General features: G+C 38.4%; 2 protein-coding genes and 2 pseudogenes across 4 annotated transcripts; all 4 read right to left on the reverse strand.

Annotated features, from left to right (window-relative positions):
* Nucleotides 1-27,066: 27,066 nt before the first annotated feature.
* LOC143531018 (cysteine-rich receptor-like protein kinase 15) lies at nt 27,067-32,538 on the reverse strand (annotated as a pseudogene). Its single transcript, XR_013134954.1, has 7 exons — nt 31,701-32,538; nt 29,092-29,226; nt 28,788-28,912; nt 28,487-28,697; nt 27,910-28,147; nt 27,657-27,811; nt 27,067-27,521 (listed from the first exon to the last, which is right to left on the reverse strand). The product of XR_013134954.1 is annotated as a cysteine-rich receptor-like protein kinase 15 (transcript).
* A 4,316-nt stretch (nt 32,539-36,854) lies between these two features.
* LOC143531016 (glutamate receptor 2.8-like) lies at nt 36,855-39,801 on the reverse strand (annotated as a pseudogene). The gene is made up of 5 exons (XR_013134952.1): nt 39,479-39,801; nt 38,192-39,372; nt 37,798-38,110; nt 37,333-37,730; nt 36,855-37,262 (listed from the first exon to the last, which is right to left on the reverse strand). The product of XR_013134952.1 is annotated as a glutamate receptor 2.8-like (transcript).
* A 1,939-nt stretch (nt 39,802-41,740) lies between these two features.
* Nucleotides 41,741-44,709, reverse strand: LOC143531038 (glutamate receptor 2.1-like). Its single transcript, XM_077026428.1, has 5 exons — nt 44,457-44,709; nt 43,172-44,352; nt 42,762-43,074; nt 42,293-42,690; nt 41,741-42,157 (listed from the first exon to the last, which is right to left on the reverse strand). The coding sequence occupies exons 1-5, from the start codon at nt 44,707-44,709 to the stop codon at nt 41,741-41,743; spliced, it is 2,562 nt and encodes an 853-aa protein (XP_076882543.1).
* Nucleotides 44,710-46,232: 1,523 nt separating this feature from the next.
* LOC143531039 (glutamate receptor 2.8-like) lies at nt 46,233-53,719 on the reverse strand. Its single transcript, XM_077026430.1, has 5 exons — nt 53,647-53,719; nt 47,611-48,857; nt 47,076-47,382; nt 46,601-46,995; nt 46,233-46,490 (listed from the first exon to the last, which is right to left on the reverse strand). The coding sequence occupies exons 1-5, from the start codon at nt 53,717-53,719 to the stop codon at nt 46,233-46,235; spliced, it is 2,280 nt and encodes a 759-aa protein (XP_076882545.1).
* Between the last annotated feature and the right edge of the window lie 5,730 nt (nt 53,720-59,449).

The raw sequence follows: 59,449 nt of genomic DNA on the forward strand, positions 1-59,449 counted from the left end.
CTACACGTAGGCCGTAACTCATTTACTTGTTATCTCACGTCCTGGTGTATATACACATATAGGAAGACACGTACGATCCATCCTGGGGGATGCTGGTTCGTTTGATATTTTTGGCTGACTTATCAAACCACCCCGGTGTCCACCTACCAAACTTGTCATGCCTGTACGCGTAACCGGCTTTGTCCAACATGGTGTATGAATCTACTAACGTTTTTGCGTAGCTGTTTGTTTCATTATAGATGCTTGTTTTATCTACTATTATCTATACATGTTTTACATGCCACTAGCTTGTATCATCGCCCGTATCATGAGCCTTTTAGTTTCGCATCCGCGTTCACGATGTAACTTTTGGGGTGTAACCGCGATCCAAGGCGCAAAAAACTTGTCCCCCGCTCACATGTAACAACGCGTTCGTACGTCCCTATGAACATTGCCACGTATGTCGGGGTTTTTCCTACATATGTCTTGAATGTTCATGTGACCATATGTTAAGCTACGACACGCTCCCACACCAACTTCTAACCAAAAACACATCCAGGTGAATGTAGTCACGACACAACTGTTTCTGGATGTCACTATTTCCTCCTAAGTATCATCTTATGCGTCACATATTAGTTGAACTACATTTAACGCCGTCTATTCTATGCAACACCACTTTATAGTTGAACTATATTAAACGCCTCCAGGACATGGTATATCACATATTATCAGAGTATATGCGACAGTTCATTAGATCACCATGTAACTACAATCACAACACATATATGTTTCATAAATTCCAACTTCATAATCAACCTTAAATCCCATCACATTAACCAACGACAACATCGTGTCATCAAAATCCAGCCTTCGAACACGGCTTAAACATCATAAACACCTACATCATCCTATATAAACTTATTATTCACCCAAAATAAAGCAGACTTAACATACGCTTCCCAAAACGTAGTTTAACCATAAATGCATAAAACAAAATACCATAAAACAAAACACCATAAACCAAAAGACCTTCACCGTCGATACTTTCTTTCAAGTCGACAATCCTCATTCTTCCACCACCGCTTCCTCGATATTACTTTTAAGCTTGTTTATGCTGGAAAGCAGAATCTTGGCTGTGAACTTTATCCTTAGGCTGAGTAACACCTTTTTATTCTTCACCGACACATCCCCTACGCCACAACAGCAGCTCGCCCCTCCCTTGAAAGTCTCCATATGCCTCATGCTCAACAACCCGGATTCTTCTTTATCTTTTTGTGTACAATTTAACTTCAGCCACTTTGGTTCCACCCCATCCATTGGAATTGCTTTAGGATGACCAACAATTATCATATAACTCACAAGAAACTCCTTCTACATGTAATAAAACACACAATTTACTTTACAATCATAAACTTCATCATCAACAATTAAAAAACCAAAAACAAACTAACTTTGAATTGAAATGATACTAACCAGTGCACTAACTGTACTCTTGCACCTACTAACATACTCCTGGTCATGCTTCATCGCTGCTCTCGACCGGCGCTTGTTTGACGGCTTATCAAGACCGTCTACGACAACAATTTCTAGATTCTTCACATCAAAACACACCAAATAGTGGTGATCCCGTGACACAACTGGTAAAACAATCATATCATATGGTCTTATCTGTAGTTTTGTCGGATCGTTCTTAACCGCGCGCCTAACACCATCTTTTATCATGTCAACACCCGCCAAGAAACTCACATCTTCAAATCCAATGCCAATTTCATCCTGAAAGTTTAAATACCAGATACTAAATAACACTAGTAAACTACTTAGTCGATGCAAACTTTATAATAGTCCATCGGTCATCACTTACTAGACCATAGCATACTAGTTTATACAACTACTTTACGTACCATCCAACAACCACAAATTTCTAATCCACTAGACCCAATATATACACATCTTTTTTTAGCCATAACTTGTGTCTTTTTAAATCACCAGACCATCTAAAATGGCACTGTAATAGATACATAAGACTAGACCATCTAATAATGGCGATGTAACAGACCATCTAACAACCATGACACACATAATCAAGACAAATGAACAGCAGACATACGGACATCATACATGGTACATACGAGTAGACTGACTTACAAGATCGATAGGTCCAAGAAATAAACGATACGGTGACGAGTCGCTCCTATTTGCCTCCCCATCATTCAACACCATTGCGAAACATGAGATTACATTGCTACTAATCATCATGTTTGGCTGAAGCGTCTCAAACGCACCTCGTATCCCTATCACCCCGTCATCAGTCAGAAACACTTTTTCCCTGCAAAAAAAAACACGACTTTATTAAAACCATAAACGGTTACACATTCACTTACAATGCATTCCATAAAAAAAAACTCACGTTTCTGGACCGCCTGTCCTATGTATGTATCTCCACACTAGTGTCTCATCTTTATCCTCTTTACTTGCTATGTCCACCGGCCTATACAAATACGGCGATCTAAGCCGGTAACTCTGACGTGTTTCTCTTTTATCCATGGCGATACCTTTACCTTTCATGCCAATCCTTTTTGACAACTCACTCAATGGTATGTGCTCTGTATCACTATCAATCACCCGTGTTTCTTCATTTGGTGGTGTCCTAAAATCATCAAGCACCTTCGTTGTATCAGTTTTTTCCGGTGGTTGGTGTCTTCAAAACGGATCCTTCATCTACTTGAGTCATACCCAAACTAAATGAAGGCTCCAGAACATCTCCCTTGCTCACTAGCACCACATCCATTTCCCCCCTTCCCGTAACAATTCCACCATCATTTCCACGCGCACTTCCATTCCCACCAGCACTATACTTGTCCGCACTATCGCACAACTCCTTTACAACTTCAGGATCATCCCAAAACTTTGAGCATTCAACGCCTCCATGACCTATACTACGAGCTTCTTTAAACTGCCCCACATCGTCTTCACATGTTACACTGACATTCTGCTTATCTAATTCATCCGTACTACGCTTTTCACGATTTCCACCTGTTTTAGCGGTTTTTGCAGCCCACACATCTAACAAAGTATCACCTTCTCTTGTACCAGCACATATTCCCACATCATTAATCCATTCACACTGTGTTTGAACAACATCATCGTACTTGTTACAAAGTTCATCCAGATCACCTTTACAAGGATACTCAGCAGCGCTACGCTCATTAACGTCTCGAATTCTTCTTTGCATCTGCACATCATGGATAACGTGTCCCCCATTTGTTTCAACTTTAATGCATGAACAAAAAAAATGTACTTTCATACACATATCCACAGTTACAATCTCATACACGTAGGTACTAAATAAATAGAGACGTATAATATATTACCTGCAAATCAGTTTTCGGGCGGGACTGACTGGGCTTATACTTAGCTTCCTTCATACCTGTGTCCCCCATTTGTTTCAACTTTTCCTACATAAACAAAACAAAATGTAGTTTCATACACATATCCACAGTTGGAAATCACCTACACATACGCAATAAATAAATAGAGACGTAGCCTTTCTTACCCGCAAATCAATTTTCGGTATTGACTGACTGGTCTTATCCTTAGATTTCTTCTTACTACTCCTTCTGTTTGTTGATCCGTCTTTTCCAACTCTTGTACATCTACCAAACTCACCACCTACTATCTCTAGATGTTGCCTCTTCTTCAACTTATCCAACGTCCAGCCTGATAACCCAAGATTCGATAGTGAGGAAGGTACGCTGTTGATTGTTACCGAGTCAACATAATACAACTGCAAACCACACCACAAGTTCATTTACTATTAGTATAGCTTCAAGCAACATCAACAACATAAACAATGTAAGTTTCTAAAAATGCTACACTAATTGGTTCTCTACACATCCTACTAAACTGTTAAAACGATAATCCTTATCTTCATGTATTAACAGTTTTTCTTCCTACACTTGATTGTCATTTATCTATCAACTAATTACACGCTACTACACAACCAACACACCAATAAAGACATGATAATTCACTTACACTTAGTATCGTTAGAGGCCCCACATAGTAATTCTTCCCATCCTCGTTCTTCCATTTATCCGTACACTCTCTAATACTTTAGTGTACAAGCTCACACCAATCAATGTTCTTGAAATCACACTCCTTACTCAACAGTGGTAAAAACGACTTCAAAAATTTACCATTCCCAGCACACTCCACCATTGTTGTGATGAATAGCATCACAAAATCAACTTTAAACATCCAGTCTGCATGATCATACTTCTCGAGTCTACTATCTATGTTTTATGTTTTATGTTTCAGACTTATGTTATGTTATTTTAAAACAAGATGTTTATGATATGTTTGAATGAATGATTTTTAATTCCGCGAAATGTTTTAATTAACTCTGATTTTACGAATTATGTGAATGAGTAAATCCAACCAGCGAGAAAGTAGGGCACCACGGTTGGGGGCTTTACAGGTTGGTATCAGAGCATAAGTTTGAGAGAATAAGTATCCTACATGCTTATACTTGAATAGAGAATAAGACGAAAAAAAGAAAAGAAAGAAGATGCTAGTCAGAGAATGCCATGTGTCACTCAAGTAAGCCTAATACGTGAACTTCCTTACGTTTAACGTAGGGATAAGTAAGAGGTTTATACGAATTGTTTAAGATAGAATTGCTTGCTTATGTTAGAAATGTTTGACTGTTTAACTGCATTAAGTAGAACCGAACACGAGTAGACTCACGAAAGGAAGTGTATAGGACACGGAAAGTAGCGTGAGCAGCTAATCCCAGCTGGCCACTGTTATTACCTGCAGCTTTACTATCCTTGTACTAAATAGTTCCTCACGTGACGATGTTTGTGTTTTTCCCTTTAGAATTCAAATGGCTGGTACTGAGACTACCGGACAATGGGGACGCACGGGACGCCATGGTAGGCCACGTGTTAACCAAGTACCTCTTGAGGAACCCGTTAATGAGAAAAGTGAATAACAAAGCATGACAATGAGAGAAGAAGAGCAACAGCTCGACCCTGCTATTCAAGCTGCGATTACTCAGGCTGTTGCTGCTGCAGTGAAGAATCTCCAATCAGATAAGTCTACTGGAAGCCGTACTGAGACTGTTGAGAAGACTGGTGAAAGTAGTAAAAAGGATACTAAGACTGAGGATGAGGCATCAAGTGAAGTTCCCCCTGTGAAGGTTAATGGTGGCAAGAGAGGCCGAGGTGGTACCCACCCCAGCTAACTGGTACTGGTGACGCAATCGCTACTCTTCAGTGGATAACCGCGATGGATAAGGTTATCTGCATCAGCGAGTGCCGTCCCAACCAAGCTGTGGGCTTCGCTACCCAATCATTTGCTGATGAGGCTATGTTTTGGTGGGAAACAGTGGAACAAAGAAAGTCTGCTGCTGAGATTATGGGATGATCTAAGAGAGATGGTGATGAGGAAGTTTTGTGATGATTCTAAGGTTGAGAAAGCAGAGATGAAGTTTCTGAATTTGAAAGCGGGAAAAATGACACACCGCGAATACACTACCGAGTTCAACCGTATGTCTAGGTTGGTGCCGGAAATGGTGAACACGGAGTCCAAGAGGATCAAATGTTATATCAGGGGGCTTCCACAGAACGTCCGCACACTGGTCAAGGCAAATCGACCTGCTACCTTTGATTCCGCGGTCGAACTGGCGGAAATGATCTATGATGACTTGGCGGTGGACGACGTTGTGGTGGAAGTGAAGAAAGATAAGAAGTGGGATAATCAGGGAAAGAGGCACGATACTCAGTTGTGGTACCCCAAGGATAAGAAGCAGAAGGTTTGGGAAAGAAAACAGTGCAAGACTTGTGGAAAAATGCATGGTGGCGAATGTAAATGGGGTACTAGTACGGATATGTGTCATAAATGCGGGAAGCCTCATGGAGGAGAGTGCAAACTCGGGTCAAATGTCTGTTTTAAGTGTGGTAAGGCGGGGCATTATGCTCATGAATGTAACACAAAACCCACCTGCTACAAATGTGGGAAGACGGGTCATATGGCTCGAGAATGCACTGAGGGTGAAGCTGGAGGGAGTGGGAGGAGAGATGTTGAAAAGAACACGCCGAAGACGAGGGCTTACATGCTAACACAGGAGCAAGCTAAACAGATTCCCGATGTTGTGACAGGTACATTTCTCGTAAACGGTACTTCTGCTTCTGTTTTGTTTGATTTAGGTGCTAATAGAAGTTTCGTAGATGTGACGTTTTGTGAGTTAGCTAAAATGGCATGTTGTCGAGTGCCTGAAACATTTATGGTAGAAACGGCTAGTGATACCTCTGTTAGGATCTTGAGAATGGTGACGAACGGTAAGATAGAATTAGAAGGATGTGAGTTCCCTGTTACTCTTTATGTAATGACCTTAGGGGGGTTCGATGTGGTTTTAGGAATGGATTGGTTGTCTGAGTTCGAAGCTCAGATAGTATGTAAGAGTAGGTTAATGTCACACCCCAACCGACGGCGGAATACGTCGAGGTGAGACGGTGATTGTTCATAGCACATGATACTACGTGTTACAATAGTCGTTAAATTTAATTTAATATCAAGCAATACAGAGATACAATGAATTGTTTTATAGTCATCTAGGTCCAATCATGCAATCCTATATCTTGCATCAAGTAATCTTCAACAAACAAATTTCCAATACCTGAAAAACATGCGAGAGTGTCAACTAAAAATAGTTGGTGAGAAGATAGGTTTTAATAAAATAAGTTTTAAGTTGAAAACATTCCATATGTGTTAAGTTACTTTGTATACTTTAGTGATTACAACCAAACCTCTGACACGTTTAGCGAGTCGTCTAATCCACGATTAGACTATTATGTTTAATGTTTAACGATCGTCGGATTCTGAACACACAGGCCTCTACCCGAGGCCTGAGTGGGCGGGTCGGGCCAATAGATCTATCATCATGCTACCACGGGCTTTAACAAGTTAATGGTTGTCAATGCGAATATGTATACACTTGTAATGATCACACATAACGAATATTATGAAATAAAGCTTGATTCAAATAGCATGTAAAACAAGTTGATTATGCATGTTTCCACCCCGAATTATAAAACGTTTAAAAGCAGGTAAAAGGGGCTATGAACTCACCTTCGTTGATGAATTGAGACTTGTAACGCTTTTGTTTAGAGCCCTAATGATCAAGAAAGTTGTTAGAATGTGACCCTATTTCGGTGGAATAGAATCTCCGACCTCAGGTTCCCAGGAAAAGGTAAGTGGGTCCATTCACGCCCGGACACGCCACTTGGTTTTTCCTTAGGCCGTAGCCTTGGTGACAGAACCCTTGGTTGAATATCTATAGGCTTGGTGTTTTTTTGGAAGTACAATTGGATTTTAGGGTTTCAAGTGATACTTTATGGTTTAGGGTTTTAGATTATCTTTTCCAGAAAAGAATAGGTTGTTTACTATTCAAGACACGAATTTTTAAAAATAGTAAAACTTTGATTTAGATTACGAAAATTTTATATCTTGTAACCGTATGAGTTTTTTTTACATATATATTTTTTATAAGATTTAAGTGTTTATATAAAAATATATAAAATTCATAGACTACCGAGGGGTCTGATTCTGAGTCAGTTTAGTAGAAAAATCACTAAAAATCGATACTTTAACAAATTGAGGAGATTCCAGTTGGATAATTTTTATAATTAGAAGGTCTACAATATATCCAAAAATTGGGTCATAATTCGTAAACATGAGTGAGTTATGACATTCGTTTTGAGGCTAAAGTTATGTATTAGGATTTTCAGCAAGACCCTTTGTTAAAGAAAAATAATAAAAACATTTTTAAAGTTTATAAAATTTTACATCAAAAATTACAGAGATACTAGACACATAAAGAACCAATTTAGGCTTTTGAAATTCGTGATTTGGATATATTATGACCGAGATCTAAGCGTTGAAATAAAAGGTTTTTCTGCAGAATGAAAGAACAAAACATTAAACGGAAATTAGAACTTACAAGGAAGGAAACGAGTTGTGAATCTTTGAGAGGATGATGATCATGAATTTTCAACCTTGGGGCTTTGGAATATGCAGGTTTGGAATGAATTTTAGGGGTGCTAGGGAGTTCTATTTATAGAGGTGTTTAGAGAAGAGATTATGATGAATTAGAGATAGATTTGACTAGGACTTGAATTCAAATTTGGATAAGGCTAATCTTAGAGATCAAGAATAGAATATTGTAGAAGGTTCTTCTTAATTTGAATTAAGGATGTAAATAAAATTAATTTAGGATAAATTAATAATGACAAATATTAAATCTAGGCATTGTCGGTTCAACGTGTCACATTAACGATGTATGATGAAATGAATATAGAATCATGTAATTGTGAATATAATATGTTAGTAAATAGTAATAAATAATATATGATTCATAATATTATAGATGGTGAACTAATACACGAACTTCATTAAATACGAGTATAAAAGACTGGCGATTTCATGCATAAAAATGCATAGATGTTACAGTTAATAAGGTTAAAGTCCTTGGATGGTGGTACAGTGACGGTTTATGGTGATAAGAAAAGTAAAGGGTTTAACGTCATTTCGATGATCAAAGCCAATAAGATGTTAAAGCGAGGGTGCGGTGCCTACCTGGCGTATGTTGTCGACGCTTCGGCGGAGGCAAAAGAAGTGAAAGATGTCCCTATAGTGTGCGACTATCCCGAGGTGTTCCCTGAGGACCTTCCGGGGTTGCCACCGGAACGAGAGGTAGAATTTCAAATTGAGTTAGTACCAGGAGCACAACTCATCGCGAAAGCACCATACCGACTGGCGCCGTCTGAAATGAAAGAACTGATGTCCCAACTGCAAGAACTCCTCGACAAAGATTTCATACGACCGAGTGTTCCCCGTGGGGCGCACCGGTGTTGTTCGTGAAGAAGAAAGACGGAAGTATGAGGATGTGTATCGATTACCGTGAGCTAAATAAGCTTACAGTGAAGAATAGGTATCCGTTGCCACAGATTGACGACTTGTTCGATCAGTTACAAGGTGCTAGCTGGTTCTCGCGGATAGACCTTCGATCGGGCTATCATCAGTTGAAGGTAAAAGAGGCAGACATTCCTAAAACAGCGTTTCGGATGCGGTATGGATACTACGAGTTCCTCGTGATGTCATTCAGTCTAACGAATGCCCCCGCGGCATTTATGGACATGATGACTAGGGTATGTCGACCAATGTTAGATAAGTCGGTTATCGTTTTCATCGACGACATACTGATTTATTCAAAAAGCGAGTCTGATCATGCTATGCATCTGAGAGAAGTATTGGAAGTTTTGAAAGAGGAGAAACTGTACGCCAAGTTCTCGAAATGCGCGTTCTGGTTGCGTGAAGTGCAGTTTCTAGGTCACATAATCACTCCTGAAGGGATTACTGTGGACCCAGCTAAGATTGAGGCAATAAAGAACTGGAAGACGTTGCAAAATCCGACTGAGATACGCAGTTTCTTAGGGTTGGCCGGTTATTATCTAAGATTCATTCAAGGTTTCTCCAAGATATCCGCACCGTTGACCAGTATGGCCCGAAAGACTGTGGTGTTCAGTTGGGGTAGATTCCAAGAAGAGGCGTTTGAAGAATTAAAGAAGAAGCTCACGCAAGCTCCGATTCTTGTCTTACCCGACGGTAATGAGGATTTAGAAGTTTATGCTGACGCTTCGTATCAAGAGTTAGGTTGCGTGTTGATGCAACGAGGAAATGTCATAGCTTATGCGTCCAGACAACTGAAGGTTCACGAATGTACATACCCGACGCATGACTTAGAGTTAGAAGCTGTAGTGCATGCTCTTAAGATCTGGAGACACTACTTGTATGGTACTAAGTGTACTATCTATACAGATCACAAGAGTTTGAAATACTTCTTTGAGCAGAAAGAATTGAATATGAGACATAGAAGGTGGCTAGAGTTGATCAAAGACTATGACTGTGAAATCAAGTATTACCCTGGAAGGGCTAATGTAGTTGCTGACGCCTTAAGCCGGAAGAATGAGGAAGTATTAGCTACTGTAAGGTCTTACAAACTGTATGTCAACACAGATCTCTTTACAGAAATCAGCAAGGTTCAGACAGAAGTACTTGCAGATGAAGGGTTAATGAAGAAAGAGAGGATTTATGGGCAACAGACCGAGCTAATTGATAATACGCAAGGCGTAAAGATCATATTCGATCGAATGTGGATCCCGCGCCATGGGAATCTCAGAAGTCGAATCCTAGACGAGGCTCATAAGTCTCGATATTCGATTCACCTAGGATCTAACAAGATGTATCAAGACTTGAAGAAGGACTATTGGTGGCCTGGTATGAAGAATGAAGTGGGTGAGTATGTCAGTAAGTGCTTGACTTGCTTACAAGTTAAAGACGAACATCAGAAACCATATGGGAAGCTACAGCCTCTAGAGATACCTGATTGGAAATGGGAACACATCACTATGGATTTCATAACTAAGCTACCGCGTACAGCTAAGAATCATGATACCATATGGGTGATTGTGGACCGGTTAACTAAGAGTGCTCACTTTCTGCCTATACGAGAGGCCATCTCCTCGGAAACGTTAGCGAATGTGTTCATTAAAGAAGTGGTGACGAAGCATGGAGTGCCGTTGTCGATTGTATCCGACAGAGATACCCGTTTTACTTCCCGATTCTTGAAGAGGTTTCATGAAGCTATGGGAACACGATTGAACATCAGCACGGCGTATCATCATCAAACAGATAGGCAGTCGAGCGAACTATCCAAACCCTTGAGGATATGCTACGTGCATGCGTGTTAGATTTTGGTGGAAGTTGGGATGATCATCTTCATCTAGCAGAGTTCTCTTACAATAACAGCTATCATTCTAGCATTGGAATGCCTCCTTTCGAAATGTTGTATGGTAGACGTTGTAGAACTCCTGTATGCTGGGGAGAGATTGGTCAGAAAGAGATTGGTAGTCTGGAAGTTGTGCAAGAAACCTCCTTGAAGTTTGATCAAATCAAGGCAAGGATGAAAACTGCTCAAGATCGTCAAAAATCTTATGCCGATAAGCGACGACGACCGATCGAGTTTAACGTTGGCGACGACGTGATGCTTAAGGTCTCTCCGTGGAAAGGCATCATTCATTTTAGAAAGAGAGGAAAGTTGAGTCCAATGTATATTGGACCGTTTAAGATCATCGCTCGTGTAGGAGAAGTGGCGTATAAGCTCGATTTACCTGAAGAACTGGAAGGGATTCACTCTACCTTTCACGTTTCTCACCTAAGGAAGTGTCTTGTAGACAACACGTCGCACATTCCGTTAATGGACATAGAAGTTGATGAGCGATTGAATTATGTTGAGCAGCAAGTCAAAAATGTTGACCGTAAGAATAAGCAACTTCGTCAAAAGGTTATCCCCTTAGTTAAGGTAATCTGGAAACATCGCAAGGGATTTGATGCGACGTGGGAAACAGAGGAGGAGATGCGTAAGTTTTACCCGCAGTTGTTTATGTAATAGATAGGTTTCGGGGACGAAACCTTTTTTAAGGGGGAGAGACTTGTAACGTCCGACTTTTAAGAATAATAGATAAAGAAATATTTAAATAAAATTTGTTATTTAATCGTCGTATAATAATAAATAATAAATTAAAATGAGAGATGGTAGGCTTAATGGATATGGACTTAACAATAATAAAATATGGACTTAGTGGATTAATGGGCCTAAGGTCCATGAGCTAAGGTATAACTACCCCTTAAATATTTCCTAAAACCCTAGATCTCATATTCCCCACCCTTTCCATATTTGCCAAACACCTCAAGAAAACACACACTTAGCCGTCACTCCTTGACGTCGCGTGTCAGATTCAAAAGTAAGAGATTCAAAGTTGTTTTGTGTCTGTCCATATCAAGTAACAAAGATCGAGCTAGGCAAAAATTGTTCAAAACCCAAGGAGGTACGTTTCATAACGAAAGCTTGTTGATTTAGGCGCGGCTCGTTTAGTATTTTTAGATCTAGCTAAAACCGGGCTTTAAAATCGATAAAGGTTCGAACTTTATCATAAACGAGCTATATCTTAGTTGAGTATAATATAAAAATGAAATAATAATAATAATAATAAGGCTACAGGTGGCCTTGTGATTGACGATGATGATGATAATAATAATAATAATAATAATAATAATATCGAACTGTAGCAGTGTGCATTCATGTCACCTTGTTAATAAGATTAATAAAATAATATAACCATAACATGAAATGGAAACAATAAAGAAGGAAGGAAGCTGCAGCAAACAACATGTATATATAAATAAGTTGGATGGAAGGAATAACATCAAGTCTTGATGGTGGAATGGTTAGTATATGGGGATGAGAACCGGAGGTCCCGGGTTCGAATCCCAGCTTTCGCGCGAATTCTTTTTATGCGAAGAAGGCTATGCGAAACAAACCAGGTCCAAGCGAAGCGAACTGAGTCCAAGCGATGCGAAAAAGACCAGGTCCAAGCGAAGCAAACTGAGGGGTTCATGCGATGTGAACTGGGCCATTCCTAGTTAATCCAAGATAATCCAACAAAATAAACCAAACCAACCAACTTCGTTATCTCCGTATAACCTGATATGTTTTTAAGATAAATGATCCGTTAAAGCGAAGAAATATATATATATATATATATAATGCGTTTAAGAAAAGAAATATATATTATTAATAAAAGAGAGAAATATATATATATATATATACACACATACTAATTGGAGAAAGTGAATGCAAAATAAAGACCGTCGTTAAATAAAGTTATTTCATTAGATTTGTTAGCCCTAAACAAACGAGCCTAGCTTATCAAGTACGCGAAATTAATAAATAACAAATTTAATTAATTATGTTAGTACGTGGTTAATTAATGAATATATATGTTAAACAGTTAGCCGCGCACAACTCAGAAAGGGAATTACTATAAACGGTGAACGTAACAGGATCCAGGTGAGTTTTAGCCCCTTTTATGTGTTATGTTTTCGGGGCTGTGTGCATACTACGATGTGTTTAGATTTATACACTTAACTTAAATGGTAAGTGTATTTTAGAAATATGCTTGCATATGAATGTGAATGATATGGATTGTTTAACTAGTATGCACGTAATGTTATATTGGTTATGATTGAAAGTAATAGAAAGAAAATGTAACGAAGATAGAATGGCATGATATGTTAGAAGGCACCGGGCTCTAATAATAACCGAGGTATGAAGGGCACTGGACCCTTATAATATCAAAGGTAAGTAGGGATTGGACTCTGAGGATATCCAAGGTATGAAGGACACCGGATCCTTATAATTCCGAGGTATGTAGGGCACTGGACCCTTATAATATCCAAGGTAAGTGAGAACCAGATCTTTATAGTATCCGAGGTATGTTGTTAGTATGAAAGTATGAATGTATGTATGTATGTATGTATGTATGATTGAATGATAGACGAATGAGTAAATATCAATACGTATCTTCGGACGGTATTGGTAAGTAAGTAAATGTAATATACGTTAATTAACTAGAACTCACTCAGCGTAGCTGACTTTTAGTATGCATGCAGGCATGTAGAATGAGGCAAGTTGCTTGAGGGGGACACATGGCAATAAGAGGAAGACTGGCATCGCTATGAAGAAGACACCCGTGTCGTTTACGTTTTATGTTTTAGACTTATGTTATGTTATTTTAAGACAAGATGTTTATGATATGTTTGAATGAATGATTTTTAATTCCGCGAAATGTTTTAATTAACTTTGATTTTACGAATTATGTGAACGAGTAAATCCAACCAGCGAAAAAGTAGGGCACTCGGGTTGGGGGCTTTACAGAACGCCTACTTCAGTACTATATACAACTACTTCAGGTTGCTCGTTAACAAAGTCGACATCTATGTCCATCAGCTTCCTAGACGACCCACCAGCCACATGTGACCCACCAACATCGTCCGCCATATCCCCTACATTTATATCAAGCATCTGTCAACGTCTATTTCAACCAACCCTATATACAACTAAAACATGACAACCGCTTTAAAAAATCAACACTCTAACCTCTATGCTTCTTCTTAGCTGGTGAATCTTTTCGCTTCCTAACCTTATCCGTACCATGCGTGCTTTTGCCAAACTCTACAAGCAGTAACACATTTAAACAAATGTTAACCAACAACAATTGACACCATATTAGCAGCTTCTAAATCAATAACACCACCAACGCTTTATAAACAGAAAACACTAACCTTTGCCCTTCTCCATATTCATCATTTCCGCCTCAACATCAACTGGGTTCGATCTATCGTTTACAAACCTTGAGAAACTAACTCTCTTTGCGATCCTTTCGCTTTTCCTCGCTACGCAGCAAGAAAACAAACATTATTAACAACAAAAACTTCCAAACACACAGTTATACCAATGTAAACAACTTACTACTCGACATGACTAACTTTGCTTCAATTTCCTATTACCTGCAACACACAAGCCTATATCAGTATTGTTTTGCTTGTTGTACTTCAAACTAATGTGATACACATCTACATCAAATAGCAACACTTGGTTCACACGAAACTACACACAACTTCCAACATATTAAATACGCATTTCATACCACTCATTGACTTAACTACATTACTCAACTACATAGGTAATACATTACTCAACTACATAGGTAAACCACAACTACCCAAATTCACACAAACATTATCCTCCTAATACCCCACCAGAACGTCTCTATAACAAACTAACACCAAACATGACCATCAATCAAATTAGACACAAATTACTTCACATCCACTACACATTGACTAAAATACAATTCTACTCTATTGAGGAGACACAAAAAACCTAACTTTACACCAAACATGCTCCTCGTAATACCGCACCAACACGTCTCCTTAACAAATTAACACCACATAGGACCATCAAAATTTGCACCACGTTGCTACACAAACGAAACATAATTTTAAACAAAGAGGCAGCAACACAAACATGTAAACGACACAACACTGTCTGTACATCCGACACTCTTCAACACCAAGCAAAATGGCATACACACAACAAGTGAAAACATACAAACATATCAACAGATGTGAATAGACACACGTACAACCACATACACACATTTATTAAAAAAACCCAAAACTCTTTACAAAAACCCCTTTCAAAGTTACACAACCTACATACACAAAAATCTTAAACTAATTAATCCCACCATACATCTACTGTAACTACTCACCACACAACTACTGAAGGCAAATACAATTTTTCCCATCATGTAAGGCCCCGTTACCGGTAACCCTACTTTCGTGTTGGATTTACTCATAAACACAGTTCTAAATATCAGAGTTAATTAAAAACTTTACGCGGAATATAAAACTTTCATAAAACATTACATATCAATTCATAATCATGTCTTAAAACATTCCTCTTGTCTTTCAAAATCAAAACATAACTTATAAAACATATCAGATCTTCAGATGCCAGGCTTTAGTCTTCTGCCATGTGTCCTCCACTCAAGCCAGCTGTCTCAACCTACTCACCTGCGTGCATACTAAAAGTCAGCTACGCTGAGTGAGTTCTAGTTAATCATACAATACCATACAATACCTTATTACATACATACGTACTTAACCTCATAACTTTCTTTCATACACACATAAGTACTCATGCCTTCATTCTTACTTACATACTTTCTTTCTTACTTACATACTTTCTTTACATTCATAATCATACGTTTTAAAGAGCCTTTCGCCCTATAACCTCACAGATATTATAAGGGTCTGGTCCCTAACATCACAGATATTATAAGGGTCTGGTCCCTAACATCACAGATATTATGAAGGGTCTGGTCCCTATCCTCACAGATATTGTAAGGGTCTGGTCCCTAACATCACAGATATTATAAGGGTCTGGTCCCTAACATCACAGATATTCTAAGGGTCTGGTCCCTTACATCACAGATATTATAAGGGTCTGGTCCCTTGCTTTTGAATATTAGTAGGGTTCAGTTCCCTCTTCGTTACCATACAACATGCAACATACATCGAGTATTATTAGGGCTTGGTACCCTTTTCGTAACCATACAACCATACAATCGTCATTTCCTTCTTTTATTAACTTTATTACGTTCATACACATAAACATACATATCATACTTGCCATATTTATAACGTTACAACCTGACAGTACGTGCAATATCCGAAGATCGTTCACGAACCATCAAGCAATCATTCATACATATCACATATATCACATATGGCTTTATAACGTTACAACCTGACAGTACGTGCAATATCCGAAGATCGTTCACGAACCATCAAGCAATCATTCATACATATCACATATATCACATATGGCATACATTTATCACTTAGGATAAATGTATTAACAACACATCAAGTATGCACACAGCCCCGAAAACATAACAAGGAATGGGGCTAGAAACTCACCTGGATCCTGTTACGCTCGCCGTTGATCGTAATTCCTTTCTTTAACTGGGCTCGGTTAACTGTATAATATTTACACATATCAATTAACTACTACTACTAGTTTTGTATTTCTATCTATATATGACCCACAACGAACAGGGGTCCGGGGGCAGCGCCCCTGGCAGCGGGGTTCTAGGGGCGGCAGCCCCTAGCGGGGTCCAAGGGGCAGAGCCCCTGGCTGGGGTTAAGCTGCCAGGTCAGCTTGGAAAAATTTTATTTTCGATAACTGCCTTAACACATTTTCCATTAGGTTTTTAATTTATTTTCTAAGCGAACTTCACTTTAGGCGAAGTTAAACCTTAGGCGAACTTGGCTTCAGGCGAAGTTAAACCTTAGGCGAACTTGGCTTCAGGCGAAGTTAAACCTTAGGCGAACTTGGCTTTTAGGCGAAGTTAAACCTTAGGCGAACTTGGCTTTTAGGCGAAGTTAAACCTCAGGCGAACTTGGCTTTTAGGCGAAGTTACCATTTAGGCGAAGTTACCATTTCAGCGAAGTTGCCATCAGGCGAACTTGGCTTCAGGCGAACTTATCATCAGGCGAACTTGGCTTGCAGGCGAAGTTCATCAGGCGAACTTAGCTTGCAGGCGAAGTTCATCGCTTGAAGGCGAAGTTGCCCAGATGAAGGCGAAGTTGTCGCGCTGCAGATCTGTTTGCCCATAACTCCTTCGTTTCTTAGCCAAATAACTCGATTTTGGTACCCACGGAATCGTATGATCGGCGCCTACAAATCCCAACCATCAAATCGGCCTAAAATCGACGTTTTAGGGGTCCGATTTGGGCAGTTGTGTTTCGGGTCCGATTAACCCGTCAAATCCTAACCATTTTCAGTAATATTAGCTTTGCGGGATTAGTTCTTACCTTTCCAACTCAGATCTACCAGCAAAATCTCGGGTCTCGACTTCGGATCTCGGTCGGTTATGTGTGTGCTTTTGAGTGTGTAAAAGAGAAAGATGGAAATAAAATGATATCTTGGGCTTGGGATGGGTATTTATAAGCCCACGGACCCAAGGCCCATTCTCATTTAACCCATCTTACGTAATCTAAGCCCATGACCCGTTCCTTACTCGACATTAAATAACTAAAACGTGAAATCACTAAACATAACTTTCTTTTATTTAACATTATAAAAATTTTAGGATGTTACAAGTCTTCCCCCCTTAAAGAGGTTTCGTCCCCGAAACCTAACTATTACATAAACAAACTAGGGTAAAACTTGCGCATCTCATCCTCGACTTCCCAAGTAGCATCTGATCCCTTGCGGTGTTTCCATATCACTTTTACCAAGGGTATAATCTTGTGACGAAGCTGCTTCTCCTTGCGATCAACGATCTTTATCGGTTGCTCGATGTAGTTCAATTGTTCATCAACCTCAATGTCCATCAATGGCACGTGAGACGTGTCATCAGCTAGACACTTCCTCAGATGAGAAACATGGAAGGTCGAATGAATTCCTTCTAACTCATCGGGTAAATCCAGCTTATAAGCTACTTCCCCCACACGATACAAAATTTTAAATGGTCCAATGCACCTCGGACTTAGCTTCCCTCTCTTTCTAAAACGGATAATTCCTTTCCAAGGCGAGACCTTAAGCATCACATAGTCACCCACGTTAAACTCAATTGGTCGTCGCCGCTTATCTGCATAAGACTTTTGTCTGTCTTGAGCGGCTTTCATTCTTGCTTTGATCTGATCGAACTTTGAAGACGTTTCTTGAACCACTTCTATGCTTCCCATTTCCTTCTGACCAATCTCACCCCAACACACCGGGGTTCTACATCGTCGACCGTAAAGCATCTCAAACGGTGGCATACCAATGCTCGAATGGTAACTGTTGTTATAGGAGAACTCTGCCTGATGCAGATGATCATCCCAGCTTCCACCAAAATCTAAAACACAAGCACGTAGCATATCCTCAAGGGTTTGGATCGTCCTTTCGGACTGTCCATCGGTTTGAGGATGGTACGCCGTACTGATGTTCAACCTCGTCCCCATAGCTTCATGAAATTTCTTCCAGAACCTCGAAGTAAACCGTGTATCCCTATCAGACACGATCGATAACGGTACTCCATGCTTGGTTACCACTTCCTTGATGAACAAGCTTGCTAACGTTTCTGACGAGATGGCCTCTCGTATGGGCAGAAAGTGAGCACTCTTGGTCAAACGGTCCACAATCACCCAGATGGTATCATGTTGCTTAGCTGTACGAGGTAGCTTAGTTATGAAGTCCATAGTGATGTGTTCCCATTTCCACTCAGGTATCTCTAGCGGTTGCATCTTCCCATAAGGCTTTTGGTGCTCGGCCTTGACTTGTAAGCAAGTTAAGCACTTACCGACATAATCTACTACATCATTCTTCATTCCTGGCCACCAGTAATCTCTTTTCAGGTCTTGGTACATCTTTGTAGCTCCAGGATGGATTGAGTACCTTGACTTATGAGCTTCATCTAAGATTCGACTTCTAAGATCACCATGGCGTGGAATCCACATACGGTCAAATCTAGTTTTAACTCCATGAGTGTTTTCCATCAACTCATCTTGCTGGCCATAAATCCTTTCTTTCTTTACTAACCCTTCGTTTACTAACACCTCTGACTGCACTTTGATGATTTCTTCAAAAAGACTTGAGTTCATGATCAACTTATATGACTTCACGGTTGCAAGGACTTCCTCATTCTTACGACTTAGCGCATCAGCGACCACGTTAGCTTTACCGGGGTAATACTTAATCTCACAGTCGTAATCCTTTATCAATTCTAACCATCTTCTCTGCCTCATGTTCAATTCTTTCTGCTCGAAGAAGTACTTTAAACTCTTATGATCTGTATAGATAGTGCACTTAGTACCGTACAGGTAATGCCTCCATATCTTAAGAGCATGCACTACAGCTGCTAACTCCAAATCATGCGTCGGATAAGTACTCTCATGGACTTTCAACTGTCTAGACGCGTAGGCTATCACCTTCCCTCGTTGCATCAACACGCAACCTAACCCTTGATGCGAGGCATCAGCACAAACAACAAAATCCTCATCACCATCGGGTAAAGTAAGGATTGGAGCTTGCGTGAGTCTCTTCTTCAATTCTTCAAAGGCTTCCTCCTGAAACTTCCCCCAACTAAATACTATCGACTTTCGGGTCATACCGGTCAGCGGTGCGGCTATCTTGGAGAAACCTTCGATGAATCTCCTATAGTAGCCAGCTAACCCTAGGAAGCTTCGTATATCAGTCGGATTCTGCGGAGTCTTCCAATTCGTTATCGCTTCAATCTTAGCTGGGTCCACGGTAATCCCCTCCGGATTAACCACATGACCTAAAAATTGCACTTCTCTTAACCAGAACGCGCACTTCGAAAACTTGGCATACAACTTCTCTTTCTTCAGAACATCCAATACTTCTCTCAAATGCTCCGCATGGTCAGACTCGCTCCTTGAATATATTAATATGTCATCAATGAAAACGATAACTGACTTATCCAACATTGGTCGACACACCCTGTTCATCATGTCCATAAATGCTGCAGGAGCATTTGTTAGACCGAATGACATTACGAGGAACTCGTAGTGTCCATATCGCGTTCGGAACGCCGTCTTAGGGACGTCTGCCCCCTTTACCTTCAGTTGATGGTAGCCTGATCTGAGATCTATTCGCGAGAACCAACTCGAACCTTGCAGTTGGTCAAACAGATCGTCAATCCTAGGCAAGGGGTATCTATTCTTTACCGTAAGCTTATTTAACTCACGATAGTCTATGCACATTCTCATACTTCCATCCTTTTTCTTCACAAACAAAACCGGTGCGCCCCACGGAGAAACACTCGGTCTGATAAAACCCTTGTCGAGGAGTTCTTGCAGTTGGGACATTAATTCCTTCATCTCGGACGGTGCTAGACGGTAAGGCGCTTTCGCGACGGGCTGGGCTCCTGGTACTAGATCTATCTGAAATTCTATCTCTCGCTCAGGTGGCAACCCCGGAAGATCCTCAGGGAATACTCCTGGGTAGTCGCGCACAATAGGAACATTCTTCATTTCTTTCGTCTCGGCCGTAGCGTTGACAACATACGCCAGGTAGGCACCGCACCCTCTCCTTAACAAACCCTCGGCTTTTATCATCGAAATGACATTAAGCCCATAACTCTCCTTATCACCATAAACCGTCACCGCACTACCATCCAATGACTTTAACCTTATCATCTTACTTTTACATACTATCTGAGCTTCAAACTCAGACAACCAATCCATACCCAAGACTACATCGAACCCTCCTAAGGCCATAACATACAAAGTAACAGGGAACTCATGTCCCTCTAACTCTATCTTACAATTCTTAACCATTTTTGTTATTTTCACCGAAGTGTCACTTGCGGTTTCTACTACAAAAGTTTCAGACACTCGGCAGCCTTTCATTTTAGCTAGTTTACTAAACGTCGTAGCTACAAAACTTCTATTCGCACCAGAATCAAATAATACAGAAGCGGAAACATCGTTCACTAGAAACGTACCTGTGACGACATCCGGAATCTGCCTGGCTTGTTCCTGGGTCAGCATGTAGGCTCTAGTTCTGGGCCTAGCTTGATCGGCATCCTTCTTTCCACTACCTCCAGCTACACCTTCAGTGCACTCCCTTGACATATGGCCTGTCTTGCCACATTTGAGACAAACATTAGAACTTTTACCCCACTTGCACTCACCACCATGCCTCTTTCCGCAGGTCTTACACGATCTCTTCTCCCACACTTTCTGTTTCTTATCCTTGGAGTTCCATAACTGAGTACCGGGTCGTTTAGCAGGAGTGACCCCTTTCTTCTCTTTCTCTTCGTCCCTTTCCACCCTATCATCCGCGGCCACGTCAGCATAGACCATTTCCGCGAGTCCAACAGCCGAATCAAAAGTAGCAGGTTGAATCGCCCTGACTAACATGCGGACCTTTTGTGGCAACCCCCTCACATAACATTTGATTCTCTTGACCTCAGTGTCAACCATGTCAGGCACCAACCTAGATAGTCGGTTGAACTCCGTGGTATACTCACGATGCGTCATCATACCGGCTTTTAAATTCTGGAACTTCATCTCCGTTCTTTCAACCTCGGCATCTGCACAGAACTTCTTCATTACCAACTCTTTCAAATCTTCCCACTTCATCTCTTTGATCTCTTCACGGGTCTTCCTCTGCTCCACACTCTCCCACCAATACATAGCCTCATCTACGAATGACTGAGTAGCATAACCCACAGCTTGGTCGGGACGGCAGTCGCTAATGCGGATAACCTTGTCCATAGCGGTTATCCACTGGAGAGTAGCGATTGCGTCTCCTAAACCAGCCATTAGTATTCTAAAGGGAAAACACAAACATCGTCACTCAAGGAACTATTTAGTACAAGGATAGCAAGGCTAACAGGTAATAACAGTGGCCAGCTGTGACTAGCTGATCACGTTGCTTTCCGTGTCCTATACACTTCCCTTTATGAGTCTATTTGTGCTGGTTCTACTTAAGCAGTTAGTCAATTCAAACAATCAATTTTTTTTTTCCTATCCGTACCATTCTCATATCTTTTCTTTCTCATTAACGTATATCATTTAATCATACCTTTCACCTTTACTGATCTTGCTTGAGCGACACATGGCATTCTTGAACTGGCATCTTCTTTCTTTTCTTACTTAAATCCCATTCTCTGTTCGAGTCTAAGCATGTAGGATGCTTAAATCTCTCGAACTTTGCTCTGATACCAACTTGTAAGGCCCCGTTACCGGTAACCCTACTTTCGTGTTGGATTTACTCATAAACACAGTTCTAAATATCAGAGTTAATTAAAAACTTTACGCGGAATATAAAACTTTCATAAAACATTACATATCAATTCATAATCATGTCTTAAAACATTCCTCTTGTCTTTCAAAATCAAAACATAACTTATAAAACATATCAGATCTTCAGATGCCAGGCTTTAGTCTTCTGCCATGTGTCCTCCACTAAAACATATCAATTTTATTTTCGATAACTGCCTTAACACATTTTCCATTAGGTTTTTAATTTATTTTCTAAGCGAACTTCACTTTAGGCGAAGTTAAACCTTAGGCGAACTTGGCTTCAGGCGAAGTTAAACCTTAGGCGAACTTGGCTTCAGGCGAAGTTAAACCTTAGGCGAACTTGGCTTTTAGGCGAAGTTAAACCTCAGGCGAACTTGGCTTTTAGGCGAAGTTACCATTTAGGCGAAGTTACCATTTCAGCGAAGTTGCCATCAGGCGAACTTGGCTTCAGGCGAACTTATCATCAGGCGAACTTGGCTTGCAGGCGAAGTTCATCAGGCGAACTTAGCTTGCAGGCGAAGTTCATCGCTTGAAGGCGAAGTTGCCCAGATGAAGGCGAAGTTGTCGCGCTGCAGATCTGTTTGCCCATAACTCCTTCGTTTCTTAGCCAAATAACTCGATTTTGGTACCCACGGAATCGTATGATCGGCGCCTACAAATCCCAACCATCAAATCGGCCTAAAATCGACGTTTTAGGGGTCCGATTTGGGCAGTTGTGTTTCGGGTCCGATTAACCCGTCAAATCCTAACCATTTTCAGTAATATTAGCTTTGCGGGATTAGTTCTTACCTTTCCAACTCAGATCTACCAGCAAAATCTCGGGTCTCGACTTCGGATCTCGGTCGGTTATGTGTGTGCTTTTGAGTGTGTAAAAGAGAAAGATGGAAATAAAATGATATCTTGGGCTTGGGATGGGTATTTATAAGCCCACGGACCCAAGGCCCATTCTCATTTAACCCATCTTACGTAATCTAAGCCCATGACCCGTTCCTTACTCGACATTAAATAACTAAAACGTGAAATCACTAAACATAACTTTCTTTTATTTAACATTATAAAAATTTTAGGATGTTACACATCAGCTGCCTACATCAACTCACAACACAAATTTTTTATAGCATCACAATCTCCCCAAATTAAGTATCGACACATAAACCCTATATCGTTCAAAATCTTGCCTCATAACTCACCAGTGAACCCCAATGTAACAACAACTAAACCTAATTCTAGGGAACTCACCTTCGAACTCTTTTTCAGCCTTCGATCGGAAGCGCTTTCGGCAAAACCCCCAAATTACACTTCAACTGTAATGGCTTGTGATTGAACTCACAAACACTGCTTGATTTATATACTCCAAATATTAGAATCCTTATCGCCAAAATTACTCGATTGTGTATATCCGATTGATATGATTAGAAGATTTGGCGCCTATTACCTTGTGTAGTTGTCAGTCTAATTATATCCTCTGTATCCGTCGGCTTCCCAATATTATTCGCGCCGCGAGATTTGTGTTGGACTTATGAGGAAGGTGCTACATTTCTGGAACTAGTTATTACATTACAACCGGTTCCTTTTAACAAGCTACACAAAGATTACCTATATAACCCTTCAACCAAATCTAACTAGTTCTTAACTTCAAAACAATTACAAAACTGCCATCATCTATCCTACACCATAGATCTTTGTAATTAACGGCTAAGATTTACTTCTCGCATTTCTTGCTATAATATTACTTCTCGCAAGATCCATCCCCTATATATATATATATATTAATAAGCAAAACCGAAAATTTTAAAATGGTCGGGTTTTCGGGTTTGAAAAGTAACGAATGTTACACATTTCTCCATGAGAACTCAACTCCAACTCTTCCACAACTCAAGAAACAAGCTTTTAGTAAATAAATTTTTCTCTCTCTCTCTCCATCTTCTTCTTCTACCTTCTAGAAAATAAACTAATCTCGATCAGTGTATTTAGTTTGCTGATGAAATATATGATTAACATTCGCATAAGTAATACTAATGTTGTCACACCAGTCACCAGTAAGGCCAAAATATAACTTACGATATCAAAAGAACGAAACCCGCTAAATACATTATGGTCAAGCAAAAATTAAAGTGGACGAGAAATCCGGATACAATAGAAGAGCTTCGGTGCACACGCTTAACTTCAACGAGGAGGAGATCTTCAAGAATGTTTATTATTTGGCTATAAATAGGGCATTTGTGGTCATATGTATGCGTGCGTTTTCAATGGTATAAATCACCCACCCAAGGGGAGCTCACCTTTATTAATTTTTTTTACCGATTACGGGATTGTTTTATCTCTATATTATTCATTAGATCTTATGGTTTCACGCACCCATCTCGATCGCTTATCAAGAACAAAATCCGTTCGTTTTTCAGATCCGGCGTTAGGGGACCTACAAATGGTACACTAGTGGGTCAAATTAACTTATTCAACTTTGTTCTTGATATTCAAGTTCTAATTCTATGATTACCCGAACCGAGACGTTAATTTCTTGAAGACCCGTTGAAGTTTAGAAAATGAAGTTTGAAGATCTTAGAAATAAAATTGGAAATAATCGTGCTAGAAGTTCGTCTTTGTAGAGTCGACGTTTCGGGACCGTTCCGCCATGCGCCGAAATTCTGGTGAGCCTAGGGTTCTTCTCCAGCGACGATTCCAGAGATTGGAGATGTACAAATCGAACTTCGATATTCAGTTTGGTAAGTGTCGGTTATCTCTGGTTATCTCTGTTTGTTGCAACTGCTTGATATAAGATTCTACAGGTGGTTGGGAACTTGCATCGAGTTTCTGGACACCACCTAGAGTGCTAACGATATGTCACTGGAACTCCTTTTTTTCCGGTGAACAATTTTCCAGCAGCGGCGGTGAAGAGGGCTGGAGCTACTGTATGTCCAGGTTGTTATTGGTGGCTCATGGTGGGTACTAGTAGTGAATGGTGGCGGCGTTGGTATGGTAAACTGGTCGGAGCATGGCTTTGGACTTTGGTGGTCGGAAGACGGTTTCCGGAGACGAGCTTGGTTTTTCCGGCAATTTTTTTTCTTTTTCTATTTTAACATTTTTATTATAAAAACCGTTTTAAACATAATGATTTTTCAAGGAGCACATATGACAATTTTTTATGTGAATTTACAAAGGAGAGAATATGTCAAATAAGAGACAAGAACGTTTAGCCTAATCATAAACTTTTGAATCTCAAAATACCAACTACGCTTATAAATACCAACTAATTAACTAACCAGATAATAATGAGATATTATTTGTAGCCTTCCTCAATAACCTAACCTGTGGTATCAGTGTGTAGAACACTTGGACAATAGATGATCAAACTTAGAACATTCACAACAACAAACTTTCACAAACCCTCACATCAAGGCCATATCATATTCCAAACTTTTTACAAAAGTCCATACTTTCTTCACAACAACAAATCTCCACCTAACTATCCACATTATCACCTCCATCTAAAATACGCTCCTAAAGTAGCAATATAATTAAGGAAGTGATACATTGAAATGATTTAATATTTGTGTGACCGAGTAAAGAATAAAAACTTAGATACTCGATTAATGCGACTCAATTTCTTGAAGCGCATGTGTTTAAAGATCTTTTAGCTATGTCATATATTAACTCATGACACTTTAAATCTTGACATTATATTACGGATGCATTGTTTTTAATTCTGGCTTTCATGATTGTGACACACTGACCGGTGGGTGTCAATTTTGACTCAAACCATTTCAAATGAGTCAATTTGTGTTGTTTTGAAAAATTATATGGGTTTATTTAAGTTAGAGATTTTAACTAAATGGTTCAAAATTGGTCATTTGAAATTCCACCTTGTTATTTTCGGGTCAAAATGGATCGGCAAATTCAAAGAAATTGATCGATGTGGGTTAGTGTCATAAGAAAATGTGGCTGGTATCGGATCAGAACGGGTTTCAGAGTGGCATGGATTTCCAGACGAGACATGTTTCGGCACAAAACAGTTAAGGTTTTGAGCCAACATGAGTTTTCGCACGGGATGGGTTCGGGTCAATTTCTCGAGTTTTTTTTAATGGAACAAGGACAACGGAAAAAACATTTTTTTTAATTTATATTTTAAGTTATGATTTTTTTTATTATTTTTTATTGATTTTTTTCTAAGGGGCTTTTGATCTTAATAGAAAACCCTTTAAAAAAATCATAACTCAAGATATAAATCAAAAATAAAAAAAATAAAAAAACCTAAAATATTTCCTCCGTTGTCCTCGTTAACTTAAAAAAAACCGAACCCCATTCCGACCAAAACCAAAACAAGCATTTTCTTATTTGACCCTTTCTGACTCTAACCCATTTTGATCCATGACCCGTTCGACCCAACCCAACCCATTTGCCACCCCTACATTAGTCCTAAAGAGTTGTGTTGTTACATACACGTAGCTATTTTTTTTGACAACACTCTTAAACTACACAACTTTTTTTTCTTTTCTGAATTAACTCCATGGCCAAAGATTAAACGCGAGACTTTCCCCCAAGAGATATAATAATTAGCTATTATTTTAGAACCACAAATCTATAGGGATTAAGTAATCAAAAAGCATTTACATTGTCAATTTTAAAAGAGTTAATTTACCTAACCACTGCGTTATGTTTCCATAAGCAAACTGCAAAAGAACTAAAATGAAAATGGCTGCGATCTCATTTAGGTGGCATAAGATTAAGAAAAAGTACAAAAATTATTTGAGAAAATTAGGAACTATTTGAATTAATAGAGACTCATGTTTACGATACAAGGGCACATACAATCTGTCATTAATCTTTTATTGTAGAATGGAATTATGTTTTCAAAACCAAGCTAGTACCATATAAAGTGCATTATTTAAACCTATCTAGGAATTATCTCAGATATTGAAGCACACTACTTATTGAAAACTCTGATAGTTTTGGTATGCTTGATTTTTCTATGCCACTATTGCTTGTCGAGGAACTATACTGATGAAAAAGTGGCATTTCGGGATTAGTTTTACTATCCAGGAAAAACGCAGGCTCTGATGGTACCGGAATAGTGAGAGAGAAGCTAATGAGCATAAGAACAACTGGGGTCATGGTTGGCCTATTAACAACATTTTCTTGAACACATAATAATCCGATATGGATACTTCTAATGATATCATGCAATGAACCTGATCCAGTCTTTAATATGGGATCTATCATATTTGTCACCGTCTTATTCCGCCAATTTTCCATGCCTACATTAAAGTTGTGTTTATTAGCACACAAGTACAATTGGGAGACTAAAATTTTCAATATAAATGTTCTCGTTAATAAAAATTCTTTTCAAGTATATGGTCTTTAAATTAGATTTTAAAATATAAGATAAATACTTACAACGCTAAGAAGGTTCTCAATGTTCTCTCCTCTCTGAAAGTCTTGGTTCTTTTGACCTGTTATCGTCTCCAACACCAACACTCCAAAACTGAATACGTCTGATTTTACTGAGAATTGACCATGCATGGCATATTCAGGAGCCATATAGCCACTATATAAGAAAACACCGTTAACATTTGCGTTATCTTGTAAATAGAACAAGCTTCATAAATTTCCATGTATGAGATTATTTGAAGATCGTATACTTACTAGGTACCAACAATTCGACTTGTATCACCCTAAGTTTCCTCAGGTTTAAACAACTTTGCCATGCCAAAATCTGCAATTTTAGCATTCATTTCCGCATCCAACAAAACATTACTAACTTTTAAATCTCGATGAATGATCCTTAAACGCGAGTCTTCATGAAGATAAAGAAGTCCTTTTGCAACACCTTTGATGATCTTGTATCGCTTTTCCCAGTCAAGAAGTGTACGCTTAGTTTGATCTACAACAACCATCAACATGTAGGCATCACTAACAATATTCTATAAAAAAACTTATTTTTCTGTATCCAAAAATTGTCATTACGTTGATCATTAATAAGCTCTTTATGTGTTTAAAGAGGAAATCAATTTCTGAGACTAAAAGTATCAAATTGGTTTGTTGAAGCTATTTGGGATATCACAAAAGTTGTTTTTTCTTGTCAAGAAATTACTAAGCGTAAACTATGCTTACGCATTTTATCTAGTTATAAAAACCCATAATTCCATTAAAATTTGTATAAATGTTCATTGTCGGACACAATATATCGGGTGGAAAAGAGGACTGCTCTTAAGAAACTTACCAAAAATGAATTGATCAAGACTTGCATTTGGCAAGTACTCATATATGAGAAGTCTTTCACTTCCTTCTATACTAAAACCAAGCAACCTGACCAGATTACGGTGTTGAAGCTTCGCAACTAGCAAAACCTCATTCTTAAATTCTGCATCACCTTGCCCAGAATCCCTTGCTAGTCTTTTTACTGCTATATTCTGTTCATCCCCAAGTGTACCCTAAATATCACATGCTAACATACATTAGTGTTTCATCAACATTAAGATTTCATTCTTGAAATATCACAAGCAATATCAATTTGTGTATACCTTGTAAACCGCCCCAAAACCGCCTTTTCCTAGCTTATTATCTTCAGAAAAATCATTTGTTGCAGCTTTTACTAGGCTAAAGTTGTATTGCAAAGACTCGAGATTGAAAATATCCATAGTTTCAGCTAGTAAAAAAAAAAGAAAAGAAAATTAAAAGTTAGTTTTATTGAATAGTTGTTATCCCTATACTAGCAAATGGCTCAAAAATTGGTGTATTATATCAAAATGCTAGTATTATGGTACTAACAATATTAGTAGTGTATGCTTGAGTTATTGCAAATATGATTTCAAACTTAGAACTTACTCTCTATAGTTTTAGTTGACGAAGTTTTCCTCCTTTTCCTCAATCGTACGGAGATACAAATGGTAATGATTATTAAGATGACAATGACTACTGAAATAATGACTATTATCGTCACGATCGTGCTAGAACTTTTTCCTACAAGAAAATGAGTGCATTACCAAATATTTGTGTATTGACAATAATACAATACATTATGTTAATTTAAACATTTATCAAGCCTAAAATTCAAGTTCTTTACAAAATGTGAACTAATTTACGTTTAGTTTGGTGCTTCAAGAGTCCAGACACATGCTTCCAATGTATTGTCTAGAATGTACTTTTGGTAGAGCTAGGGTTAATGAAACGTAACAAGCAGAAGGATATTAAGGATGTTAATTAATCAAGTTAGAAGTCGTTTTAAATGGATTCAAAATCCCAAGAGATGTTGGTTTACTTATAGAGTCATAGCACGCACGCACGCTAGTGGTTCGCACAAGTTTCAGGTCAACTTTGGCAGATTTCAAACTTTTTTGTGTGTTGAGATAGTCTAAAATCAAATATAAAGTCAATGATATGGACCACCATTTGAAAATGTTGTTGATCTGTCACATTAATCTGCCATATGAGATAGCAACTTATTTAAAATCACTTAAAATAAAGTCAGCCATCTAAAACCATTTTTTTCTTTCAAATTCACCTATTCCAACAAAAAAATCGTCATTTTAGATGGACTTAATCCAAAGAGATGGTTTATAGTTAGACAACATGATAGTCATAGTAGATAGTGATTCACACATGTTTTGTGTCAAACTTGATAGATTTCCAACCTTTTTATATGTGATGATATATTGCTATGAAAGGATGGCATGAAAGTTGTCATTGAGGTCTCTCATGAAGAAGTAAATGCGATGAACAAAGAGGAGTTCAATAAACTAAGGAACAATGGTTTGGAAGCAAAAATGAACGAACACAATAAATCAATAGTTAACATAATCGACAACACATACAGGGGCGGATATATATAGAAAGTGGTTGGTTCCCCAGAATCATCCAAGTTTCGAAATAATAATGTACTTTTAAATTAGGAATGAACCACCCAAATCTCAACTATAAGCGCTAGTCTGCTAGTAAATACTTGGTTTTGTAACTGTGAGGTCACGAGTTCAATCTGGTTCTAATGCTTCTTTTTTTGAACCTTTTTTTTTTAATTAAGTCTTATGTGTTAACAATTTAGGGTTTTAACTTTTAAGTTTTAAAACACACAACATCAGCCGCTGCCTGCCTCTCAAGACTCACGCACACACAGCCAAGCTGCCACCAATCCATACCATCGCCGACCACCGCCCACCGCCGCCGGCCGCCTGGCCATCTCTTTTTCTGGCCAGCCACACGCCCACACTCCACACAGCTCCTTCCTTCAGCCTTCTGCTCTTCCTCAAAGCTTGAATCCTCCCACTTTGAAGGCATGTTCGCATTTATTTATTAAATGCTAATTACTTGTTCTTGTTAATTGTTTTTTATGTTGTTAGTTGTTAAATTTAGTTTTTGTTAGTTTCTTAGTTTTTAATTTGTTAGTTTGTAATTGTTGATTTGTAGGTATTATGAACATCACGAGATATTTCCAAAGAGAACCATCGAACCTTGGATCATCAAGTTAGGGTTGCATTATAAATGCAATGCTTGGTTAGATGCTTTAGATGTACGATTAATAGGGAATTACTGTAACAAGTTTTGAGGCAATTTTATCATCTAATAATAAAGTGTTGGTCGATCGTGTGCCTTGAAGTGATATCAAAGTTTGGTATAATTGTGGTCCAAGCTCGAGGTACCCAGGATTTATACCAAGATTTAGCTGCCGCGTGGAAGCATGCATGTTGCTGTCGTGAAGAGATCTAGGGCTGATCGTTTTTGCCAAGGAGAGATCTACAGTGTGAGATACTACGCTAAGGAAGATCTAGGGACTACTGATTGATTGCTTCAAGAAACCATGCCAGATCTTGTTTATTAATTCCGGGAATTACGGAACCAAAGTCGAATCATACTTGTTGCCCAAGTTAGTGACAAGAAGACCGATGTTCGACTAATTTCTTGGTTAATCGATTCAGATTTCGATTTAAGTTGGAAGTCTGATCTGTATGTTGATCCGAAGGACTAGGTCAAGAATTGAAGACGATCAATGGCTGATGAACAAGAAAAATCGAGTTACTATTACGGTTCCGAAAATACCGAAGGGGGGGGGGGGTGATTGTTGGTAATTCTGGACCGTATTCACAAGTTGATAAATATGGAAGGACCTCAGTTGATAAGTTAGTCAAGTTAGTTTAGTTTTCTAATTGTAATATGATTAATATGATAATGTCTTGATCACCAAGTTAGCGTACTTATATTATAAATATAGGGATTGGTTAGGGGTTTTAGATATGTGATCAATAAAGAATTATTGTAATAAGTTTTTGAGACGGTGTTTTCTCACAATAATAAAGTTTTCTCTCGCAATGATAAAGTGTTGACCGTTGAGAACGTGCTTGAGTTAAAAACATGAAATTTGTTTAGTTTGTATATAGAAGGTCATACATGTATTTGACAATAAAATTTGGAATCTAAGTTTATATTTGTAAAATAAATAATACCTGGTGATGGTGCTGAAACCGGCGGGGAAGCCTGCAGGTAAATAGGCGGTGCTGGTGACGAAGATGGTGGTGGTGGTATGCCAAGAGTACTAACGCTGAAAAACCTGTAAATCTCGTACCTGAAGTTACACGTAGGTATAACAGTTCTCCCTCCAACCTTCCCACCATACCCATTAATGGCAAACTGATTTACAGCCCATTCCAAACAATCACTGCACTGTCCCTCCGATAAGTCTGGAGTGCACTGCATAAGCCCATAAATTGTTGCGAAATCCGGCCCTGTAGTGTTCCCGCTGGCAAACTTCTTTAGTGAATCGCCAGCAGCAGCCTCCGCTCTCAGCTTCTGTAAAAACGGTCTCAGATATCTATTAAACCGATCCTGATCTGTCGCGTTTCGGACGTTCCACAAATACAGCGTAGACATTTCGGGAGCATTTGCGTATCCCAATACAGTCTGGTTGGAGTATCGCAGCAAACAGTTATCATTGTATCCTATTGCTTCCTTTTGGTTCGGGCAGACTTGTTGCAAGTTAACAATGGAGTAATCCAGACACCTCAGACACGCATCCGGATTAACGTCACCTCGACAAAGGGTGACGGAGTTGACTATATCGCTGCCTTGGCCACTAGAGAAGTTGAAGAAACCTAAGCCCGAGTTTGTGGAAGGAAGAGCGGAGAGGGCGATGCTGAGGTTTATCTGGTATGTACTGTTTCTTGTATAATTAGCAGTGTTTTCACAGTAATATTTAATGAAAGCGGGTGATTGAGCCCTGGTGATGGTATTGGCTAAATATATGAAACTAACCGTGAGACATAAGAGGAGTGTTCTTGTGGGCATGATATGCCTGGTTTTGGTCGCTGGGTCGAGATGGTAAGGATTATATTGAAATCTATTAACAGATCCACCGTATATATATAGCCTGCATGTGTTAGAAAATATCGTTCATAAAGTATTGACGTGCTATAATGGGTAGATTAAATGATAGAAGTCTTCTGTATATTGAAAAGTATGGAGTGGTCCATGTGTGTTTTAAGAATCAACAATAGTCTCTTGACGTTTTTTTTTGGTTCAAAACGTTTACTTAATATTACGAAATAAAAGGGATTTTCTTTCTTTTGCTATTTTTTAAAATATGTTATAATTTTCCCAAAAGTTTTTTAAACATTTTTATTATAAAACCCTTTTTAAACATAATGATTTTTCAACGAGCTCTATTGACAAATAACAGTTTCAACTTAACATTTGGCTGGTAACGGTCTCAACTGAAGGTGTATTTATTTTCAACGGTCCAAGACTAACCAAAAATTAACTTAATTAATTTGATGCTTACGTGACATGCCTAGTTGTCGAAATTGATGGGCCGCCTCTTTTCTTTAATTAATTTGTACCTGATTATTATTTTTAAAACTTAGTTTTGGCCATAACTTGTATATTACACTATTGATAAATCATGTGGGACATCTTCTTCGAGACCAAACAACCATGTTTGCTTCATCTTCGTCACTGTTGCACTTCTCCAGCGGTATTACATGCAATGAACAACGGCGGTGGTTTTTTCTTCTCAAAGGTAGACAAGGTAGAAGAATGGTGAAGGAGAGGGTTGTGGCAGGAGATTAGGGGATTTCTATGGTTGTGGAGGAGGTAACTAGATGGGAGATTGGGAGAAGACAAGCTTCAACTCCCTTGGAACTAGTGGCGGATCCAGAAATTTTTCTCACAGGGGTCGGAAATTTTTTGAGTCGTTAGTCAGTTGAATATTAGTATAAAAAACTCAATTCGGGCATTCGGGTCGGGTTAAATTGGTATATAAATTTTTTACTTGATACGGTTGGGTTGCTTCGCTCGAGTCAAATCGGGCAGGTAATATAAAGAAAATAATCAAACAAAATCTCATACAACCAAAAAAAAGTACGTGAAACATCTTTAAAAAGGCATATATAAAACAAAATATATTTAAAGTCATTCTTCGCAAATTTTATTCTTTTTTTGAAATCTAACCACAACATTATCTAGTTTGACATTCATAAGCAAGTGTTTTTCAAAATACAAGTATTGTTTAAATATATATATGCTAACCATTAAACGAAATTGTTAAAAACTAGTAAATCATCTACTAAATGAAAAAATAAACAGTGGAGAAATGTTATAATACAAATGGAAGCCTAACTTAACTAATAAAAGAAATAAATACTATGTCTTTTTATTGTAAATTACTAATAAATTTTGATTGCATGTCTTTCACCCTACTCATTAATTCACCTTCAAATTTTGGCAAATTGGAAATAAATAATTCAAACTTTTGTGTATTGGTCGATAACAATCTCAATTTTAAAAATTACTACCAGCGGTTCCAACTATTTTTGTCTCAATGTCCTCCGTTAAAAAACACTTAACACCATTATATTTTTTCCTACGTTTCAAACCGATGTTTTAATTAAGGCTTTTGATCGGAAGAATGATACGATTCGAACATTGTAAAACTTATCTCGAAACTGTTTTAAATAATTTGAAAATTCACATTAAAAATTCACAATATTTCTTTCATTCCATTTTGAATGGATTTAGAGGGGGAAAAAAAAGAGGAAAAATCTTTGAAATTCTCAATTAATCTGTACTAACCACCACATCCCAACCCCCTCCCCCACCCACAACTTTATCTTTTCTTTGTTCCCTCAAACTCCTTTCCCTTTTTTTTTAAATTCAATTTAGGTATTCTTTATTAAGCAAGGCAGTGATTGCATCGAAACAAAAGGCAAACGGGTAACAAGTTGCATCACTACCTTCTTTTGAATTGCAAAAACCAATCTTTTAAAAACCACATTCGCTGATCTTGGAGTCATAGCATTACTATGCATGACCCGTTGAACTTGGAAAGTGTCAGACACGAGGAAAGTGTCAAAAGCAAAAGAAATAAATACATGTTGGTTGTCAAGACACACTTTCTCATGTTTAGTCACCTTGTCTGAAGTAGCTTTTAAAACAACTTGACCGACTATGAAACCATTACTCCCTAAGCTCGCCAGATAGGAAACCCCTGTTAAAGCCACACACGCATAATGTTTCCTTCTCTCTTCTTTAATAACTCTGGATTCCGGAACATGGCCTTAAGATAATTTAATATTGCCCAAAATTACTGGTCCACCAAAATGAAAATCCAATCAAACTGGGTAGATTAGTGGGTTGAGGACTTCTCGAGTTTGGACCGATGGCTGAATAAAAAGTGAAACGCGACGGTAGCTTGGAGGCCGACAGTTTTGGGGCGAATCAAGGCAGGCTGGTATTTGGAATGCATAGGTCTAGCCGAGATCAGGAAACCGAGAAGTCGGCTGTTTTGGTGTTGTCATATAATTTGATGCGCATGGTTGCTTCTTTCACTTTTTGATGATTATAATGTAGTTGTTTTTTGTTTTTCACAGTTGGATCAGAGGTGGACTTTATATGTTCTATATTTGTTTATACTTAATAAAATAGTATTCATGATCTAATAAATGTTTATGGCTGTGCTTTTGTGACTACTTTGGTGTTAATTCACCGAGATGACCTTTCCTCTTTAGAAAGACTCCATGGGGTTGTGTTATATGTCCATACATGATTGTTTTGTTGTCAATTATATACATAAGATAAATATTGCATGTTGGTGCCATAAAATCTTGAAAGCCACAGTTAGTTTATTATATTTAGGTATTTCAGTTGACATTTAAAGAATATGAATGTATGTGGTTTGATGGCAATTGGGGTATTTCTTTAAGCATTGTTTGACTTACCTGTGCATGTTCGAATCCCGTATAATAACACAGTTTTTTTATTTTGTTTCTTTTGGGTGGGTCCCATCACACGGTTCTTTTTTATTTGTTTCTTTTGGGTGGGTACAGTAGAGGCCGTTCACAATAATTTTTTTTTTTAATATTGCAATGAATTTTTTCTCTTTTTTTCCTTTTAATACGTAACTTTTTTTTTTTGTTTTTTAGTTCGAGTACTAAAACGGACATAAACAAGACCGATCGAATTCGCATCAAGCACCCTCACGGCGTCCAAAATTTACCAACCGAATAAACGTAGTTTGAAATGTGTTGTAACCGAGACCGGCTGAATTCATGTCGAGTAGTTTTCGTTTTGCTTTTGGTTTTAGTTTAAATAAGTTTTTTTTTAATATGTTACTTTGATGAAATGATTTTTTAGGTTTAGTTTCGGTGTGTGTCAAACCTAAATTAAGAAAAGTATGTTATTTTGTTGTATTTGAGTGCTGACGAATTTATTTTTTTGGATTAGTTCTGGTGTCGTAACGCGATATACTGACCGAATTTGTGTCAACTCACAACTACAACGTGCGGGTTTTACGACCGATTACAAGTCGTTTTAAATATATTTTTTATTACAAGTTATATGAGTGTTAATAGTATAGTGTTTGTCTACTTTTTTTAGGTTTATTGTTATTACCGTTACGAACCTAACTGATATCTACCGAATTTGCCTCACTGCACCGCCGCAACGTGGTGGGTTGATATCTAGTTGTTATTAGATTTTTGTTGAATCACCAAGATGTCATACCGTTATAGAGAGACTCCATCTTGTTGTCCTATATATGTTTGTGTGATTGACTGACTTTAATCTATTTGGTTAATGTGAAAGGTGTACAAGAAGCATGGCACCAACCAAATGCTTCTTTTGAATACGATACCTGCTTACTATATGTAAAATAAGGTAACTAGGACAGTAAGTAGTGAAAACAAATGGCCAAAGATTCATATTATATAGAGACATAAATATCAAGTATTCCAGTATATGCTTTAACCCATAAAAAGTATCTTTTTTTATTTAATATGACTTTGTATTTATTGAATGTCGACGATGTACTTTTGTTAAGATGGTGATATCGCATTTTATTTATTTAACCGGATGACCGACCCTAACCAACCCATTTAGACTCGAAAACTTGATGTCAGAAGAAAACCGAGCACCGAAATATCTTGAACCCATAAAAAAAAATTTCTGGCTCTGTCTCTGCTTGTAAGTACTCATTGCATTAACAGATAAACAAGTTTAATTAAAAGAAGTTTTAATCCATACCAGAATTACATACATGGGATATCTTAATAAAACATAATTGCTTAGTTTTTATATATTGTATTTTTACTTAACACGGAATTAATTTAAACCAATGAACATGTTTGCTTTCAGATCGTGACATGATATATACGGTTAGCTAGTAGCTAGTTTTCTGCATTGACAACTACACTAGATGACCTTCTCATTTGGTGTTTTACAAATAATGACACCAATTTGAAAAAATTATTGAGTTCTGGATTAGATTTTTTAAATTCATTGATGCTTATGACGATGTAGATGACAAGAGCAACCGTTGATGTCCCTCCTGTTAACTCAAACAGTATCGAGAAGCTGCGAAGGCTAAGACTCTCGTCTGCATTTGGAGAAGAGTCGCCATCCACACATTTCTCAGATTTAAGATAAGCATCCTCAAGTTCTTTAAGCTTTCCACTTTCTGATACATTCGTTAGAGCTTTGTTTACCTCGTTAAGAAGTGCGTATTTCCTAGGAAATGCCTGAAAGTACAAAAACATGTCCTGTAAAACTGTATCCTGATTATGACGAATTTTGATCAAGAAAACTTACAAATCCATAACCTCCAACTTTAAATGTCTCTCCGGTTCTGATGAAGCTCTTACAATACTGAGCTAGAAAGACACTGGCTGCAGGAACTTCAAGAAAGATGGCTGCAATTTCACCACTATAAAGGGCATCGGCATATGCATGGGTCGATTTATAGCTCCTGACCTTGAAGCTACTAAAACCCAAAACATCTTTCAAGTAGTGATTGACAAGCGAACCATTGCAGTACCCTACTGTTGCATTCATGTTTCTGAGCACCTCAACGCTCGTTATTGTTGGCTCCAACCTTTAAGCCGTGAGCATGCTCGTGAAGCTAGCTGTGTAGCTCTGTGTGACGACTAATGCCACAAAAAGCCACACGACCACCGCCATTCTTGACAAGTTGCTATGCAACTTGTCCCCTATCAGTCAAAATAATCATAAGTAAAATAACTTTTTCGAAAATGGAATTAAAAATTTGTCCACTACCTCGCAAAGTGAAGAGGGTCGTAAATGCAAGCCAGATGACGATTCCAATTTGGTTTATTATCGAACCACTGAGATGCTCACAATGAGCCCTTTCAATTAACCAAACGATGAAGCCGTTGTAAAGAGTGAGTGCTGCTATCAACCACCACATTTTTGCAGTAAAAGGCTTCATGAACAACCATGGCTGGTTTGATAATCTAGATCTAACCGGTACAATCATCTCCAAGCCCGACTCTGTGTATGGTTGAGTGAAATCCAGATAGTCCAGCCGGCTTGACCTGATGGCTACATCACCTGCTACCGCAGAGAAATTCTTCTCCAGAGCCAAAAAATAAAAGACAAACTAAATATTTATGCAAAAGAAAAATATTACATGTTATGACTAATTGATTACCTTTAAAGGTATTTGTATCATCAGTTCATCATAAGAACCATTAAATGCTATATATTCATACGGTTGCTTCAATAGTTTCATCATTTCATCGAACACAGCAATTACAAATCCACTGAACACAGTTTGATTCTTCTCCAGATCAAATTCAACATTCACGAATTGCTTAAACAATGAATGACCAGGAACGCCTACCCTCATCCGATTCTCTGAGCTTTCAGCAAGATTCCGGCGCCGTCTGTTAGCAAACCACGGTTGCATCGGGAACAAAGCTTGTTTCAGGTTATCAATTGTATGTGTGTAACTTGTTGAACCATTCGTGTGACTCATGTCATCCTCAACAGCCTCTGAAAACCCGAATCCTTCAGTCCAGTACACGCTGTGATATCCCTTTCCTATCACGTAAACAATCTCCACCGTAGTTTCTAGAATTGGGGTCACATTGCGCTTTAACAATCTCACGGCGTTATATCCTTGCACAGAAAAGATTCCAGGCTCGTCTTGCTCTTCTTCTGGATAATCTTGACGGAAATTTTGACGGAATCTTTTTCTGAAATCTACGAAATCCGGCGTGTTATCGGGAAAGTAGGTTTTGACCCCGATCATACCTTTCAATGAAGATATCTTGGTGGAACTAACGGAATGAAAAAGATCTGTGATTGCATTAGTTGCAATCCATAGATACCCATCTTTGGTCATATCCATCTTCTTGGCCGTCTGAAACAACCTCACTGCAAGTTCCAGAGACGTATGAATTACGAACACTTTAAGATTTTTTTTCTTGAGTACCGCAAGCTCTGCGGTTAAGGAACATAAACCTGGTGTGAGTGGTAAGATATGGGTTAGTGAACCACCTGTTTTATGAAATGCCTGTGAGAGATAAGAGGTGATTGCTGCGGATGAGGAGGTTAGATGCGAGGTTTCGTATATGAGAGTAACTTGATTTATACTCCATGACTGTAAAACCGCAGCCAGTGCGTTCATCTGTGTTGATTGTGTAGGTACAGACTGAAGAAAAAATGGCCACTGATCTGTTGCTTGAAGTGGAGTTGTGCCAGCTAATGAAAGAAAAACCGGAATATTGGGAACGGATTCACTGATAACCTCGGTTATTGCGGATGCTTCTTCCCATGTATGAGCTCCCAAAATGGCTTTCACATTATGTTCATCTATAAGGTCTTTAGCTGCATTAAATCAAAGTTCTTTAATACCAATTTGCCAACTTTCTTAAGACAAGCATAATTGTTATTTCTTGAATTCTTGAAAAAAAAAATGTGATCAGTGATTTACCTGCAAGAGCTGCATGTATCGGTTTGCTTTGAGAGTTTTGAAGATATAAAACAGAAGGCTGATTAGTTTCATTGTTAAAGTCTTGAATTGCTATTTCAATGGCTACTTTAGCCTCTTTCCCGGGCCTAGACGTTTGATCAAGAATGACGCCAATCTTAGTGAACTCTTTTGCGGTGTTCGGTGATGCTTGCTGAAGAGAAAACCGAGAAGAGAAGGTAACCAGAAAGATAATGCAAGTTGTAAAATAAGGCATCTTCTTTCAGTGAGATTCTTTCCTATAAAAATATTGTTTTCATTGATTTATATATATGTCTCAAAAGTTGTAGCCAATTATAATAAATCACTTTGTAGTAAAAGATCCATGAAATTTCTTGTAGCTTTCTCTGATGTGGACCCATTCCACATATCTACAGAAATATATGACCCAAATGGTGTTAGTCTGGAGTAGTATGCATGTTTTGTGGTTCAGAATGAAAGACGTTAAGGTTACTGACCCATTCAACTTGGAAGAATTTACAAGGCACTTGTGTCATTATCAAAAGTCAACATTTATACCCAACTGTCAAGAATTGCAATTTGTTTGTTGTAGTCTTGTCGATTGTGCTAAGACTACTAATAAATAGACTTTAATGGCCTGTTTGGTTCACTAGAATTCAAGGGATTTCTTTGGAATTGGAATTTGAATTCCATCCCTTAGTGTGTTTGGTTGGTTAACAAAAAGATTTGGAATTGGAATTCATTCAAATCAAATCACACAAATGAAGGAATTCAGATTACTTCACTACTTGGAAGGATTTCATGGGATTGTGTGTGAATACCATAAATAACCCTCTGCCTCTACCAACAGATCCAAACCGTCGCCGCTAATTAACACTGCCACCCACCGCCAACCAATGCAGTAGCCGGGTCACCCGCCACCGCCGTTGTCGCAGCCACTTCCGCCACCGAGCAACACCGGACGCCGATAACAACCGAGCAACTCCGTCACCGCCGTTGTCGCAGCCACTCTAGCCACTCCTGTCGTTGAAGTGAAAGACGAGTAGGTGTTGTGGCCGCCGGCGCCGAAGATGGTGGTTGGCTGCTTTAGAGATGAAGAAGGAAGGTTACTTGGTTGAGTGGTTGAGGATATAGCAGACCCTTTTGTTTCTTTGACTCATCTTTTGATGTAAGGGCAAATGTGTCTTTTTGAGCTATTTTCCAATTTCAATTCCGTTAACAAAGTTATAACCAAACACATCAAAGGATTTGCAAAAAGGATTTAAATTCCAATTCAAATTCTAATTCCAATTCCAATTCCAATTCCAATTCCAATTCCAATTCCAATTCCAATTCCAATTCCAAATCAATCCGTGAACCAAACGCCCCCTAACTTTATATGCCATGCAAACAAGTTTGAAACTAATGTCAAAATCATAACATGGACGGGAGTATACAAGGTATGTGGTATGCGTTTGTCCACCGGAAAAACTTTTTGTTAATTAAAGACATCTAGAATCATTTTTTTTAAAGCTTGACCGTCAAAATGCCATCGGACAAAGTTGTCAAACACGAGAAAGCTTGTTTAGAAAATCAACATGTATTTCTCCCTTTTGCGTTTGATACATTTGGGTTTCTGGCCGCGGAGGCTGTGAATTTTCTAAACAGGGTTCAGCGTGTCGTACATAGTACTTTTTCGTCTCCTACGACCCAATGCTTTGTTTTTAGTAGAATTGGTTTTGCTATTCAAAAGGGGATTGCGGCGCAGCTTGTTGCTCGTTTGTCTGCCACTTTATTGTAATCGTTTTGATTTTAATGAGGAATACGACAATACGTAACTTTATTGTTTGAAATGCCATCATTACTATCGATGATTTGTAGCTAATTGCTGATTAAAAATATGCCAAATGGGAGCATAGTTTGATTATTACATGGTCAGCCACCAATCGCAATTCTTGAGGCAATCACAAAAGACTGTAAAGTGAAAATTAGTAAAAAAAAAAAAGTTTGATAACCATGATTTTTTTATTTTTTTATTTTCAGAAAGTGCATATTGAATAGCTAAATGTTTACAGAATATAGATATATAACAATTTTTGGAACCATAATACTAGCTAATTAACAAGCAATCATTTTGCACTAATAAATAAACAATTTAAAATTTTGAAATTAATTAAATGAAGTTAAAAAGCCTACCAAAATTACACGCATAAAAATAAAACAGGACCAAATATCATATCTACCATCAGATCCTAACATGATAATACATTAGGAGATTTTTTGTATTTACAGAGGATTGATGTGAACGGAACTCCATGGATTGGGCGCATCTGAATCGTGTGTCGGGTTCTCTGCATTGACAACTACACTTGATGACCACGTTGTGTTTGGTCTCTTATAAATGCTGAATGCTGACATCAACGTGGAGAAATCCACGAGTTCTGGATTAGATTCTCTAAATTTTATAAAGCTCATGATGATGTAGATGACAAGAGCAACCGTTGATGTCCCACCCGTTAACATGAATAGTATTGCAAAGCTGCGAAGGCTCAAACTCGCATCTTCATTTGGAGAAGATTCGTCGTCCACACATTTCTCAGATATAAGATAAGCTTCCTCAAATTCTTTAACTTTCCCACTTTCCGATATCTTAGTTAGGGCTTCGTTTGTCTCGGAAAGCAATGAGTATCTCCTAGGAAATGCCTGAAAGTACAAAAACATATCGCGTATGAGACAGAGTATGCTCATATATGATACACTTGGCTATTTTTTCATGATTTTGTCCCCTTTTAAGTAAAACAACATCAAGGTTTTTTTTTTTTAATCATGAGAACTTACGAATCCAAAACCACCAACTTTGAATGTCTCTCCAGTTCGGATGAAGCTCTTGCAGTACTGAGCTAGAAAGACTTTGGCTGCGGGAACTTCAAGAAATATGGCAGCGATTTCACCACTATTAAGGGCCTCAGCATATTTATGAGTCGAGTTATAGCTCAATACCTTGAAGCTGTTAAAGCCCAAAACATCTCTCAAGTAGGAATTGACAAGCGAACCATTGCAGTACCCCACAGTGGCATTCATGTCTCTGAGCACTTCAACGCTAGATATGGATGGTTCTAACCTTTGAGCCGTGAGCATGCTCGCCAAACTAGCCGTGTAGCTTTGTGTGACAATTAACGCCACAAAAAGCCACACAACCACCGCCATTCGTGACAAATTGCTGTGTAACCTGTCCCCTATGAGTGAAAATAATCCCAAGTTTTTATGGTTTGAATATTTGGATAGAAGTAAAAATTTCTTGTCTTACCTCGCAAAGTGAAGAGGGTCGTAAACGCAAGCCAAATGACGATTCCTATTTGGTTTATAACCGACCCTCGAAGATGCTCGCTATGAATCCTTTCGATTAACCAAATCACGAAGCCGTTATAAAGAGTGACTACTGCTATTAACCACCACATTTTTGCAGTGAAAGGCTTCATGAACAACCATGGTTTGTTTGATAATCTGGATTTAACTGGTACGATCATCTCCAAACCTGACTCTGTGTACGGTTGAGTGAAATCAACATCCTTATGCCTGTTTGACATGATCGTTACATCGCCAGCTATCGCATCAAATCTCTGTACAAAAAAAAACAAAGAAAAAGAACAAAAACTAATTAACATGTGAAAATGACATTGAACCAAACCAAATGATCCAGATATTATAAATAACAACCTCTGCCGGTATTTCTCTCATCAATTCCTCATAAGAACCATTGAATGCATAGTAATCATATGGCAGCTTCAACTCCGTCATCATTTCATCAAACACAGCAATAACAAACCCGCTGAACACAGTTTTTTTCTTCTTGGGATCAAATTCAACTTTCACAAACTGCTCAAACAAAGATTGACCAGGTACACCCACCCTCATCCGATTCCCAGAACTTTCGGCAAGATTTCGGCCCCGTCTATGAGCATACCACGGATGCACTGGGAACAAAGCTTGTTTGAGGTTGTCAATTGAATTAGTGTAAGCGGTTACTCCACTAATATCGTCTTGAACAGTTTCTGAAAATCCTAATCCTTCTGTCCAGTACACACTGTGAAATCCCTTTCCCATCACGTAAACAATCTCCACGGTAGTTACTGGAATTGATGTCAAATGATCAGAGTTTTGTTCTAATAGTTTCAAGGCATTATATCCTTGCATAGCAAAGATTCCTGGGTAGTCCTGCTCTTCTTCTGGATAATCTTGACCGAACTTGTGACGGAATCTTTTTCTGAAATTAAGGAAATCTGGTGTGTTTTCGGGAAAGTAAGTTTTGACACCGATCATACCTTTCAATGAAGAAATCTTTGTGGAACTAATGGAATGAAAAAGATCTGTGATTGCATTAGTTGCAATCCATAGATATCCATCTCCAGTCATGCTCATCTTCTTGGCTGTTTGAAACAAGCTAACCCCTAGTTCCAAAGATGTATGAATTACAAAGACTTTACGGTTTTGCTTCTTGAGTGCCTCAAGCTCTGCATATAAGGAATGTAAATCCAATGTGAGTGGTAAGATATGAGTTAGCTCACCACCAGTTTGACGAAATTCTTGAGCAAGATAAGAGATGACTGCTGCTGAAGCGGATGCGAGATGTGAGGTTTCGTATATTAGAGTAACTTGCTGTATACTCCAGGACCGTAAAATTGCAGCAACTGCTTTCATCTGTGCGGATTGTGTAGGTACAGATTGAACAAAAAATGGCCATTGATCAGTGGATTGCAGTGGAGTTGTGCCAGCTAAAGAAAGAAAAACCGGGACATCATGGTCAGATTCAGTGATAGCCTCGGCTATTGCAGATGCTTCTTCCCATGTGTAAGCTCCCAAAATGGCCTTCACATTGTGTTCATCAATAAGTTCTTTTGCTGCAATTAATTGAATTTTTTTAGTACCAAAATGCCAACTTTCTATAAACAAAAGTATAATTGTTATTTATTGAATTCTTGAAAAATGGAAATTGATGATTTACCTGCAAGAGCCGCGTGTATCGGTTTGCTTCGAGAGTTTTGAAGATATAAAACAGTAGGCTTATTAGTTTTATTGTTAAAATCTTGAATTGCTATTTCAATGGCCACTTTGGTCTCTTTCCCGGGCCTAGACGTTTGATCAAGAATGGCGCCAATCTTAGTGAACCCTTTTTCAGTGGTCGGTGATGCTTGCAGAAGAAGCAAGGGAGGAGAGAATGTAATAAAAAATATCAGGTAAGTTGTAAAATAATGCATGTTCAGTTATGTGAGATTCTTTCTTTAAAAAAAAATATTCTTTTTGTTGATTGATATATGTCCCAAAAGTTGTAGTATATATTCACCCGAGCATTTGACCATTTCAGTTTATGATATCCAATTTTGTGGCCAGTAATCCATCACACGGCTTACAAACGTTTTCCAATGAAGCTTCATGTAAACTTTCTCTCATGTGGACCCATTGCGAACATCTACAGTAGCCGTATAAATTAAGATTATCCTAAACCGTACACACAAAAGCTATGAATTGTTATATAGTCTGGAGAGTCAATGGCTTAGAATGCAAAGACATTAAGATAGTCTAGCTTATAACTCATTCAAACTGTATAAATTAAGATATTACAAGGTATCTCATATCCACTTGTGCAAATATCGAAAGTCAACATGTATCAGGATTTGACTAAATCAACATGTATCAGGGATCTGACTAAATCATCCATATGCTCACATTGGTACCCATGTGTAAAAAGTTGGTACTATTATTATACTCATGTATATGTGTCTTGATTACTGATAATTATATTACACATTTCATTTCATGTTTACAATAATAACAAAATATCAGAATGTTAATTTGGGACTGATAAAAATTTAAGGCAGGGGTAAAAGTGTAATAAGTCAGATGGGTACATGGTCTGGTCCAGGCGGTAAAAATTTCTATTATCCAGGTATACGTCAAAACCTTTTTGTAGATCGACGCTGTCAAATGTTGTAAGTCACCCAATGATTTTAAGATCGCTAATTTTAGATTACAGATGTGCCAAATGGGAATTTTTAAGTTTTAGTAAACATATTGAAGAAAAAGAGCTTATAAATAAAGAGATCATATAATTAGTGTTAAATATTAGAAACTAGTCACACTTTTACCCAACAAGTTGTTGTATTAATTAACCTTAGACATCATGCAAATGCAACTAATAACTGAAGGGTCCAATCATAAACATGTCGTGTGGAATCTAAAAGACTAAAACCACAGCGTCTTCAAACAGCCATTTGAAAGCACATACAACAGTCGTTCGGAGCTGGCACTATCTACTAACAGTACTAAGACGGTCGTTATCTATAGCAGTCTGACGACCGTCAAGACAATGCTAACGTCATCTGTCTTACAGTTACAACGTCCACTCTAGAGGTAGCAAAAGGCCGTTTAGCATTTGTTTTTAATTAACTTTCTCAGTTTATTGAACTTCCTTTTTCTCTACGACAATCTGTCTTGTAAAAAAACTGGAGTGATCAACTTTTTCATCCAACTTTGGTAGATTTGGGACAATCAAACGGCGCGACAATTAGCCATCGCTACCCTCGGAAAAGATGTGCTAGTTTTATTGACCCATAACAACTATAACTAACTTTTTAACATACTAACTTAATTAAGCATGTCATCATCATGACATATATAAATACTTAGGATAAATATAAGTCGATCTAGCTTATATTTCTAAACTTTCTGCATCGCCAACTTTCTTGGAGAGAGCCATCTCCTTTGATGTACAACATCTTTTCTAGCATCTAAAATGACTCCGCAAGGTAATAAAGACATGGATCGCAAGAGCAATAGTCGAAGTGCCACCAGTCAAAATGAAAAGCGACCAAAAGCTACTAAGACCCAACCTACCATATTCGTCATGGCCTGATTCCATGTCTAGACATTGCTCGGAACCAAGCATTCTTTTCTCTATGTTTTGAAGAATGCCACTTTCAGATACATTCAGCAGGGCCTTTGTAAAATCAGTGACCATGAAAGAACCTTTTGGAAGTACCTGTAGCAAGAGGTACATCTAGTAAGTTACTAGCTTATTAACTACTGAAAATGAGTAAAGATGAATCAAGAGATCAAATTATGTCCACGGCTGATAATAAAGAAGCTTACAAATGCAAATCCCCCTTCCCCAAATGTAGCTGCTACTATGAAGCTTTTACAATACTTTGCAAGAAAGAGTTTCGAAAAAGGAGCCTCGAGAAAAACTGCAGCTATTTCTTTGTTTTTAAGGGCGTGGGCATAGTCTTCAGGAGAAGTAAAGCCCCTTATGTTTTCGTTCTTGAAACCCAAGACATCCACCAAGTAACTAGCCACGTGGGCTCCTTTTCCATACCCCACCACGGCATTTGTATTCTTCAGGGTCTCATAATCAGCTACTCTAGGTGCCAGCCTTCTAACAGTGAGCATGCTGGTGAGGCTGGCTGTGTAACACTGGCCAACAATTATTGCAACAAAGAGCCATGCAACAGTTACCATTCTTGTCAAATTGTTATTAAGTTGATCACCTGAATGATGAGAGTAGTGTTACATGGAAAGAAATCATTTCAGATGCATTAATTGTTCAAAGCATTTATAAAGTACTCACCATCTAGAGAAAATAGTCTGGTAAAGGATAAACATAGAAGAATTCCTGCTTGATTAAGTGCAGAGCCTTGAAGTTCATGACTGTGTTTCCGCTCAATCAGCCATAAAACAAAGCCATTATAAATATAGACCACGATCGTTAGAGCCCACATGCCAAATGTGAAGGGCTTCATAAACAACCATTGTTCATGGTATGATATGACGGGCACGACCATCATCAACCCTGTTTCTGTGTATGGATGAGTGAACTCAGCATACTGATATCGCCTCGATATGACCGAGACATCACCTACCACCGCATCAAATTTCTGCTCAATGTTTGAAAAGTTGTAAGAAAACATCCACAAGAAAATAAAAACTATATATCACAGCTTAGATGCAGAATCTGTGTATTAAAGAATGTTTGTTAAAACAGTGGTTAAAAGAATCTAAAGTTGGTTCAGGAAATTACTTATTTATTTCTAAAATGATAAAATAGAATAAACATAGGATTAAATGATATAATAAAGTGTAGAGTAAGAGAGTATTCACCTCACCTTAAGATAAACTTGCTCCACCAAGGAATCGTATGATCCGTTAAAGGGATGAAATTCATAAGATAAATAATATGGTAATCGTTTTAACGTTTCCTTGAAAAGCTCAATTGAGTATCCAATGCAAGTAAAGTTATGATGCATGTGATCATATTTCACCTCCACGAATTTTTTAAAAACAGCCATGGTAGGGACACCAACTCGCAATGGAGTGGCGCTAGTAGGAATGGCCCATCCTCTTGGTGTATGCAATGGCCTTCCGGGCCAAAAAATGTGACCTAAATTTTGCAAAGATGTGCCATAATTAGCTCTATTATTAACAACCTCAGAAAAGCCAAGTCCTTCAGACCAGAACCCAACATCTCTATAGTATTTTCCTATAACATTGATAATGTGAAATCTATGTGAGGCAGTTGATTTCCGGTCTACCAGTCGAACTTCACCAGTGATCCCAGCTAAAGATGTTGATGAAACTGTATCTAATAACTGTTTTCCACTTATGTTCTTTTTGCTCAATGCTAAGGCTGCAATCCATGTAGCATCATAGGCTTGCACTGCAAAAATCCCGGGCATGTAACTTTCTTCTTCAGGTTGTTCAAGTTTAAACCTTGTTTGGAACTTTGAGCTAAAATCGTTAAACCTTGAGCTAGTATCGCTAAAGAAACTCCCAATTCCCACAATGCCTTCCATCATGGTAAAGGTAGAGGAATTCACGGAATGGAGAAGATCTGTAATTAAATTTGTGGTAATCCACGCATAACCCTTTTCCATCATTCCCATGATCTTTGCAGTTTGAAAAAGGCGAATGCCCGTTTCCAAAGAGGTATGAACCAGAAACACTCTACATTGCTCTCTATTGATCCTTTCAAGTTCTTCCAGCAATGAAGTAAAAGAAGCTAGAGGTGAGAGCTTTACCATATCGTTCATTTGTAAACCAGATTCTTTGATGGTTTCCATGAGATGATGGATGCCTTCTGTGGATGCTGAATTGATATCCTCGTATATGAGAGTAAAACGATTCCACCGAAAGGATTCCATAGTTGCAACAAAAGCTTTCATTTGACCAAATTGAGAAGGTGATGCTTGAACAAGGAAGGGAAAACGATCTAGTGCCCATTGAGGAACTGAATCAAGAAGAGAGAAGGTTGGAATTTGATATTTACTACCGATCTCTCCAACTGAAAGCACTTCTTCCATAGTCTGTAGTCCCAAAATTGCCTCCACTTGATGTGTATCAACAAGATATTTGGCTGCATTTCAATGAAATCTAGAAACCGTTAAGTATCTCTGCATATAGGATCGATAGTGAAACAAAGAGAGAAACCAGGTAGAGAATGCTACACATTAGAGAAATCTCCGCTACATTTTTTATGGACCTACCAGTTCCCAACTTAATATTAAGCCTGTCAATGAGATCCTTCATAAATAATGAGTTTTCTGGTCTTTTTCCTTGTACTAAAGTTAGCCCACCAACCAGGAGATTGTGGATTCATATTAGGGGTGGTAATATTGATCCAAACCATTTCAAATGGTTCAATTTGAGTTGTTTTAAAAATTAAACGGGTTGGTTTGGGTCAGAGATTTTAACTAAATGAGTCAAAATGGGTCATTTGAAATTTCATCTTGTTATTTTCAGGTCAAAAAATGGGTCGCCATATTCAAAGAAATGTGGGTTAGTGTCCTAAGAAAATGTGGCAGGTTTGGCGCCACCGACCGGAAATGCCTTTTGGTCAAGACGACGACAACGTATTTGGCGCCACTGAGATGGAACAAAACTTGAGTCAAATACCACCACTGTAACACCCCGGCTAAAGCGGAATACGCCCGGGTGTGACGTACAGATCACTCATAAGCCCGTAACGCTATTAAAGCGACAGTAATTATATTTATTTCATTTCAATACATCGCAAATACACAATCAAGTAATAATACGATAAACATTGAATTTCATTATGTTGTATTTCTAATACCCTAATGGTCCAACTAATCTAGTCCTCAATCCTTAGACTTCAACCTGCAGCATGTTTAAAATAATATAATTTGTCAACAATAATGTTGGTGAGAATTCATAAAGTGTTGCATATGTACAATACGAAAGTGTAAAATTCACAAGTCAGGATGTATAGTCTCAATCATATAGCAAAGAAAAATAAATACATGATATTCCTGTTCACTTGACATAAGTCAGATCTACTAAGGAACCCCCGTTCGCCGAGCTACTTGGAGTATAGAGTATGATAATGATACCGCCATTAACAAATGGATGGCGCAGGTACGTCCCGTCGGACCCTCCCGGTATGAGTATGTGTATGATACCGCCATTAACAAATGGACGGCGCAGGTACGTCCCGTCGGACCCTCCCGGTATGAGTATGTGTATGATACCGCCATTAACAAATGGACGGCGCAAGTACGTCCCGTCGGACCCTCCCGCTATGAGTATGTGTATCCACCAACAAAAACAGTAAACAACTAGCACATAATCACACAGTTTACAAGTAATATGATACAAAACAAATACATACAAGACACGCATGTGAATTTTAGTTTGACACAAGAAAACTAAGTTTGGACGTGCTACACCCCATAACGTGTAAAAGTAAAAAAGGGTTATGAAAACTCACCTTTGATATGGAGTAAAAAGTAAGTAAAAACCGAAAAGCGTCAAGTGAATCGAGTCGGTTGAACCTCACGAGCTATAATTAAAATAGAACGAGTGTTTAATGACAATTTAATGTAATTAATAAGGTTAATTATTGTATAAATTTATTGGGATTTAATTATTATTTTATTATAGTTACTATTTTCAAAGTCTTTGATTATTTTAATAATATTTTAATATACTTTAATAATTTTACGTAACTATGAGAAATACAACGAGTTATAAGTCATGGATTAGCAGTTACAATTTATGACGACCTTTCTAACGAGATTACGAATTTTTAGTAGGTTGCATTAATGAAATAACATTAACGAAATGTATTTTTATTAACGGTTAAACGAGTTTAGAAAACGGTTTTTATATGGACAAATGGTGAGATTTAATGTAATTTATTTTATAAAAATATATATTTAATTTAAGATAATTTTATTTAGTTTATTATGATTTTTAATTAATTTATTATATATAATTTAGCTTTATTTATTAATAAAATAGATTAAAAAGAAATACCAAAAAAACAATGTGACCTGACCCATGTTCGAACCCGGTTCTCCCACTTGTCATACAAACGTTCTAACCAACTGCTCTATCAATCTATTCATCTTAGAATTGAAAACAATTATATTTATATATTTAATCTAGTTCATCTTTTACACTAATAACCCTAGAAATCTAATTCCACAATTTCATTCTATGTTTGATCAGATTATGTTGGGGGGTTTTGATTAGCTAGAAGAAACAATGCAAAAACATATAACAATTACCCGGATTCGTTCTTGTTTGGTGATGAACGGAGTTTCGTCGGAAAATAACTTTAAAGCTAAAAGATTCGTATTACAAAGTGTTTGTATGTGTATTTTGATGTTAGGGACAGGTTGAGGGGATGATTTGAAGTCTATTTATAGCCTGATCGAGCTGTTGTATAATTAATGATCGTTAATATGATTAAAGAAATTTCTGGCCGTTGGGCGTATTAAATCGGCCATTATACCTTGTTAATGCTCGTTATTATAGCCGATTAATGATATTAGTTAGTGGATATGAACGTTGTAATAATTAAACTTTGTTAATTTGGTGTTTTGGACAGGTTTTAATGTCACCGGAGTTACCTCGGCTCGCCGGCGGTGCTCTCACCGGAAAACCGGGAAGAAGGAAGGGGGTGGGGGCTGGGTACCATTTAATATTATTATATTATATTTTAAGAATTAAACTTTCAGTTTTGGTCCCTCTAGTTTAGTTTTCTTTTAAATTAAATTAAAGTACATTTATAACACTAAACCTAATCTTTGGAACATGTATGTAAATGTAATATTAATTTTTAAACTTTGAATATTTACGTATTATACTCGTGTAGTTCGAAAATTGATTAAACAAAACTTTAAATCCTTAGAGTTTCGTTAGTGAATTAAATGAATAGGAAACAAGCGAATGATTGTCGTAAATTATCGTGACATTATATTAACAATGAATGTTAAATATAAAAAATTTGAAATGGATCTGGTTTTTTACCAAGGACTTTGGCAAGTTTCATAGACATATTTAGGAAGATAGACTTTTTTACCAAGGACTTTGGCAATCTCGACACCATGCGTTGAGCGGTATTCGAACAAGAACAAGCGCTTGTTCTTGAGGAAATCAAAGTAGATCAAGAACGAAGGCGAAGGGCAGGAGCCAGCGGAGATCGGGAATAAATATGTATTTTTATTCTTAAATTTGTTAATTTTTTTTATATTTTTAGGATGTTTAAGTTTTTTTAATTTGTATTTTTTTATGTTATTAGGATGTTTAATTTTTTTTTATAAGGTTTTTTTTAGGCATAAATTCACTTTTCATTATTAAAAACAAGAAAAAGAATACCCATTTGTCATCATAGGTTTTAAAATAAACCACTTATTAAAATCAGACACTAGCATATGGTTAAAAGTTTTGATTCTAAATAACCAACTTCAAGTTCTTTCCTGCCAATAGTGTGCTGCAAATAAGAGTTTACTACCAAGTTTTATTTAACCTAGAGGTATCAGTGCGAACGACTTCTCTATCTCCTGAGATAAGGAAAGATTTGCCGCATCTCTCCCTCCCCAAACTCAACCAATAACATGCTATAAGAACATGGGATATGGAGGTATGAAAGGTGGCGTAAGGGTTCGACATGAAACGTGTTGCCTAGGTGGTGAGTTGAGCTGTGGAAAGGTGACGTGGACTTTTTCATATACCCAAAGCATATACCGTTTGGTCAAACTATATGCATAAATCACATACTTGTATGTTTTTTTTATTTTTCTTATTTTTAATTTTGTTTTCGGTTAATTAACTTTTTTTTTATTTTTTCTTATTTTTAATTTTGTTTTCGGTTAATTAACTTTTTTTAGAACGACGACTTTCTTATATTTAGGTTACCGCACTCCTTAAATTTGGAGAGCCCCCATGCCCCACTTGGCCAGACTATGTTGTCTTAACCGGGCTCACGCTGGCTTCAGAGTTTGGCTTGGACGTTCCCCTAGAAAATCATGCCACCACTGACACTTGACAGTCTTTGTGCCGCCAGCAGAACTCTCTGACGCAACACACGATGGGACGAAAACCCTGTTAATTAACTATTGCCTAAGAACGGTTCATTCTAATATTTTTATTAATAGAAAAACAAAATTTTATCTTGAAATATCTACTTGATATAATGTTATTTGTATTTTATATTATATGAAGTATTAATCTGTTTTTTGGGAGTTTATATCATAATAAATTTTACATATTTTAGATGTTTCAAACTTTTATAATGATAATAATATGAATGTGATTTGTTATATTAAATTGTAGTGAAAAATATAAAAATATATATTTTGGAAATCCTCAAAGTATACCCAATATCCCCGGGTATATCCGATACTTGGCGGGTATTAGGACTTACATGCGTAGAAATATACAATTATATAACCTTGTATCGGATTGGAATTAATTAGCCAGTATTATTACCCGTTTCATTGTCATCCCTACGTATACATCTTTATCACATACGGCTTTAAACTTTTATTATGTTACATTCATTTATATATCCAAAGTATTCCACACTTTTTTTCTCGTATATGGCTTTAAACTATTCCACATTTTTTTGGTCAATTCCTAGTGTTTTTACCTTAATTTTATAAATTTTTAAAAATAAAAGTATTACTTATTTTTAAATAAATTAAAAGTGACATGTTAGTTTCCGCACGTGTGGAAATTGGTTTATTGTGAAAATGATGTGGCGTGTAACAGTTTCCATATGGAGTTCCAGCATGACCACACCCCATGGTGTAAGAGAGAACGTTTTTTGTTCGTAAGTTTACTGTAAATTTGCTAGCTTTTTATTCTGAAAAGTTAGTAAAAGAAGTATTGCTTACCTGCAACAGCTGCATGAGCAGGCTTGCTTCTAGAGTTCTTAAGGTATAAAACCAAAGGTTGATCCGTCTTCATGTTGAATTCTTGAATTGCTAGCTTGATTGCCACCTTGGCCTCTTTTCCCGGCCTAGACCTTTGGTCAAGAATGACACCAACGCCATATTCATTTCCGGCTTTTAAACCGGTAGTCAAGCTTCCGGTTGCCAGGGTTGCTTGCAGAAGAAGAAAACATGGTAATGAGAAAGCATACAAAGAAAGTGTAGGGGTATGGTACTAAACCCGGTTTTACGACCCTAAATTTATTATGTTTGGCTTATTTTATTATATGGACTAATACAATGTTATTGGGCTGAGGGGGTTTTGTGGAGGTAACCCTAACTGGGCTAGGCCCATTAGGGTACCATGATGGTGGCCATGAGGCTCCCTATATAAGCAGGTCTCCACCTCCTTATTAGGGGTTGGTCATTCTCAGTAAGAACCACCACCATATTTTTGTGTCTGTGAACAAGAGATCCTCGAGATTTATTAGCGGTCACTTCCACACTCCCAAAAAGCTATTGCAGATCCCAAGCAGCCGGAGAAGAAGATCAAAACGTGGTTCGTTCATCTCGAAATCCGTGGAAACATCGTCATGGATCAGGTCAGATTCATCTCATGCTTCGACATTGGCGCCATCCGTGGGACGGCAATGAACCACACTTCGCTTCTCGTCTCGGCCCTCCGATCTGTTCATCAATATCTCAGGTCTACGGTTTTTTCTTCCAGATATGTTCTATGGAAATCCAAAAATCCGTAGATCCAAAGAATACTTCCAGATCTGGAAATACACAGGAAGAGATACCACCAAACTTTTGGGGAAAACCCTTAGATCTGTGTTTTTTCTAAGTGAAATATACCAAATCTAGTTATGATTTTTTCAGATCTGGGTTCGTTTGAGCAACAGTCACACTTCATATTCATAGATCTATAAATCCTATCAGATCTGTTGGTTTTACATAATACCTACCTGATGTGATATTCAAAATCTCTAGATCATGCGCGCCACCGCGGATCAAAATCGCTCCCGGCGATCACTCTACGCCACAGCGGGTCGCAGGCGCGCTCCTGGCGATTACTCTACGCCACAGCGGGTCGCATGCGCGCTCCCGGCGATCACTCTACGCCACAGCGGGTCGCATGCGCGCTCCCGGCGATCACTCTACGCCACAGCGGGTCGCATGCGCGCTCCCGGCGATCACTCTACGCCACAGCGGGTCGCATGCGCGCTCCCGGCGATCACTCTACGCCACAGCGGGTCGCATGCGCGCTCCCGGCGATTACTCTGCGCCACAGCTCACGTATATCACATGCTCACGCATACCACGTATGCTCACGCATCACATATGCTCAAGCATCACGCATGCTCACGCGTGTCACATATGCTCACGCATCACGTGTGCTCACGCATCACGAATGTTCACGCATATCACATGCTCACGCATCTCATACGCTCACGCATCACATATTTTATTGGGCTTCACGTATGCTCATGCATATCAGATGCTCACGCATCATGTACGCTCGCGCATCACATCTGCGCGTGAGAATAAAGGAGACCTTGCGCAGGCCGCGCGTAAGCGACACAACAAATGAAGAACAGTCTAAGCCAAATCAGGATAAGAACAACCATGATTGTACTCATCAGACGAGACAATGGTCTAATCCAAATCAACGAATGAGTCATACTTAAAGGTTGGGAATCCTCATAATATCCCATATGGCTACGCGCCACACTTAAAGGTTGGGAATCCTCATAATATCCCATATGGCTACGCGCCACACTTAAAGGTTGGGAATCCTCATAATATCCCATATGGCTACGCGCCATACATAAAGGTGGGGAATCCTCATAAACCCATATGGCCACGCGCCATACTTAAAGGTTAGGAATCCTCATAAACCCATATGGCTACGCGCCATACTTAAAGGTTGGGAATCCTCATAAACCCAAACGGCCACGCGCCAATATAGGCTGGGCACACCTCATAATTTGCCCGAGGATGGGAACTTTATAATACATCCACTCTTAATTTATGTTTTTGCAGGTTCGGCTATGAGCCGCACAAGCACCTATGACATCGTTATTATTATCTGGCCATTTGTGCCTCCATCACTATTTTGAAGACAAGCCGGGACAGTCATCCTGCGCAGAAGAGGCCCTTTTAGGCCAGTCATTATCATCATATTACAGCTCGTAAGTCGCCTCACGCGCCAGCTCATTGTTTCTATAGCTCGTAAGTCGCCTCGCACGCAGGCTTTATTATTCTATAGCTCGTAAGTCGCCTCACGCGCCAGCTCGATTATTCTTACAGCTCGTAAGTCGCCTCGCGCGCAGGCTTTATTATTCTATAGCTCGTAAGTCACCTTGCGCGCAAGCTTCATTATTTTTACAGCTCGTAAGTCGCCTCGCGCGCAAGCTTTATTTTTTCATAGCTCATAAGTCACCTCGCGCGCAGGATTTATTATTCTTACAGCTCGTAAGTCGCCTCGCGCGCAGGCTTTATTATTCTATAGCTCGTAAGTCGCCTCACGCACCAGCTCGATTATTCTTACAGCTCGTAAGTCGCCTCGCGCGCAGGCTTTATTATTCTATAGCTCGTAAGTCGCCTCGCGCGCAAGCTTCATTATTTTTACAGCTCGTAAGTCGCCTCGCGCGCAAGCTTTATTTTTTCATAGCTCATAAGTCGCCTCGCGCGCAGGCTTTATTATTCTTACAGCTCGTAAGTCGCCTCGCGCGCAGGCTTTATTATTCTATAGCTCGTAAGTCGCCTCACGCGCCAGCTCAATTATTCTTACAGCTCGTAAGTCGCCTCGCGCGCAGGCTTTATTATTCTATAGCTCGTAAGTCGCCTCGCGCGCAAGCTTCATTATTTTTACAGCTCGTAAGTCGCCTCGCGCGCAAGCTTCATTATTTTTACAGCTCGTAAGTCGCCTCGCGCGCAGGCTTTATTATTCTTACAGCTCGTAAGTCGCCTCGCGCGCAGGCTTTATTATTCTATAGCTCGTAAGTCGCCTCACGCGCCAGCTCAATTATTCTTACAGCTCGTAAGTCGCCTTGCGCGCAGGCGTTATTATTCTATAGCTCGTAAGTCGCCTCGCGCGCAAGCTTCATTATTTTTACAGCTCGTAAGTCGCCTCGCGCGCAAGCGTTATTTTTTCATAGCTCGTAAGTCGCCTCGCGCGCAGGCTTTATTATTCTTACAGCTCGTAAGTCGCCTCGCGCGCAGGCTTTATTATTCTATAGCTCGTAAGTCGCCTCACGCGCCAGCTCGATTATTCTTACAGCTCGTAAGTCGCCTCGCGCGCAGGCTTTATTATTCTATAGCTCGTAAGTCGCCTTGAGCGCAAGCTTCATTATTTTTACAGCTCGTAAGTCGCCTCGCGCGCAAGCTTTATTTTTTCATAGCTCATAAGTCACCTCGCGCGCAGGATTTATTATTCTTACAGCTCGTAAGTCGCCTCGCGCGCAGGCTTTATTATTCTATAGCTCGTAAGTCTCCTCGCGCGCAGGCTTTATTATTCTCATAGACCCGTAAGTCGCCTCGCGCGCAGGCTTTATTATTCACATCTTATTCATGCTAGTGCACCATCATTATCATAAAGACCACAACACGTCACCATCATGAAGAAAACCTCCCAAAACTCAAAAGACAATAAAGATAAGGCCGAAGAAAAGGGAAAAAACTGCCTCACCTCATAAAGTCCAGCGCTCCACCTAAACGCTTGCGCGCCTAGGAGCAACGCTGGACTTGGGGGGCTTGTAGGGGTATGGTACTAAACCCGGTTTTACGACCCTAAATTTATTATGTTTGGCTTATTTTATTATATGGACTAATACAATGTTATTGGGCTGAGGGGGTTTTGTGGAGGTAACCCTAACTGGGCTAGGCCCATTAGGGTACCATGATGGTGGCCATGAGGCTCCCTGTATAAGCAGGTCTCCACCTCCTTATTAGGGGTTGGTGATTCTCAGTAAGAGTCACCACCATATTTTTGTGTCTGTGAACAAGAGATCCTCGAGATTTCTTAGCGGTCACCTTCACACTCCCAAAAAGCTATTGCAGATCCCAAGCAGCCGGAGAAGAAGATCAAAACGTGGTTCGTTCATCTCGAAATCCGTGGAAACATCGTCATGGATCAGGTCAGATTCATCTCATGCTTCGACAGAAAGAATCAGGTAGTTAACATTATTCATCTTTTTGAGATTCTACTTTCTTGTGGATTCCTATGTGTCTCAAAAGCTAATGTATATTCTATTTGTTCGTTTATGATCATGATATTTATAATAATATTTCCGTAGTAAAAGTCCATAAGTCCTTAATATATCACACGTTTGGTGGAAAAGTACGGCCCAAGAAATTCCCTGCATCGGTCACCATATGGATTACGAAAGTCATAAATGTAAACCTAGCAAATTCAAATTGCAAGTTTTGATTTCTCAAGCTTTAATCGTTCAAATTGTGAAATATCAACTTGCCACAGGATCGGACTAGTCAAGTCTAAAAAACGGTTCAATATTAATACCTTAAGATATTTGGTTTGTGGGTAGAATTGATTGACCCGAACATACCTAGCTAGTATATTTAGTTGTGTGTCAAAATTATCACCATAACGCGGAAATGTTTTAAGTAGTATAACATGAACACGGCACGTGCAATATATTTATTTAAATGGGTCAAAAGGGTTGACGGGTGTTAACAGGGTGGGGTATTATATATAAGTAGTAAACATGTAAAATGGATCATAAATGGGCTAGGGTTGTAAACAGGATGCAGCAAATTTAAATGGAACGTAAACAAGTTGGCGGGTAAGCCTTATAACATATACTTTTTTATTATAGTTTTAAATAGGTTGATGGTTGGGTTAAACATGTCAACGAAATAAACCCATTTTGAAAGGAGATGTAGCACGTCAACTCTAACACGAATAAACAAATTAATTGTGACAACCCAAAACCTGATTATTTCAGTGCCACGTTTTGGGTGGTGTAAAAATTGTAAAGCTTGGTTTAACAATTTTATGGTCAAACATATTAGATTTCGATACTTAACAAACCAATCAAACATGGTTTAGTTTTGCAGCTTTAACCATTTGGACAAGGGATGTCATAGGGTGAGTATATGTAATCAAAGTCTCATATTTAATTATAAAACCGTATCCCATACCTGGTTAGCAATGACCCATCGGGTATGCCTATTAGTTTGCTAAAAATTACACATTGAGATTCACAATTACATTTTCAAGTCCATTTTTTATATAATTTTATTAGTAAAGGAAATTTGAATTATAAAACTAAAAAGATAGTAGATTCACATATTACTCTATTACCAAGGACAAAGACAAATAAAAATTAGAAAATGCTTACGAGTATGATTCGGGTAAAAGTGTAAGTATATTATTGTAATTGACAGGCCAACTGTCACCCATTTGTCTGCCACTTTATTGTAATCGTTTGAGTTTAATGAATAATTATTAGTGTAAAAAAAATCCATACCGCTCTATTCCTACGAAATTTTGAAAAACGAATACCATCTTTGAACACAGACATGAATGTTCAAGTTATTATCTTGTGGCCCAACATATATCATCCACAAAGTTGGTTATTACAATCCAAATTGGTAGTTCTAGATTGGATATTGGATTTTGCCAAGAAGTTAATAGGTGGGGTTATGAATCAAATTGTTGCTCGTCTTCTAGATTAGATATTGACATTTTGTTTTGAGTTATCAAATATGTCGGCATGGTCTACTATGTTTTTGGAATATT

This window comes from Bidens hawaiensis, unplaced genomic scaffold, assembly GCF_021521415.1.
Source record: "Bidens hawaiensis isolate Kalapana, Puna unplaced genomic scaffold, B.hawaiensis_p1.1 tig00009070_1, whole genome shotgun sequence".
Lineage (NCBI taxonomy): Eukaryota > Viridiplantae > Streptophyta > Magnoliopsida > Asterales > Asteraceae > Bidens > Bidens hawaiensis.

Coding starts and splice junctions, on each gene's coding strand:
- LOC143531039 (XM_077026430.1), bottom strand. CDS start 53,719: ATGAAGACGGATCAACCTTTGGTTTTATACCTTAAGAACTCTAGAAGC. Junction 46,996..47,075: donor CAGACTATTTTCTCTAGATG/GTGAGTACTTTA, acceptor CTCATCATTCAG/GTGATCAACTTAATAACAAT. Junction 46,491..46,600: donor GGGAAGGGGGATTTGCATTT/GTAAGCTTCTTT, acceptor CTCTTGCTACAG/GTACTTCCAAAAGGTTCTTT.
- LOC143531038 (XM_077026428.1), bottom strand. CDS start 44,709: ATGCATTATTTTACAACTTACCTGATATTTTTTATTACATTCTCTCCT. Junction 44,353..44,456: donor GATACACGCGGCTCTTGCAG/GTAAATCATCAA, acceptor AATTAATTGCAG/CAAAAGAACTTATTGATGAA. Junction 43,075..43,171: donor TGAGAGAAATACCGGCAGAG/GTTGTTATTTAT, acceptor TTTTTTGTACAG/AGATTTGATGCGATAGCTGG.